We start from the raw sequence: 65000 nt of genomic DNA on the forward strand, positions 1-65000 counted from the left end.
TAAGTTCTGGACTCGCTTTTGTCCTGATCCCCAAACTGATCCCTTTACTTATTCCTTGCAAGGTCAGAGGTCACTTGGTTAATTAAGGGTCCAATCAGTCTTTAGATAAACTCATCTGAGCTTCATGTTTGCACTTCTGAGGTCCGGCAGCTCCGCCTGGTACCCCCTGAGCCTAATCTATCCACAGACAGAGGAGCAGGTTACCCCACCATCACCCAGCCACCCTAGCCCCCTGATCAACAGTGCCAGGACAGAACGCCCTTTTTTTTCTTATTTTTTCAGTTGGTGGGCTTCAGTCAATGAACAATGTCTGTCAGGCTGGGCCAAATCATAGAAAATAACATAGCTCTTATAATGCTGTATTGTACAACAAGGGTTGATTACTTCTTTTGGAGGAGTTTGTGTGTGTGTGTGTGTGTGTGTGTGTGTGTGTGTGTGTGTGTGTGTGTGTGTGAGTGTGTGTGTGGTAGGGGGTTTCTAAACCTCTCAAAGGGTTGTAGATTATGGAGAGTAATGTTTATGCTGCATTAGGATTGCAATGGTTTCAATTGATATATTTTCCCTCCACCACTGGCCTCTGCCTCACACGGTTCAAGGTAATGGTCGCCCGACCAAAGCAGAGCCCAGAAATCATGAACTCACACCTCCACTACATCATGAACCCACAGCCACACTGCATCATGAACTCAGACCCCTAATGCATCATGAACTCAGACCCCTAATGCATCATGAACTCACACGGCATCATGAACCCACAGCCCCACTGCATTATGAACCCACATCCCCACTGCATCATGAACCCACATCCCCACTGCATCATGAACCCACATTCCCACTGCATCATGAACCCACATCCCCACTGCATCATGAACCCACATTCCCACTGCATCATGAACCCACATTCCCACTGCATCATGAACCCACATTCCCACTGCATCATGAACCCACACTCCCACTGCATCATGAACCCACATTCCCACTGCATCATGAACCCACATTCCCACTGCATCATGAACCCACATTCCCACTGCATCATGAACCCACACTCCCACTGCATCATGAACCCACAGCCCCACTGCATCATGAACCCACATTCCCACTGCATCATGAACCCACATTCCCACTGCATCATGAACCCACATTCCCACTGCATCATGAACCCACATTCCCACTGCATCATGAGCTCACATTTCCACTGCATCATGAACCCACATTCCACCTGCATCATGAACCCACATTCCCACTGCATCATGAACCCACATCCCCACTGCATCATGAACCCACATCCCCAATGTTAATGCCCAGAATAAGTCATAATAATGGTATTTTATATTTTTCCCTAACATTTTTTGTGACTGTGTTGACGAGATCCTACTGGGATCGTGTTGCATTGTGACCCCTGAATAGTTCAATATGCAGATGTCCACTTTTGGGATGTCTATTCCCTTGGGCGTATTTTAAGAGAAACTCATGATAACACCTAATTCGCACAACGGAAGTGGACAAAAACAGCAAAATCCCCAAAAATGTCTTTGTAATGTATTAACAATACAATATATACATATCAAGGTAATGGTATATATCTATATCTATATATATATATGTATATCTATATATAGATATAGATATACATATACATGTACCTCCACCACCAGCTCCTCCCTCCAGGAGCCCCCATGGTGAAAGGTATCAGCACGGTATACAACAGAACCACAGGTAGAGAGCACTTGGCCTGCCAAAGCCCCTGCTCGTAAACGTCATCATATGATATAATATCATATATCATATCTATAGACATAAACCACAGAAATCTATTGGTTGAGCTTGCTTGATATTTTCCATGAAAACCAATGCGACATCCCTCATATAAAGGCTAGCATTCAATAAAAATCAGCAATAACACAAAACAGAGCCGCATTATTCTCAACTGAACTTGAGCGCACATTACGAGGTTCTTGTGCACAAGTTTCTTAGAGAGAGTCAAAGATATTTTAAGATTGAAGCAATAGCGAAAATATGAAACTTACCAAATTGTGTTTTTAAATGGTATTCTCATGAGACGTGAAGTTGCCCAGTAATATGACTTCTCGTTTGGAACTGAAAAAATTGTAACAGTTGCTGGTTCCTCTGACCGCCAGGGAATCAAAGCTATGAAAAGATGTGAACGTAGCTGAGCAAATAGGATTAAAGATGGCTAAATCCAAACGGCTGGAGGCACAGCGTGCATTAAAGAGGAATTCTCTCAGGGAAGATAATCCCCATATACGCCGTTTAACACACCTCATTCACTCACTGTTTTCATCATGCCTCATCATAGTAGGACCAACCTCTCCCGACTGCTTGGCAAAGTTTGGAAACAACTTTCCTGAGCAGGAAATAATTAATAGTTTTATTTTGCGCACACTAAATAACATAGTGTACACTGCAGTCCTTGCTCATATATTATGGCAACTCTGGCAACCTTTTCATTAAATAATTTACTACAACTACTACTACTACTACTACTACTACACTTAATAATACTATTACTGCTACTTCCACAAAAGCAGTAGTAGTTCATAAATTAGAGCAGGTTGTTTAGCAACTCGCAACTGCTGGTTAAACCGTGTCGAGGAGTCCCTGAGCTGGCCAACCCTACACAAGCTGCCTGTTCCCTGGACTGGTCAGCGACCATCACGGTGCACATCCACAGCTGGCTGAACACAGAGCCTGAAGCCTTTTGAATGACCGCAAGGGTTACAAGAGAAATAGATACGCACATACTTCACTCAGAAAATATACACAAATAAGATATTAATGTAACAAAAAACAGTGCTACTGCTGAAGACAAGTGTAGCTACACACACACACATACACACACACACACACACACACACAACACAAAATTACATCACTGACTTCAGGGAAGAAAGAAACCATCCTGGATCCCACATCAGATCCCAGATCAGATCCCAGATCAGATGTCAGATCAGATCTCCAGAGTACGGACGTGCTTACCTTGAGCACCTCCATGGGGAGCGGGCCAGCGGGGGGTAGGCTGGCCGGCGTGCTGACGTCGATGGCGGGCGTCTGGGTGCCGGTGGCGGCCGGGCTGGGCTGCGGGTACCGCAGGGCCTGCTGTTGGTGCTGCTGCTGGCGGTGCTGGTGGAGCTGCTGGTGCTGCTGGTGCTGCTGGTGCTGCTGGTGCTGTCTCTGCTGCTGCCTCTGGTGCTCGCGGCGCTCCTGTTCCTGAAGCTGCTCCCGCATCAGCTGCTGGCGGAGCAGGATCCGGGACGTCACAGCTGAGGAGCCCAGCGGAGGCTTGGTGGAGCCATGCTGGTCGGATGGGCTGAGGTGGACACACACGCACGCACACACACACACACACGGACACACACGGACACACACGGACACACGCATACACAGACACACTCCAGGTTAGTGTCTCATTGTTGTTCGAAGGTAAAGAGTGTGGTGTTAAGGGCGTGAGCGGAACCGAGAGAGAGAGATAGAGAGAAAGGCTGAGAGAGAGAGAGAGAGAGAGAAAGGCTGAGAGAGAGAGAGAGAGAGAGAGAGAGAGAGAGAGAGAGAGAGAGAGAGGGAGAGAGAGAGAGAGAGATATGGAGATGTGGAATAGTAAATATTGAAACTAGGCAAGGCTAGTGTAACCAGCAGGGTTAGTAAACACCATAATTTGTGGGAGGACAGAGAGGTCATCAGGGGAACAGGCCCAGCAGAAAAAGTAAAGTTTAAATAATTGCACAAAGGTACAGTTCTTTTCGGTGGGAGAGGCCGCCTTCGTGCAGGGAAATAAAATACAGGCACAGCGCGTAACATACTATTTCAAAAAGACTAAAACTACAGCAATGTGCGGAAAATCTTCACCGCAACTTTCCTCAGACAAGATAAACCCCCATCCAAATATCTGAGGAACAAAGACCCCGGAAATAGTAATCTCAAAGGACCAACGGAAGGAACCGACTGGCAAGAGAAAGAGCTTCAGAGGGAAAAGGGAACACACATTTGTTTCTGTTTTCACAGTTCCCTTTAAAATTAGACGCCGGCTCCCCAGACTAGACCCTGCGCTCCTAAAATAGAGCGTCACCGCTGAAGCAGAAGTTGTCTGCACGATGAGCCCTTCTTCTCTACACTAAGTGAACCTTTTGATAGAACTCACAAACTACAGCGGCCAGCCAATCCAGCTGTGCAATAATCGCACTAATTAGCCCGGTGCAGTCAAACACTGGCAAACTCAAGTCTACGCTGCAGTGGTTGTCTGATAAAGAGCCCCACCCCCGACACACACTAATATGCACGGACACACACACACACACACACTCACATACACACCCACACACACACAGACATGCATGCACACACACACACACACACTCACGGATGCATACCCACACAAACACACATGCACACACACAGACACACACACAGACACACACGCATGCACAAACACACCCCATCACCACCACCTCCTCTTCTTTTCCTCTGCATACCATAATTCCACTTTACTGCATATAATCTCATTGTCCAACATCATAATCTCTCAGCTCTGTTCAGAAACAAGAATGTGTGGTTGAAAAGAAAAGGGGAGAGAAAAGCACAGATCAAGATTTTATTTAATCCAACCGATGAATATATTCTATGCTTCTTTTGTCTCTCTCTCTCTCTCAACACCAAAATCTATTTCCCCAATTACTTATTATTTCACAGTTAACTGTGACCTAAAATAAAGGTTTACATTTTTTTATCACATTCTGTTTTTTTCAAAAGCACTGGAACAGTCAGAGTCATCGTGTTGGGGAAACAGATTTGTCAAAAGCATGTCTGGAAGGTGTGAACAGACTTGTCATACACACACCAGATATTCCATTGAAACACACAACCCGACCCGCTACCATTTTGGAAACCTTTAGAGACGACGGCCATCATACATTTCCACAGAGCTCAGACATCCATTCTGTTTGAGGTTACGTTTAGCTTTTAAGAGCACAACCAGGCTGTAGTTGTTACAGATAGGATTTTACACTATCGTTGATGATAGTTGTATAAATATACATAATATATTGTGATTTATAATGAATTGTGTCATTTATAAAGCATTGAATAAAAATACTGAATCAATGTCTTCAAATATGCTGAAACCAACAAAGAACGAATACACCAAAAATGCCTAAATATCAGAGGGCCAAGGAGCCTGCTCTACCAAAAGTTGTGTTTTCACTCCTATCTGAATTATATCTCAACAGCGCCCCCTGTAGACCGCTCCAGAAGGCTCATGATAACTCATGACTCCCCAAAGATTTCTCTAGCCAGCCGATTTAAGGCTATAAAACGACATTCAACGTGCCATGATCCATGATTCCTGGAACAGGTTGGTTGGTCATTCCTGACTCTGAATGAGTCAGGCCAGAAACGTGCTGCTGCTGACTGTTTCTTTGAAATAGACTGTGTAGAGTTATACTTGTCTATAGTTATATCTGTGTAGTTATATCTGTGTAGGGTTATATCTGTGGAGGGCTATATCTGTGTAGGGTTATACCTGTGTAGGGTTATATCTGTGTCGGGTTATATCTGTGTAATTATGTGTGTAGTTATATCTGTGTAGGGTTATATCTGTGTAGTTATATCTGTGTAGGGCCTTATCTGTTTAATTATATCTGTGTTGGGCTTTATCTGTGTAGTTATATCTGTGTAGGGTTATATCTTTGTAGGGTATATCTGTGTAGTAATATCTTTGAAGTTATATCTAGTTATATCTGTGTAGGGTTATATCTGTGTAGTTATATCTGTGTAGAGTTATATCTTTGTAGGGTATATCTGTGTAGTTATATCTGTGTAGGGCTATATCTGTGTAGAGTTACTAGGGTAACATCTGCAACTGGTCGCTCCCCAGCCACCAGCCCCTTGTTTCTCTCGTTGATAAAATGAGTCCATTACCACTCCACAGCTTTGTTTGAAATGGGAAGAGGAGGGCAGAAGACATGTTGAAATATAGATAGAGCCATGTTAGGACTGTGGGGGGGGGGGGGGGGGGGGGAGCAAGAGAGAGGGAGAGAGAGAGAGAGAGAGAGAGAGAGAGACAGAGAGAGAGAGACCTACTGCATACCGTACTGATTATTCTGGTAGGTTTTATTATGATGTGACTATCCGGTATCATGTTTGTATGTCTTGGGGCTAAGCTTGGCTTCGTCACTGTCCATCCATCACCATGACAGCTATCATGCCGAATACCTGTGCGTGTACGTGTGTGTGTGTGTGTGAGTGTGTGTGTGCGTGTGTGTGTGTGTGTTTGTGTGTGTGTGTGCATGTGTGTGAGTGTCTGTCTGAATGTCTAGCTTTCGAAGGAACCAAAGCCGATAGCAGAGTACTACTATCGCACAATTCATAGCCTGAGGAGCTTTTTTTAATACCAAACTAGACCACCAAAGCACATAAAAAGATCTTTTGTGCCTTCTCCACTGTGTGTGTGTGTGTGTGTGTGTGTGCGTGTTTGGCACACGGCCCCTTGTGTTTGTGTGTGCATGGGAAAGAAAAAAAAGAAAACAATGGCCACACAGTCTTGAAAAGCCAAACCCCACTCCCCTTCCCACCAACCAACCCATGATTTGACTGACTTTGCCCAATAACTCACTGCCTCGGGCACGTTGTCTGGTAATGTCCGCTGCTCCCATAGGGACCCACGGGTCAGAAGCACCATAGGTGAGATCATCAACAAATACTTCAACCAGAATGTTCCTATATCCATCACAGACCTCTGCTGGACCCAGAAACCACATTGTGCATATTGTAGTAGTAGAATTAAATAACACTTTTTTGTCTGCAAATGATTGCAAGTAACAAAACTCATGATCTTGATCACAATCCATCAGCAGTAGTGCTTTAGTGGTCACGTGGAATCGTTAACTGTGGCACAATACTTTCCTTCACAATAAAATCCTCATAGCTACAGTAATGCTATAAGTTTCTTCTATTGTTCTTCTTGCAGATTCCAAACAAGAGTATCTTCCACACTTGTTACACAAGCTTTCCTCAGAGCGATCTAGGTTTACATTCATGCATTTGCTTAAAACCCAAATGGTTAAAATACTGTCCAAAACAAAAATAACTGTCAACCAGCAACTAATCTGCAGAGAAATCTTTGAATACTGGCTTTGAACACCTGCAGATCACCACACCATGAACACCGGTCATGGTGTGCGTCCTTCACGCACACACTAAACTCACACATGCGTGAAAAAATAACCCATTATTCCATACTCAAAAGACACTCCCCCTGAGTTCAGATGATACTCACACACAGTAGAGCGAGCAGGGTCTGCAAACGGGCATGGCCTCCAAGTTTGTTTCCCCACCCACCCCCAAGGTGCACCACCTGCCCTTGGAGAGGGCTTAAAGTCATAACGGCTGTTTGGCTGTAGTGCAGTGCTCCCCGTGCGCCACTAGGGGGAGACTCCGAAGCTCAGGCTGCTGGAGTCTCCGCTCGCCTCACAGAGCGTCAGGGGAGGGGGCAGAGCGGCCCAGCCCCAGCCCCAGCGGACCTGTCCCAGTCCCTAGACACTGTATACAACTACAGCTAGGGGGCTGCACCATTCATTGCATATTGATAAAAAGCTTGATTTTTGCCTCTGCAATTAGCTAATCATGAAAGGTCGCAATTCATTTATTCCAAATATATAATTTAAATAATAATATGAATATAGATTAATCTGAATTCATACACCCGTTACATAAAATAAATGATCAACAATAAAAATCCAGTAGAAAATAATATTAATTTATAAGTAATCGGTTAATTGCAATAAACACTCGCAATCACAATATTGGACATAATAATTGCATTAATTTTAAATTTTGTTAGAATTGTGCAGTGGCCCTAACTACACGCAAACTGGAAGGGCCAAGAGGGGGTTTAAACTTTACATAAAAGAGCCCTTATTCAGGGCTCAGAGGAGTAGGCCTGATGAAAAACTCCTTTCAAACTAAAATGTGCATGACATGCATTTGAAATAAATAGTCAATCTTAGGTCGCAGGTACTATATATATTTTTTTAAAAATCGGTGAAATCCCTCGAGTCAATTTCGATATCAAACTTCCACAAATGGCATATCCGTGTACAGAACACAAACGTAATAAAAATTCAACTATTTTATTGACCGATTCACAGGACAAAAGTCCTGTGAATCGGTCACCGAAAGTCACCGAAACTATTTAGGGCATCATTTTCTATAAGTTATAAATATTCCAGATAAAAAATGTAAATGTAAAGATAGCGTTTCAGTGTTCAACACTTGGGGGCGCAATTTTGTTTACAGTCATCTTCTCACCGACGCTATTGCAGCATGTATTGCCGACGGCTACAAGGAAAGAACGCGTCCTGGCGTCAATAAACACCATACAAACAAAGCTAAACACACAACCAGAGATAGACGTGGCGAGGGCCCCAATGGGTCAATACCAGTTCTTGCTTACTTACTAATCGTTCCCTGGAGATGTACTAAACTACATTCTCCAGTAGTGTTTTTCTGCTGGACTACTGTTCCATTGGTGGCCAATGGTACTATGGCGCCTATAGAAATATAGCTCTGTACTTTGACCTGTTAATAACTCCTGAGCATCCTGACACCGCCACTGGCTGCATAAGGCACACACACACACACACACACACACACACACACACATACAAACACAAACATACATGCACACACATACATGCACACACAAACACACACTATGGTGCACCCACAAACACACACTATGGTACACACACACACACACAGACCCAAACATACACACACACACACACAGACCCAAACATACACACACACAGACACACACACATACAAACATACATGCACACAAATACATGCACACACAAAAACAAACTACGGTGCACCCACAAACACACACTATGGTACACACACACACAAACACACACTATGGTACACACACAAACACACACACACACACACACACACACACATACAAACACACAGACCCAAACATACACACACACAGACCCAACCACTTAACCCAGCTCATAATTTATCACATCACGACTTCCTTCGCAAATATTCTGTTGATATTTGTAGTTATATTAATATTTTCTAGAAAAGTCTGCAAAGTTCAAAAGAAACAAGGGCAGAGTAGGTAACAGGTAACCTTTCAGACTGTATTAATCCAAACATAAGTATAAATAAAATAAGCTTATCATGACACTGGAGAATGAACAATGTTTTGATCTTTAATCCTTCAAGAGGAATGTTTTGGGGCAGGCCTGGCTAGCTGGGATATTGCGGCCTTGCTGGATCTCTAATTAGATTTTGTGTCCTCCATAAGTTTATTGGCTGGTTTACAGTTGAACCAGCTTTTCACAAACGCGAGCTAACTTCCGTCATTTGACCCAGCGGTTGAAGTTGGATTGAATTCTCCCTATTTACAATAAAACCGATTCGATTAACAGGATATATTTTAATGTGGAACGTACAAGCAAACACTTGAGCTGTTGATGCTTCTGGGGGTTCTGAGGACATCCAAAACAACAAACACACCTGTCTGTGTCACTCAACGTGTGTGCTTACCGTATGTGTGTGTGCGTGTGTGCGTGTGTGTGTGTGTGTGTGTGTGTGTGTGTGTGTGCATGCTGTATGTGTGTCTGCGTGCTGTTTGTGTGTGTGCGTGCTTTGTGTGTGTGTGTGTGTGTGTGTGTGTGTGTGTGTGTGTGTGTGTGTGTGTGTACTTTTCTTTGGTATAAATCTTTATATTCATCCGACAGGCACAGAGTGTCCCCAACAGAGCACTTGCTTTGGCCAATGAGGAGACACCTCTGTATCCGAGGCTATTTATGGATGACTGTGATTAATAACCTCATTTGATAGCACGATTTATGGGAAAAGTCCTGATTGAATATGAATTTGAGGTTGATGTTGAGGTTTAACCATCATGCAACCACTAAAGATGAGGCAAATAACTGAACTGATGAGGAGAGCAGGGTTGGACAAAAGGAAGTGGCAGGACCAAGAATTTTGCAGAAATCAAGACTGAATAAAGTTACATTGAAGGCCTTTGGAGCGTCACAATCCCAAAGCTTGGAAATCTTCCACTACGTCATTGTACGCTCTAATTATCACTTTTCCCCCTGAGCGGAGTGAATCTGTGTGAATATGTATGTGTGAATCTACAGCAGTCAATTATTCACGGCATGCCATAGGAGTTGCTCATTATAAGCAACCCATAAATAAATAATATGTTCTGATTATTACCATTATTATTATTATCAAACGTCTTATTGTTTGACTTAGCCCACATCCTATGCTCACTTTTTGTTGGTGGGTGATAAATTCAAATCTGTCCTTCACTTGGCTAGAAAAACCAAAATGAAAAACTTTTTATTCAAATTGCAAAATATACTCAATTTACACCAGTCAACAATTATCACAACAGTATCATAACTGAAGTTGATAAGATATTCAGTATGATCTCAAATATTGTTCATCCTCTGAATTTTTCGCTGGGTCGGGTATTACAATAATGAACAAAAAAAGATGCAATCCTAAAACTCACACTTTCGATACATCGCATCCCATGCTAAATTTGTGCTGCTAATTCACACTGCATAGAAGGCTGGTTTCACAGGCTGTCTAACCTCTATATTAAGCACAAAGTCTGGCACATCCTCTACGTCACTTTGAGTCAAAATCGCTCTCCAGTCCATATGAAAGAGGATGTGACATATCAGCCCGAAATGAGTTGCCATTTGCCAATATTTATACACTCATGCTCTTAAATTAAGTCACTAAACATCTTCTACTTTCAAATCATAGCTTATTTTGACATTGCTCTCTTCATGCACTTTAAACTTTAAAAGGAAGCTGAAAGCCTTCAACAACCACCATTTTCAGATTCACCACAGCGCACGTGACGCTAGGCCATATCAATTATAAAGGGAATGTTCCTCCTGCAGTAGGGACCGAGACGCAGAATGTCCCCAAGACAATATATCCAGCTGGCATTAGATCTGGATCCAATCAAATTTCACAGAGGAAGACAATTAGTTTACAATTGAACTATTAGCTTAAAGGCTTTAAAAGATTTCATAACATTGCCAGTTAATCCTGTACTGGTCATTCAGGTGTATTTTTTTTTACAGAAGAGGAGAGACAAATAGAAAAACTCTAAGCGACAAAATACCACCACCATCCAGTAAGATGTTGGTATTTTGTTGCTGGTGTCTGCCCAGGGTCGGCAATAACAGCTCTGTCTGGACACAGAGGAACACTGTGCCCTCTCTTTACCTCCCTGTCCATCTCTCTCTCGCTCTCTCTCTATATATATATATATCGGTCTCTATCCTTTACAATTCCACAAACATTAAACTAAACTGGAATCATACAAGCAATAAAAACAAGTGGTAATAATATTATTTGTAGAATAAACGTCTGCTTACTTATTGCTATGATAAGCAACATTGTGCTTATCATTAACATAACGGGCAATCTGTTTTACAACATCAACTGGATTTGACAGATTCACATGTTTATCCTTGTAAAAGACTGCATAACAAGGTATGAATAGTTGTTGAAAAACTCTGAATTTAGTCAAAAACATGCAAAAACCGTATACTACTACACCCCCCCCCCACACACACACACACACACACACACACACACACACCTTTCCTCTTGGTTTTTTGTGCCATAACTTTCATTATTGCCTGATCCAGAGTGATACTCCTCCCTCCAAAAGAGCATCGTAACAGTGGTAGAGTTTACCTGCTATTCAGTATCCCCTGCTACTTTAATACAATGTTCATAGACACAAATGTGTGCAACCCAGGTCAACCTATAACCCGCAATACTATCCTTTTACGGATTCCTGAGCACAATACACTATGGTAAATGCATCAGCCGTTCACGGTAAGTGGTGAAAATGCTCAATTTGGCCCGGTTACTTAAATCCTATTAAATATTTTGAAAACAATGCTATCATTTGTAATCGTTTTTGCAGTCAAATCAAAATGTGTTGTATGTATCAGCCTATTTAAAACTGAGTTATTTCTCTATAATATACACTTTACAAGACATGTTTATAATAATAAATATGAATGCTCTACTGTAGGCCTATATGCTCTATGTTATATTGTTGTTATTAAATGAAACGCATCGTTTCACCACCTTGATCATTAGGATGAGCTATTATATATACGGACACACTTTTGCATCCTGGTTAAATTCCCTTTTACTGTCATACGCCTGCTTTCATGTGCTATTTCGGGCGGCAAAAGTAATTGTTTTGCAAATTAGACGATATGTCACAACTCATCAGCCATGTTAAGAGAAGCGGTGCAGAGTTAACAAGTTGGGAAGGCGGTGTCAAACATTAGGACCATTAGGGCTGCATGGCAGGCAGCAGCACTGTTTCCATATGCTTCTAATCTCAAAACAAACCAATACATAGTACGCCTGTGGGCTAATATTTGAAGTTAATGTTGACAAGACAACACCCAAGTGACAACGTTGCATAACTTCAGGAATAACCGTAAGGAGAGGAGGCAGATAACCGCTGAACTAGGACGGTCCCACTTCCACCACATCAATGGGGATCCGGTGGTCACCTTTAGTCAACCTTAGACAACGTTTAAAGTAGGTCCATGACTATTTAAGTATCTGCACAATATCAACACCGCTTCACCATGGTGGGAAATAACTGTCCACGGGCAGAGAACTGACCTGTTTTTCAAGGGCTGACTCTTCAATTCGTAATACGTTTTTGGTTCCTCCTGAAACTCCTCTCCGACTTCGAAGTCGGGAACTATTCCCGATTCCGATTGCATAGTTACAGCTGTCTGTGTTTTAGACGCTGATAAACAGAGACGAGCGGTATGTCCACCGCTGTACGGTCAGCTGTTACACGCACAGTACCACCAGCCGCTGTACGCCAACCGCCCGAGTCCAAACCTCGAGCGCAAACGCCGCACAAAATTCTGTAGTTCTGTAGGGCAGACACGAGCCCGATTTAAAGTGGGATGTAGGCTGGGAGAAACTACAATAACCATGACTTGTATCCTCGTCCCAAGGCGTTACCGTCTCACGGTGGAACACCTTCGAACGGGATGCCCCGAATTAGAGTTATGGTGAGGGAGAGGGTGGGACTTTCAGTTACATGGGTTTGGTGGCAAAATGAGGGCGGGACTTTTGATAGACGTATATCCGTTTCCGTTAAATGTTTCAGATATATTACTTTTTTTAATGTTTCTAAAAACTCCATATTATTCTCCTTTCTTCTGCTGTCATCCTTCGTGTTGTGTTATTCATATTCTTGCTCCACGGACTGTGAACTGGCGTAAACACCTCATAAGAAGTAAGAGACCGGAAATTGTAGTGCGACAAACCGAGATAGCGCTACAATGCAGGGTCCTCTATCAGACGACATAACGCCAGAGAACTGTCAGTGTCAGCAGGTCTTCCATTGGCTAAAACATTTTCTGGGCTTTGCTTGTGCCCACTCTCCCTTGAAGTTTCATCTGAGTTATATGAAAACGGAAGAGGTAAAGTCCTGCAAATTTCCCGATAGGTGTGGCTTTTTTATGTTTCAAAGTCACACACAAACCGACCTCTTGATCTAAGTTATGACTGGGCAACCCTCATTCTGAAAAAATATACAGGCCTATATATTTTTCACCGCGATTAGTCATTTATCCGTCATAGTTTTTTTAAACAGTTTGGCCAATCATAAGTTCTAAATGTAATAAACATTTTTTATTATTATTATATATGACTGATTATGATGTAGGCCTATATGCTACATACTCGATTGCAATTTTTGTTTCTGCATAGTAATAAAGGCTCATCAACACCAGCTCAACAGAAATCATATTTTCTGTGACTGATTGTAATGCTTTGCTTCAGATCTGCTTCATATTATCTGCGCATGTGTTTTCCACATGCACCACTGGGGGGCATTATGTAGCCTTTTGAACATCCAGTATAAAACCCCTTTGCCATGACCATAGAAATGCAATTTCAATATTTGCAATTATCTCATCCTGCTGAACTGGTTCAGGTCTGGGCAAATATAGACTAGACCACGAATCTTTTTAGATAGCAAACCCATTTTAGACTTTAGAACCGTTAATGTGTAGCTGACGGAAATAAACACCGTCATTTAATGGAATTATCCCTAGGCTTAATGTTAAATATTGTCCCTGTAGGCCTATATTGCAATTTATATAGCATTTTTGATCCTTGTTAAATATATGTTGTAATCTTAACCGATCTTTTTTTGGGTCACATTTGGCATTATCTTTTCAAATGGCAATATCATCCTTTCTAAAATGAACGATGATTGTGATAACAGAGATACAACTGAATGCTTGTTGTCTATATGTGCGTTAATATCCCCTTTACCGTTGCGTGTCTAGCGTCCTGAATTATTTAATTAAGCTTTATTTTGGACAGATGGTTTTCGAAAGAGAATAATTATTCATGTCTGATGACTACATGGGGGCGGGGAAGCTTTGGCCCCATGTCATTAGGAGACTGACGATATCCGCGATCATAAAGGACATAGCCTACTTCTAGCATTAACATTAACACTATTTTTAAATGTAAATAATTCTTTCTAACCCAAAGATTCAATGATATTTGTTTCCATAATAAATGTCATTCAAGCAATGTCATACCCTATTAAAAAGCTTTATTCCATATTTTGTTACAAGATAAATAAATGACTACTTTAACTAATTAACTAATTAATGTAGGCAAGGCCTATATTACACAATATACTTCACACGTTGTAACCTCACACTCTATCCATAAAGCAAATATCTAATGGTTTAGGTTATGAGTGCTCAAGTTGTGAGTGCCTATGGTTTCTTCTTAATATAGGCCCATGCAGTTTATTAATACATATAGTTTGTACACCTGTATGATTGAATAACTGGTAGCATTATAAATACAATCGGTCTACTTGTGGCTGTAACACATTGCAACAAAGAAGAATAATAAGAAAATGTCGTGAAGCAAATATTTGTCAGCTGATTTGTGCATTTTCCAAATTCATGTAAAACTTAAATTAACAATAGGAATATACCTATTGCATTCTTCAGGTCATTATATAATAATCAAATTTGCATGGTTAATCAATAACCATGTTGTGTCTGTCTCTGTCTTACGTTGTCCCTAATGGCTGTGATATCAAGTTTAAGCATCTTACAGGGGTTGCAACAGGTCGAGGCGCTCCCCTTTTGGCTGATGAACCTCTAGGTTCATCATTCAATGGCTATTCTAAGGTTTAAGATTTGTTTTAAATGAAAAAATTGTGAACAACATCAAACGTGAAGTACAGCACCCGACCACGCCTGCTACTCATCCCCCCTGGCATTTTTTTTTATTTTATTTTACCCATCAGCACCTTATTACCCTTTTATTGTAGCAGCTGCCCGTCGAGAGGGCGGGAAGGATGCGAGAGGATCCATAATTGTAGCGTTATCTCGGACTACAGCAACGCAATTTCCTGTCTCCGACTTCCAATGAGGTGCGTGGCCCACACGTGCCAATTAACAGTCCCCGGAGCGAGAACAATAAGAACATGAAAGTATTGAGAACTTCAACAACAAAGAAATAAAAGGGGAAAATAATAACAATTTGACAAAGCAATATCCGAAACATGAAACGGAAATGGAAATCTCTATCGGAAGTCTCCCTCTCTCTCTCTCGCCGCACAGCGATGTAACTGAAAGTCCCGCCCTCTCTCTCTCTCTCTCTCTCTCTCTCTATCTCTCTCTCTCTCTCTCTCTCTCTCTCTCTCTCTTCTCTCCCCCCCCCCCCCCCCCCCCCCCCCCCTTCCTCTCTCCCCCCCTTTCTTCCCCCCCCCCCCCCCCCCCCCCGCTAATAACGCTCATTTGGGGCACCCCGCTCCGCGAGTTCCATGGTGAGACGAGCACGCCTGGGAGCCAGGGAAGGAGAGGGTGGGGTGGGGGTCGTAGCCGGTTGTAGCTCGTCTCACATAATAACCACCGCGGCTTGAAGGCGTGGTGAGCTCGGATGAACACAAGGCAGGCGTGCACTGTTCGTACGAGAGGACGACGTGGGCAGGTACCCACACCGGCTTCTTCCACCTCAGTGGGGAAAAATGGGAATGAAAATGCCGGGCAAAGATTAAGACAAATCGAATGGGTTGATATGCGGGGAAAAGCAGCATTTCATCAGCCAACACTTTAACTGGAATTAAAGCGTCAGTTAAGGTAAGGATGCGGCATCGCAATATGAATGGGAGACAAAGTAGAGGGAGTCACACAGCCTGCATGATGCGAAAAGGAGATGGTCATTCATGATTACCGAGCCTTCACGCCTTTGCTTTGGATTATGTCTGACATGGTCGTCGAGCGATCCTCGAATATCTCCTGGGGAAAGTCTAAATCTTCGGTTTTGGATTCAGACCAGGGCTGAACGGCAGCCGGCATAGAGCAGGTGGAATACACCCACATGTACTACAGTAGTAGCCCGGAGATGCAGATATTCATTGTTCTCCATGGTCAGTGGCAACTGCACTGGAGATGGCCATATCACACGATCCGTTGCCTGGATCACTAAATTACACTGTTGAGGTTTACAGGTTATAGTAAAAATGCGTACTCGAACAATGACTTAATTTTACAGTCCACCCGAGAGAGGCGTTCAGCGCATCTCGTTAATTGGGCTAGTTTAGATCTTAAAAATAATATACACTATACTATTGAGAAAATATGTAATAACCAGTGAAAATGTAACGTTAATACCATTTATAAATGTATCTTTCAAATGTATGGCATCACACTGTCAAGCTGGGCCTGTGTGGTGGTGAGTGACTCAGACCATGCATCTCTGTGGCCCCTTGACACTGATGGCTGGTTTTGTCCAGGATTTTTGTACAGACACAAAAAGAGGACAATAGTCATTAGGCCATAGGTACGTGTTCTGCCTAGTTCCCCCCACCTATGCTAACATTGGCATTTGTTGGATACACAATAAATAAGGGACTCAAGAGAACTCAGCGGGTCAGGGCAGCCTCTTCTGTTACCTATCTGACAATTAATGTGTGTTTCTTGATGTATTTAATGCGATAGGGATACAAGGTAAAAAGCAATGGTTGTTTCCAATGGAGTGCTCCAACCTGAGGCTGTAATTTGGACAGGATATCCTGTGGAGATCAGTCAGTGATGAACGCCACAGCACTCTGTTGAGATATCTAGAGCTTTGAATCCTTGAGGTTCAGGTAATTTCCGTACTTATAATTCATCATAAACATCAAAACAAGTTTGAGTTGAAGTCCAGCTTACTGTAAGGATACACAACAACAACAGCATAACCCCGGTCTCAGTGATGGATCCTGTTTTGAACATTTACTTCTGACATAGCACATACATTCCTTACACCAACATGGCAGGTATATCTCTTGTACACTTTAGACAGTGCACACTAAACAACCCTGACAAAGTCCAAGGATCATCACATCTGTGGAGAGGAGGGCAGCAATGAAGTATATTGAAGGATTTGTGATAAAAGCTATCTATCCATTACGTAAACTCAAAAAATCAGTAGTTGTGTGTGTTGTCATTGCAGACTGTGTCTAGGATTATGGCAGTCGACTAGCGTCCTCGTTATAACAACAGGCTGTCACTCAGAGGCATGTAGCCTTCCTTCCTTACCATCCTGGTCTCAGCAGCATCACTCCCTGCAGAGGCTCATTAGGAGCAAAGGCCAAGGAGCGGATGGCCTTGTGAAGCCCAGAGCAAAGGGGCAAGGCAACTAGTGGCAGCGGCCAGGCTCGTTCCAGACCAATCAACCGCCTTTTACAGAGCGTGCTGTTTGCTTTAGCAACAACCCAGACACAACCCACTGTAAATGAGATGCTCGCGGAGACATTAGACGGCTTTGGAAGACAGCCATTGTCTCAGTTGGTCTTATTGACCTGTGAATTTGCAAGTGTTCAGTACTTTGCTACGTGGTGTCTGGGACGTGAACGTGTGAAGAAGTCGTTTTATGATTTTGTTAAATGACAGCTGGTGACGTACTTAAATGTGATATTGAAGTTGTTTTACAAAATAAAATGTTTTCTCATTTGAGGTTGAAGCCTTTATAAACATCAACATCTGAGTTCTGTATTTGTCTTCTTCTTCAAGTTGATGAAGGACATCGAGAGCACGAGATGTATGTGGAATATGTCCATATTGCAATAATGTTGGGTTAACTACATACATTACACAATAATATATGTAATGATATAACGACTACACACCTCAGAATGTTTGACTGTTTGTATTTCAAGAGGCTGAATTGCCTAATCAGGATACATTTTATATAAGTTGACATATTCTGATGTCTTCAATCTTATCTATTTCCAGCGCTCTTATTTATATTAAGGTGGACCATGGATGACACTAGGATTCCTACTCTAGCAGATTAGATTACCAGCATTCTTCCAGCTTCCCCTCCATTGTTATGGTAATTCGATGTCCGCTCCTCACGTGTGAAGGCTACTGTTACAGAATGACATCACTATATTAGCTGTCCTTTACAAGGTGGCCCCGTTAATGAAACAACGTGCTGCATAATGATATTAGCATGCATCACAAATCCCACGCAAAGAAGGAGGCTGCTTGGCTCACAACCGACATTGAATTAGTAAAGCAAAGAAATTGATACATTTTAAATGTTCAAAATCTGGAAATATGTGTTGTGTTTGGCGTTTCCAGGATATTATCAACAGGCAGAAGGGCTTTGGTTTGGCAAAAAAAGGGTGATAGTTGCCATTCAGATCACTGCCAAAATGAATCCCGCTGAGGAGGCATCAGATACTGGAGAATGTTTGGCACTGCACAATTAAAGATGGCTTCAGAATATGTATCAACCCAATCCTTTATCAGATTATATTGGCATACTTTTATTATAATATGAATCCCAGAATTGACTATGTGAGTTTGTACATTCTATGAAAATAGTGACAATATATATATATATATATATTTTTTTTTTTCATGTGACCATGTCTTAAGGTGATCACAACTGGGGGTGAAAGGGCAAAGGTCAGTCTTTCATTTACATCCACTGATGAGGAAATCGTTGGTGACAGACCAAAGGTGTTTCATAATATTCAGGGAAGGACTGTAAAGAAAATCCCATGGATGGGAAGGCCTGTTATTATGTTTTTATGGTTTATATGTTTGTTTTGTTTGACAATGTTGACAGCAGGTTTGCAGGTTTAACAGCCAGTTCATTGGACAGGGAAATGTTACTCAACTTTAACAACGGGATACAAAAGGAATTCCAATTATTACTCGATTGACCTTTCTGGTCCGGGTTGTACCGTGGCAGTGCGTGTATTTGGACACGGTTGCAATCAGGCCGAGTAGACTTTGGCTAGTATACGAGCCTGCCTCCCATCAATAATGCATGGGAAGAGGAAACTGAGATAAGAAAGGTTGCCAGGACATGACATTTAACCAAAGTGACGTTTTTAACACCGTGACGTCAGTCACATCACCCGGACGACAGGGACTTTGTCTAGTCGCAACGTTACCGTGGCTTCCAGGTGAAGAACTGGACCTGGAAATGAAGAAAACTTACTTCAATATTCTGACAACAATGTTGAATTCGAATGGGGATTAAATAAACCAATAGTATTAATTTGTTCATATTATTTATTTAGGGATTTTATATTTGTGACGATAATCCGTAATGATCCCTTCTATGCATTTCCTTGCTTTTAAAGATCACATTTGTAGTAACAGTGCCTACATTTGTGTGTGTCTGCCAGGGACACCGTAGAGGAAGTGGGACCCCCACACGTGTGTTCAAAGGGTTCATTGTGGGGCCTGTACTGTACCAAGCTGTCGGGACGGTTTTACCCGGGCGCCTAAATGGGGTCCATGCGCATAACCCACTCCCTGCGGCGAGGGGTCTCCCAGCGTTGTCTGTCTGGTCTCTAGAGAGACCATCACAAAGACTGACATTTCTTTCTTCTCTCCCCGCTGCTTTTTGTGTCTGTGAATGTTTAATGCGTGTGTTAACCCCCATGGGCCCATGACTGGTCTTTTCTGGACGCTGAATGGGCTTAGTTGGGTTGACTAAGCAGCCGTGTCTGCTGAGCATAACACTCAAGCCACGACTCCTACTCATCTTTTAGTCCTTTGTTTTTAAGATAAAAATGATATCCACTCAGTGAATGAGTACGGTCACTTTTGGTCATGCTGAGTGTTTACTCAGAAATGTTAATAACCCAGTCACTAATTATATGAACATGAATTTTTCCAGGTCTGTTTTCCACCGAGTTAAAAAATAGCAAGAAGGCACTTCCTGGAGATTATCAGATCAAGATGATATATGGTTTAGGTTTCCTCGGCCGCGCGTTATCTCCACACCCGCCCCCTCGATATTGGTTTTAACACTAGTCATTAAAGTTATCCAGGCCTTTCCTTCGCCACCTTATTGCTATTTTTAGATTGCTGTCGTTGGAAAAACGCTAACTATCTGACCCTGAACCCCCGCAGAGACTAAAACAGCGCCATCTAGTGGCCTGCTCATCACTGTCTTCATGACAGTATATGACTCTATAAATGTAACACAGCCACTTTGTGCCCAAGCAAATATCGAATTTATTTTGAGGGAAGAAATTATTGGTGTACAAACATTTAATAAGAGGAAACTTAATTTATGCAGGAGTTATTCCTGTATTTTACGCACAACATAATCAGGATGTCATAAAGGATGATTTAGGTCCGAGGCATTACCCGTTTCCTTTGCTGTCAATTCTGCTGAGGTTTAGGATGGGTAGTAATTCCCAGTTTGTGAAAGATCGTGTAGAGTCCAGCATAGTCTGCCCTCTCCCGTTCATACAACTATGCAACGGTCACTTCGCCCCATTGCTAGGGCCCCTGGCTAAGGGCTCCTGGCAAATCTGATGGCACGGTTCCTCGCCTCTCCATTGCTCGGTGATTTATCAAGCGTCTCTGAAAAGGAGAGGAGAGGATGGTGTGATGCCTGGCCAGGGGTGCGTCTACACCTGGCCTTCCTCTGGAGGGCCCCTTCCCAGTGCGGCAGCTGCTCCAATAGCTCCAGGCCCTCAGATGTGGAGACCGGCCCGATTCTGTCACATTTTAAAAGCCGTGTCGGATGTTCCTGGAGCGGTTGGTGAGCTGCTCGTGATGTTGACCTGGTTACCCTGTTTCTGTCGTTTTCACTAGCCCGCTGCGTCTCTCAGGTGGAGCTTTGGAACAGGGGGCTTCTAGGCCAGCCACATGTATCCTATCGAGGTGTTTTGAGAAGGTTTTGTGTGTTGAACATTCATAGCTCTGCTTTGATTGGAGGTTTGCTTAGGCAGCTGAAAAAATGCAGAGTTGTCCCTTGTGTGCAATCTTGTTATGTGCATGATCTGTTTATACTTTATATAAAATGGGCTAACTGGTCGGTTGCACTGGGTGGAGGATTGTTTGGTAATATTATGATTAAGTTAAGGTAAAATGGGGTACAGAAGTACAGAAAATTGCAGCACCGCAAATCCTTCCTGTGGTTACCATAATGAAAAATCCTTTTCACAATGCGCTCCTTGTCATCAACCATGGCTACAAAAGGCTTCCCATATGAGGTTGTCAAAGTATTATGAAAAAGTCTCCTTTGAAATCAAAAATAGCAATTCACAACCAAATGCCTCCTACAGATTCTAACAAATTGAAGGAAACACATTGAAGACGGATTTCAAGAGTCCTCCTGCCATTCTCTGCACCATGGGTTGATATACCGTCTGCATGTCAGCCTTCTACCTGGCTCCGTGTCTATCCACCTTCCGCTCCGGAAAGAACATTTATTCCATTACAGCTGCCGGTCTGGCAACCAGTTATCAGATATCAGATAAAGGAGATTATATTTTGCTATTTGCCATGACTTCATAAATCACCTTCTCTCTCTCTCTGTTGTCCTGTGTATCTTAACCTTCAGATGACGGAGGGTAGACAGTGCCAGGTGCATCTTCTGGATGACAGGAAGTTAGAGCTGCTGGTTCAGGTAAGCTATCTCCTTAGTGTCAATAACGTGGTGGTGTTGTAATGTGGACCGCATAATTCAGTCTATTTCCTGTTTGCGGTTTCGAGTTGCTAATTCATTTAAAGATGTACTCCAAAGTGATATTGGTTAACTTAACTACATGCTCCTAATAGGTATTTGAATTAACATTTTGTGTATAAAGCTAACTTTCCCTTCATCCATTCACGAAAGTTAAGATTGGTGATCCATAACTAAATAGCAGTTTTCTATTTATGCAACTAACAATCATTTATATTTCACAGCCTAAACTACTGTCAAGGGAGCTTCTTGATTTGGTGTCCTCCCATTTCAACCTCAAAGAGAAGGAATACTTTGGACTCACGTTTGTCGACGACAAGTATGTTAAAAGCTACAGTATTGATCTTTGAATCCCGGTTTCGTTAACACTCAATGTCAGCTGACGGCCTGATGCTGACCTCTTGCAGTGGCCAGTGTAAGTGGCTGCAGATGGACCGCAGAGTCCTGGAGCATGACTTCTCCAAGAAGAGCGGGACCATCTCCCTCAAGTTCCTGGTCAGGTAACTCAACTTTCCCCTTCCTCCTTGCTCTGCTGAGCCCATGCCCTCCAGCAGAGAGCAGCCTTGAGTCTCCACCCACTCTGGTGTGAATCCAAGCCATACCCTCTTGTACCCCCCTGCCGTTGTGCATACCCTATATTGGATCATCTCAGTTTTGTCACAAAGAAAAAGCTCATCTCTTTTCCCTCCGTTCACCGCCCTAGGTTTTATGTGGAGAGCATCTCCCAGCTCAAGGACATCATTACAGTGGAGTTATTCTACCTGAACGCCAAATATGCCGTCTACCAGGTTAGTGTTGGACTAAGTGTTTCTCAGACACCCAGAGAGCGAGAGAGAGTGTACTGATGAATCACCTTCTCCATTCTCTCATATCAAATCCATATCACTCGCCCCGAGCCAGACAATGACTGCAGGGCAGTGTTTTTCTTGGTTGGTTTAGGACTGTGGGTTCATACAGCTCTGTACAGCTCCAGAGTGTGTACGTTAAGTGGGCATCGGCGGGTAACAGAGTGGCGTTCATATATCCCACGGAACATTAAACACGTTATGATGGACTGTAATCAATTCCATCGGTTATTCTGATCTCCCACAGGGAATTATCGAGGTGGAGAGCGAGAACGTCTTCAGATTAGCCGCGAGTGCTCTGCAGGTTAGTGCCTTTCATGGCTGTCACACACACAAGGCATTAACACGCCCCAATGTTGACCATGAGAACATGTGATAAAGCCATGTGTTTTTTCTCCTTGTTGCTAGGAGGCCAAAGGAGACTACACAAGGTAAGGACGTTCAATCTCGTAACTGATGCCCGTTTTTACTGCTGCAGGATCTTTTTGAAAAACAAGCTTTTAGGTGCAGGAAAAATAACATCAAATAATCCATGTGTTTCACCAAAGAGGCAGGGCGGGCTGGCAAGAATCAATACCTATGTTGTGTGTCGGAATTTAGGTCATTTACGCTTCACATCAAAGTGCCGGGCTGATTATTTACACCATCCTGCCTAGCGATTCATACCGCACTGATAGAAGCCAGAGGGTAGCAAAGCAGATATGTGATGGAGAGGGGAACAGCTACGTGGATGTTGAACCCAGCGTTCTTTGAGACACGGCGCTAAGGAGTTTGAGTGGACTACCATGGATTATGTTGCGAGGGCCATTTGTCTCTTACTCACTAGCACTAGAGGGAGATGAATGGTTGTAGTGTGGAGTCTCTGCGTGTGATCAAGTAGGCCAGGCACCCGATGGCTCTGGGGGGCACTGAGGGTCCTTGAGGTGGGGGCGGATGCCCGGAGGAGAGGCCTGTGTGGCTGGATCAATCGACCACGCCCAAGACATGAGGGAGGGAAAAACCTCCCCCTTTTCTGGCCCTCTGGGGGGGGGTAGGGTCAGGGAGGTCTCAAAAATACATGGCCTGTTAAGCCCTTTGAGATTGTACCTGTGATTAAGGGCTATACAAATAAAATGGAATTTAATTTAATTGAGGATTCAGTACATTTTCTATAATTCAAAACATAGAGACCACCAGTGGCTGCAACCAGCACATCTCGACATGACTACCCATACTTCTAAGAGTATGGGTAAGAGTGTTAACATGGGGGTGTTAACTGGCTGATTCTCATCCACTCTTTGTGCCTTTGTTTCTCAGTGACGAGAACACGAGAGCAGACCTGAAGAAGCTTCCCGTCCTGCCCACCAAAGTGCTGAAAGAACACCCGTCCCTTGCATACTGGTAGGTTTGCAAGGAAGGTACAGAACGTCAATGTAAATGCAATTGTCAAGTGTGCATGAGGAATTTAACCAGCGCCCGGCCATTAGCACTGGGCTATTAATGATGGTGTTGAGGTTAAGAAGTGGCGTGTCGATGTGGTGTTACAGTGAGGACGGGGTGATCGAGCACTACAAACAGCTGAAGGGACTCTCCAGAGGACAGGCCGTAGTGCGGTGAGTACCGGAGAGTCAATGGCTCCGCTCGCAAGGGCTTGCTTACCACAAGTCATCAGATAAGAGGACGTTATTGCTGCGACAACTTCATGAATCATTCCCCTCTCACTCCTTTTCTCTCTGTCTGTCTTTCTCTGTCTCTGTCTCTCTTCCCTTGTCTGCTGCTTGTGGCACTCATTTTCTCCTACGCTGTTGGAAATCAATAATGCACTGGAGGGTGTTACATGCTTACTGAGTCCCTCTGATTCATGGCAGTGAGGTATCTTTGAGATATCTTTTGTTAAAAAGAAATCTGCCGCTGTCTCTGACCTAAGACATGTGGTTATTTTCAGGTACTTGACGTTGGTGGAATCCCTGCCCACGTACGGCGTCCATTATTATGAAGTGAAGGTGAGTGGTCCTCTGCTTGTTCAGGGGAATTTGATGTTGTTGTTATTGCAGCAGGAAACAATTCAATCAATTGTTATGTTGCCTTCCAGGACAAGCAAGGAATGCCATGGTGGCTTGGAATCAGCTACAAAGGAATTGGGCAATATGATTTGCAGGATAAATTAAAACCAAGAAAGGTAATTCAAATAACTTATACATTGTTGCGTCTCAAGTGTGCTATGAAGTGCTATAATAAAGGCGTACGTATTCCTTAATATGTACATCTGACCTCATTTGATCTATTGCACTAATGACCAGAGCAAAGCTAGAGATGGACACGGCACACACAGCATTATGATTCACCAGCGCTGTGGTACATTCGTCATTCCTTCCACACGGCCGGGGTAGGGATGGGCTTCACAACGCATCTGGGTCAGACTAGGCCAGACATGAATCCCCGGAAAAACAGTGTTCCCGTGCACGGCACGTCCTCCTCAGAGCGATCAGCATGACGTGTGACAGCAGGACTCCTGTAATAATCAGTGGGCCGACTCCCCCTATCCAGCCCTCACTCTGGAGCCCATCTGGGGCTGGACGGACACGGCTGAACACTGGATCCCACGTGCTTCAGAAACACACACATAGGAGGACGGGTGGACCTGCTCGTCTTGTTTCCATGCGTGTTGTTTTATCATGTGTGGACACAGAGGAGTGACACCCTTAACACCATGTGATTGATCCCACAGCAATGTGGCTGGTAACATAGCCCAGAGTGTACACATGTAGGAACCAATAGGCTCTGTTATAGCATGTGAGGATTTAACGCACAATCACCGTCAGGCGCACTGACATCATCTCTAACCCGAAGCACACAGTACATCCCCCTTTCAGTGTGGTTTGCTGGTCTTGTGCAAGACTTGCTCCTTGAGCAACAGCTTATTGTGGAGGACATGCGTGCGGGTGCGGGGGGGGGTGACTGGTGATGTCAATTGGATGGGGAGGCAGGATATGGGTGTTGCCTAACTGGGGAGAATACCTGAGTAGACAAGTTGGGAGCTGATCGAGACAGGGAGAGAGACAAGGCACACGAGTGTAGTTTGTTTTATCAGAGCGCTCTGCAGAGAAGGATTACCAGACAGCCCAGAGACCCTCTTCTCCTGACGTCCGCCGGTAAGGCCGAGAGCTTACCGCTCTTACGTCTCCATGTTGACCGTCACCATGGAGACAAAAGTAGTTCACTTTTGAGAGGAAAGTTCATTTTGATGTTGGATTTTTTGCGATGTGTGTTTATGTGTACTGTGTAGGCGGTGCCAAATGCTAGATTCCCAGTGTTAGGAATCATAAAAGTGACATTTGGCAGAGAGAAACGATTGACAGGGACGCTTTGTTTCAATGTGTCTTCATCTCCTCCACTGTTAACCCATCAGGTCTATGTGATTGTCCCAGCATGTCGGCGGTATAACGCTCGTGTGAAAAGGATTGCCTGAGGCGTAATGGCGTCTCCCCATGAAACCACATATTACCGCTGTGCTGTTTGCCTGCTCACTGCTTGGCAGCGTGTCAGTTCACCGTGGGTTTATACCTTTCCCTTTGCCGACCTCGACCAGACACGAACATGAGTCACTGGCTAAAATAGCTGGTGCGTATATATCTCCACCACTGAGCACCTGGGCATATAGGAGGGAGGAGGAGGAGGAGGGGATGGAAAGACTGCTTCATATTGTGATGAGTCCTGAAATGTCTGCTTTTGGGATTTGAGTCTGCTCAACAACAACACCTGCATTATTACAGACATGGCGTTAGAGGGCTGGGGGCTGCAGGCTGTAATAAGGCAACCAGCCTGTAACTCATAATGTCTGGTGTTATGTCATTCAAAACAAGCTGAACAAATGAAGAGTGGTACTTGTGGTACTGGTGTCTGTTTGACGGCATACTTGAGTCGATATTGTTGATATTATAGGAATATGATATGGTGATTTAGCAGGAAATCCACAGTGTAACCCAGTGGTAATCGTATGTAACTACAGTAATCTGAAATAGCCCATGAAGTGGTGTCTAAAGATCGGTCTTTGTAGAAAACCAATGAATGCCCTAATCAAACTTAATATTGTTATTTGTCCTACACCTTTACCCAGCTATACCAGTGGAAGCAGCTGGAAAACCTTTATTTCCGGGAAAAGAAATTTGCCGTAGAGGTCAACGACCCACACCGGTGAGCGCAGTGAAGCATTGAGCCGAAGTGGACCTTTAAAGTGTTTTGCTGTGTATATAGCGAGCGTTTCACGCCATCAGCATGTTGACCGTTTATGCTCATGTAGTCATTACTTTCACTTTGAATATTAACGCCCGTTTAATGGAGCCTGTTTTGGGAATGTCTCTTGTGCGAACAGGAGAGCGGTGACTAAGCGTACCTTTGGGCAGACCGGGCTGCTCATCCACACATGGTACGCCAGCCATTCTCTGATCAAGACCATTTGGGTGATGGCCATTAGCCAACATCAGTTCTACTTGGATAGAAAGCAGAGCAAAGTGAGTATCAGTGATTTTTGTTTCCAGTAAGAGTATGGATTGCGTGATTACGTGTCCGCAAAGCTAATTCTTTCACGGTGGATTCTTCATGTCTTTAGGGTAAGATAGGCTCTGCGAAGAGTTTGGAGGAAATCGCTATGGATCTCACCGAGCAAGGAGGGTCGAAGATAAGCAGATTAGGAGACACAGGGCTGAAGAATAATCACATAATGGCTAGCAATGGCAGCCTGGTGTCTACTGGTAGGGCTTCGTCATGCTCTTATTCACCACATCACACCTCCTTTTATGACAAAAAAAAAAAAAAAGCTATATTGAGCAACTTAATGAACACACAAATGTACTTATATAAATATAATTGCTCATGTGAATATTAACCTGATGTGTAAAGGAGTTCATGAATATGAAAAGACTGCAATGAACATATGTATTTGATTTAATAATAACCACCAGCACCACCGACAGACTCTCATTACTTTGGATCATTAAAACGGTCAGAAAGGTCAGACTATTACATATGGTGACAGGTTCGGCCGACTCGGAGGCGAGCGAGGAGCAGAAGCGGGAGAAGATCTCCGAGCTAAGGAAGAAGGAGCAGGAGATCCAGGAGGTGCTGGCCAAGAAGACTAAGGAGCTGAGGAAGATCTGCCTGAGGGAGGCGGTGAGGAGACCCACGCTGTGCTGCCCCTTCTGTTCCCGGGATGCCAGGAAGAGCTGGCAGGCCTTCAGAGCACCAGCACACGCTCAAACTGATACCTTCCTCCATGCTGTCCCATTCCGTCAAACCATCATTTTAGACCATTGTTTAGTGTTTGTCACTTTCTACTTCTTCTCAGCAGAGTACAATCGGGGATTGATTATTGATTGTATTTCTTGTTGTTGTTGCTTTGCGATCTCAGGAGCTCACGGGCAAGCTGCCAAAAGAGTACCCCCTGTCCGCTGGCGAGAGACCGCCGCAGATCAGACGCCGCGTCGGCACCACTTTCAAGCTGGACGACCTCTTCCCCTATAACGAGGTTTGTCACAAGGAGGATCATGTCATGCGGGAGAGTCTGCCACACGGAGTGTGACGCAATCACCCATTTCCCATTAAATGAATGGGTTTCATAATGACCAGTTTCATAATGACCTCGGCTTCTCCATCAAAACCAGATGAAACAACATTGGCGTTTTTTTTTTGTATTTTTGGCGAACAAATCAATTCCATGACATCCGTTGCGTGTTTGACCCCCTGTCCCCTTCACCCCCTGTCCCCTTCTTCCCGCTCTCTGGGTGTCCCCCCCCCAGGACCCATATCTGAGGAACCTGGAGAGCCGCTTCGCCCTGCAGCGGAAGATTGTGGAGGCGGCCAAGAAGCTGGCCAACGAGGCGGAGCTGTGCAAGACGGTGAAGAAGAAGCGGAGGAGGAACTGTCTGGATGCCATGCACAAACTGCAGCAGGTGGAGGACGAGATGAACCAGTACAGGATCAAGAAGGGGAAGAAGCCCACGCAGAGAGCCTCGCTCATCATCGCAGGTGAAACACCGTTATTTCATTCATTTCAGTGTGTTGTTATCTTTGTGGTCAAATCAGCTTTGTTTCACAGTGATGGTGAAAATCTTTCACCATCACTGTGAAAAACAAATTTTCATGTTGAAATCAGGTTTCTTACATTGATGGTGAAGTGAACTATGTTTTGTTTTCATGCTTCAACCTGCTTAAATTGATAACCATGGTCAAATCAACTTTATTTTGCTTTCGTTGTAATTGATTTAGTTTAGATTTAGATTGATTATAATTTTGTGAACTACTTAACTACTTACTAAGTAACTAAGGTCCCTGATCTCCCCAGATGAACTGGTGCGCTCGGACTGCAGCTCCCTCTCCAGCCTGCCCCTGGACGACGGTGAGTAAACATCCGCTGGACCCAACGAGTCACGGCACAAACGTCTCCTCACTGATCCCACGCATCTGGAGTGCTCATGTGTTCCCCCCCGACGGCCTCCCTCTAACCCCGTGTATGCTGGCGTGTCCCCCCCCCCCAGACGACTCAGACAGCTCCAGCCAGAGGCCCCGGTCCCGCTCGGTGCAGGGCTCCCCTCAGCTCAGCCCCCTGCGCTCTCTGGGGGCCGAGTACGAGGCGGACAGACAGGCGTCCTCAAACCACCACCAGAAGAACCTCAGCAGGTAGGCGTCGCAGCCGTCCCGTGCCACCCGGCCCCCCTGCCCCCCTGCCAGCGCTCCTCCCTCAGCCGCCCCCTGGCCCCGGGGCTCACATCGGAAGGAAACCCGTCCTGCAGCTTTTATCACCCGCCGCCTTCACGGAGCGCTGCGTCCTGCTGGCGTTCAGCCGCGGCCGCGTGCTGTTTGCGGTGGCGTGTTTGCACAAGTTATTTTTCTTTCCTTTTGGCCGGATCGCTGCCTGCATCTTCTTCACACACGTCTTTCATTGCAGGCTAGCCTACGAAGGCCAGGAGCCTTCCCAGCACTACCAGGGGCCGAGGGAGGTCTCCTCCAGTGGCAGCAGCCCCTACAAAACCCTCCCCAGGCCTGCCAGAGACCCACGTAGCATGCCGCCCACCCCTGTCATGACCCGCAATGCCTACAGCAGCAGTCAGCTCAGGTGGGATTCTTCCCCCTCACCTCCGATGCTCTGAGCCTCACTGCTGCCGTGGAATACCCTCTCCCTCTCCCTCTCCCTCTCTCTCTCTCTCTCTCTCCTCTCTCTCTCTCTCTCTCTCTCTCTCTCTCTCTCTCTCTCCCTCCCTCCCTCTCCCTCTCCCTCTCTCTCTCTCTCTCTCTCTCTCTCTCTCTCTCTCTCTCTCTCTCTCTCTCTCTCTCTCTCTCTCTCTCTCTGTCTCTCTCTCTCTCTCTCTCTCTCTCTCTCTCTCTCTCTCTCTCTCTCTCTCTCTCTCTCTCTCTCTCTCTCTCTCTCTCTCTCTCTCTCTCTCTCTCTCTCTCTCTCTCTCCCTCTTTCTTACCCTCTCCCTCTCTCTCTCTCTCTCTCTCTCTCTCCGACAAGCCCAGCGTTGGGGCTAGTCTGACAATTAGGAAAGTTCTGCCAGATTCAGGATCCAAAAATCCTGCCAAGTGGTTTTGCTGCTCTGAGCCAGCTGACCTCAATTAACTGTTGCATACTTCCACTGATTAGCACATGTAGGTGGGCCGCCCAGAAACGCGAAGCCTTTCACTTTCTACATTTTTCTATAACCCCACCCTTACTAATAGTACACATCCCTCTCTCCCAAATCGGTCTCCTTTTTTATTTTACTAACAAACTTTCTACCTGAGTTGAGGCATCCACTGACGCTCGTGTGTGTGATGTGCAGGACGGGCGGCTCCACCCAGAGCTTCAGGCACCGCAGCGGCAGCCTGGAGTCCCAGCCGCGGCCCCGCAAGGACCCGGAGACGGAGAAGCCCGTGTTCACACTTTCGCCGGCGCACCGCAGCTCCAGCACGGAGGCCCTGGAGGACTGCTCCTCCTACGCCAGCCAGTCCAGCCTGGACTACTGCGCCACCACCGCCGCCCCCCACTACTGCACCCTGGACTCCCGCCGCACCCCCCAGCTGCACCGGCTGCACCGGCGGGTGGAGGTGTACGGCAACAGCGGCAGCATGCCCAACCTGGTGCCGCTCCACTCGGGCGGCGGCGGCGGCGGCGGCGGCGGCGGCGGCGGCGGCTACGGATACGAGTCCCCGGCGCACTACGCGCCCGACGCCTTCTACGGGGCCGGGTACCCGGGCGCCGACGCCGAGCCCTTCTCCAACGGGGCCTACGTGTACGAGAGCGACGTGGAGGGCCACTACAACGTCAACCCCTCCTACCAGGTCAACGGCTACCACGGCCACGAGAGGTACCGCCACTACAGCGACCGCACCGACAACCTGTCCCAGAACCCCTACGCCACCATGAGGGCCCCGCGCTGCCGCACGGGGGCCCGCAACGAGCTGCTGGCCAAGAGCATGCAGAAGGCCCTGGTGGCGGAGCACCTGAGGGGCTGGTTCCACCGCAGCGGGGCCCAGAAGGAGCCCGGCCGGGGGCCCTTCGACTACGACACGGGCTCCCAGCTCAGCCTGGGCTACCAGACCCTGCCGGCCCCCTTCAGCCACTCCAGCCGCGCCAACTCCTACTCCTCTGGTGAGGACTGTGCGGGGCCTGTGGGATGGTCGAAACGCACCATGGTTTAGCATAACGTATCATTAACATAGACTAACATGACACAACATTACATTAACAAAGCATAACATTGGATACCACGACATGTATAGGGCCTGCCGCCTGTATAATGACCACGTTGCAAAACACGCCATGGCATAGCAGAACATAACATTAACATGACATAGCATAACATTACAGTACCAAAGCATAACATGGAAAAACATGGCATTTGTATGGCATAACATAGCATCAAATGGCGTAGCATTAAAAAACATGGCCTGACATAACCAAGCACAGCACGACAGCAGCAACAACAACACATAGTTTGTTCCCGCTCACTGAACCATAACAACACATCACCATGGTGATGCGTAGTTCTTGTTTAACTATAACGACCTGTTTGGCAAGAAGCTATGAGCCAATAGCTGGCACTGGAGAAGACTGTGTTTTGAACAAACAACAACCAGAGCGCGTAGCCCGCGGCGTCTCGTGACCCTGTGGCTCTGCTTGCCCCGCAGTCTCCTCGGCGACCAGCACGGGGGCCTGGCGCAACCACCTGGCGGTGGGCCTGACGGACTACGACTCCGCCGACCGGGCGCAGTACCAGCAGCAGCCAGCGGGGGCGGCTCCCGGCGCCGCCTACAGCCGCAGCCCCACACACAACAGGTGAGGCCCTCGTGTAGCGCAGGCACTCCCGGGGTCTCTCTCTCCCCCGCTGAGAGATGGGGGGGGGGGTGACACACGTCAGTGGAGGTCATGAGTCATGGTGTGGGTAATTGGGAAAGGAAGGCACCAGTGAGTCATGGCCGGTCGATACTGGTCGTCACCACACCAATAGTGAAGAGACGGGTTTATTTGGATTGCTTAACGAATTTCCATGGTGATGCATAGTGGTATCACGAGTGAAGCTCTTTGGTTATTAGTTTCCAGAAACGCTCCTGCTGCCAAGCCCTCTCTCTCCTCTTTTCTGACTTCTCTTTTTTCATCTTTTTTCCTCTATGGATTGAGAAGAAAACATCAGTTATGCTACTATAAAGCTAAAGAACAGACCGAATGATAACATTTTTCCCTGTGTTGCCTAGAAACAGTTTTGTCTTTGTGCCTGCCTGGCTATGTTTTCCCTTCCACGCGCTGGTAGATGAAAACATAACAAGGCCTCCAGCCCACTGAAGCTAACACCCAGACACTAATAACCTGCCCTGCTATGTTTCCCTGCCTCTTTCTTTCCTTGCGTGCCGCCGCTCCTCCCTGACCTATCCCTCGACACCCTGTGTGTGCAGATGTTCCCCTGAAAGCAAGGTGTCAAAGTCTGACACAGTGTCCGACCAATCAGAGCCGGCCACCCCGGCGGCTGGCGCTGGGGCCGCTAGTTCAGAGCAGCAGCCCCTCGATGGCGGTATCGCTTAATGGTGAGGTCAGCCGCTCTTAGGCCCCGCCCCCCTCCATCTCAGAGCACCTCCTCCGTCCTCCTTACCCTGTGATTGTCTTGACGTTCTGCATCCCCGCCGGTCGCCCTTTCCCCAATCCCATGAACCTTCATTCTTTCATCCTCTGATTTGTCGCCGTCCATCCGCTTGCGGGAGCAATTTACTTCGGTTGTTTGTGTGTTTGTGTTTGTATGTGTGTGTTTTCTTTCTTTTGCCTTGTGCTGAAAGTATGTTTACCACTCAGTTTGTTCAGCTGGTAAGCAGTGTAGAAAGGCCAAGGGCCTACTTTGTTATACTCATCACTAGATACTTTACTTTCAAATATTTAATGATTTGAATTTGAGTCGGCAATCAAAACATATTGGCCATCGTCATTGTGTTTGTTTTATATTGCTATCAATATTCTGTTGTATGTTTCCATAATATCAGAGTGCAGTATCACTTAGTGCTGTATATACCGTGTAAGTTCCATCGGACTACTTCACATAATTATCTTCCCTCCATTTTCAAACGTCAGGAATGGATGTCTTTTACGCCACAAAGTCAGATTTCAGCGAATTGAGAGACTCAACTTCTTCTTCTTCTTCTTCTTCTTCTTCTTCTTCTTCTTCTTCTTCTTCTTCTTCTTCTTCTTCTTCTTCTTCTTCTTCTTCTTCTTCTTCCAGGCATCAATTGGGTGGAAGCTACATGAGCCTCAGCTGAAGATAGAACCAAACAGTGGCACAAGTAACCCCCCCCCCCCTTGCCCCCTGTGACTGGTTAGCACTTAAAGGGGAAGTCTAAGCTAAGTGTATTTAATGGTCGGAGGAACACCCCTCCGGCTGCCATAGCCCCAACGTTGTGTCCGCGTCTCATCTGCAAGTACCCACGACTGCTTTATCGTTCCATGACGTCTCAAAACTCATCACTGACACTTTCTGAACTTTCCCACGTGCCTTGGATTGGAGGAGGAACCCAAGGCGTTGCTCAAGTGTACCGCCATCGACCGCTGTGTCTGTGCATCTCCAGAGTAACACCCCTTGCCCACTGCATCCGTCCGTTGACGGATCTCATTGACTTTGCATGGGGCGATCCCGAAATGCATTGTGGGTCCGTCCGTTCCGTCGGCTCCGTCTCTTGCGTTCAGAAGTTGAGAAAATTTTTACTTTTCAGGCTGCAACGGATCCGTCAGCCAATCAGATCTTGGCTCCGTCGGCAAATACCACTCCCCCATCCGTCAGACACGCCTTACGTCGTCCGTTGACGGACGGATGCAGTGGGCAAGCTGCGCAAGCCGTGCATCGATGCTTCATGTACAGTGTTAAGGTGCGGACATTCAGCCAGACCACTGTACTGACCCGGACGACTGGCGTCTAGCGATGGCTGACGCTACACAAAGCATCCTCATTTCAACGTCATGTCGTTAGAGTGTGATCCATTGAAACAACGTTCATCCAGATCTTAATAAAAAAAGAAGGGGGTTGAAAATGTTCACGAATGTCACTGGGAAAGAAAAGTGATCGATTTCTTACAATGGTGTTTTTATTTATTAATCATGTTCTCGGTACATTAAATAAGAATGTATTTGTTAGTACAGTTCATAGACCCATTTGCCTTCGTTAGTACTGTAATGTGTTTTTGAATGCATGTGGAGAACACCTGTTTTTCATAGGAAATCCAGACTTTTTTATACAAGTAGAAGATCACTGCCCTAAAACCATAACCAGCTCTAAGTTACTTTTTGTACAGTCACTGTGTAGTTACATATTTGTTGAAAAACATAATTACCTGTCAAATATTTTCCAAATGAAATGAGAACATGAATAAATGGTTGTGTGAGACATGTGCTTCGATGTCATTTTGTTTTTGTATAGATTATTTAGATGTTTTTTTATCAATCTATCGATACTCAGCTTTGTTTTATATATATTTTAACAATATATCAAAGTCCTAATGAGCTACATGACTATCGGATGTGATGTGGTTCCAGGCACATCATGTTTCATCCTCTGGCTTCAGTCATTAGCTGTTGTTGTTTGTTGTGGTTCATCCAAGAGATCATATAAGGGGGCGGGGCTTAGAGTGGAGCGCTGGCTGTTGCCCCTCCTGGACCTTTGGCCACCTGCGCCTGTCAATCACAAACGTCCCTCTACGAAAAGCAACTGCCATCGAGAAGCATCCTGGTGGCCAGACCAGCTGAGAGAAGGAGCTGAAAAAAGAATGCTAGTATGTCTGCTCCCCCCCCCATCCTCGCATGTGCTTTAAATACCTTCCATGCTGGGGTTAATTTTAGTCTGTTCATGAGGCCGGGCCAGGAGGTATACCAGTCAGAGTCAAACTGAGAGGCTCTCCTCTTGGTGGGAAAATAGTCAGTCTTAGGTTTTTATATATATATTCATATATATATATATATATATATATAACAATCTACACAGGGAAAGCACACAGAGCAAAACATGTCGACCGATAAAGACTTAGAGGAGCTCAACGAAGAGGACATCGACGAGGATGAGCTCCTGGCCATGCTGTCGCCTGAGGAGCTGAGGGAGCTCCAGAGTGAGATGGACATTATCATCGCCCCCGACGACCGGGTGCCCGTAGGTCAGAGACAGAAGGACCAAACGGAGAAGCCTCCCACGGGGTCGTTTGACCACAGGTCTCTGGTGGATTACCTCTACTGGGAGAAGGAGTCCAAACGAATGCTTGATGAGGAGCGAGTGCCTACTACTCTGCTGCCCAGTGAGGTGAGGGAACACTGTTATGTTCTGATATCTATGACTATTCGTCACATAACACATTCATAGCGAAACACAAAATTGGCAGTTATCCTTTCAAGACTGCATTAAATGTGTGACATCAAGTGTTAATTATTTAAATGTGTCATCTCTGTCAGAAAACCTTGAGAGAAGCGGCGGTAAAGAAGGAGGAAGAGAAGGCGGACGAGGATGTGGAATATGTGTACGAAGAGGTGGTCATTGAGGAGGAGGCTGTCAACGGCGTTGAAGAAGAGACAGTTAAAGAAGAGATCATCGAGGAGATTGTGGAGGAAGTGAAAGGAGAAGAGCAGGTTCCCTCTGGGAGTGATACCCAAGAGTCGCAATTGCCTGTGAGCACCGATAAGCAAAACGATCTGGATGCTTCAAAGCACAATGAAGACAGCCAGCCCAGTAAGCCCAGTACCATTGAAACTCCTCCATTAAAGGAGGTGGAGGAGAAGGAGAGTGAGAAGGAGAGTGAAAGCATCGTTGAGCAAAAGCAAAGCACTACAGATATCCAAGAGGCCGTGGACTCAACCTCCGTCAAAGAACCAGAAACACAACCACTTCCAGATGAGCCGATAGTGGACGAACCATGGATAAAACCGCCAGAAAAGGAACTGAAGAAAATAAACAAGCTGAAACTGCCAAATCTTGCACTGGGGGGCATTAAGCTGACATCGAGGCCCTCGGGCAACGAGACCAACCTGGAGTCCACCTTGGATAAGATGCGCAACAACAACCCCTCCATCACAGAGGTGAACCTCAACAACATAGAAAACATTCCCAAAGTCATGCTCCTGGAATACGTCAACGCCTTGAAGAAGAACCGCTTTGTGAAGACTTTCAGCATCGCCAACACCGGCGTGGACGAGAACATCGCCTTCAACCTGGCCAACATGCTCCGCGAGAACCGCAGCATCGTCACACTGAACATCGAGTCCAACTTTGTGACGGGGAAGGGCATCGTGGCCATCATCCGCTGCCTGCAGTTCAACGAGACCCTCACAGAGCTGCGCTTCCACAACCAACGGCACATGCTGGGCCACCACGCCGAGATGGAGATCTCCCGCCTGCTGAAGGCCAACAACACCCTGCTGAAGATGGGCTACCACTTTGAGCAACCGGGGCCGAGGATGGTGGTAACCAACCTCCTCACCAGGAACCTGGACCGCCAGAGACAGCTGAGGAAGGAGGATCAGAAGCAGCTGCAGGTTAAAGAACAAAGGGAGGCATTGCAAATGTATGAAAACAGCCTGAACCTTCCTCCTGGTCTGTTGGAGATGCTGGGCTACATACCCTCCTTGGAGATCTTACGGAGCCACGGTCTTATCCCCCCATCTGTAGGACAGAGCAGTGGGCCCTCAGCTAACGGCCAGACAGACGCTCAACCCACACCACCACCACGAAACCAGCCCAGACAAAACCACACCACCGACAGCATTCCAAAGCCCCCCTGTGCCAGCGAACCAGCGAACCCCATAAAGGACGTCCACTTGAGGAGGACTCCCAAGAAACGCGACCCCTTTCTGGACCTGGACCCGAGGGAAGAGATGAAAGCAGACAGAGCCAGCTTCCATCTGAGGAAGACCACCAGAGCGAGGGCCACAGAGAGCGAGGTGATGGCGGACGAGAGGGCTAATCTGAAGGACGTCATTAAGACCTTGAAACCCGTTCCCCGGAGACGAGAGCCAGCAATGATTCAGATGACGCCGCGGGATCTCCTCCTGAGTGAAATCAAACAGAGCAACGTGGCCTATCTCAAAGCTGTGAGTGTGTGGAAGCACGTGAACGCATGCGATTTTTTAAGATCTCCAACAGATCACCCCCATAACACAAAATAACGTCAGATCTACCAAGCTACTCTATCTAGCCTAGTCTATCTGGACATCTCATATCTGAACACCTTGTTTACACAATAGTCATAATAATTTGCTTTACAATTTGCCTATTTAACCTAGATGCAATGTGTGCTATGTCATGTTCTTATATTCTTTCCCTTTGCTTACAGGTTCCTCTTCCGAAGGAGCTGGAGTCAGGCGAGACCAGTCTCTTAGACTTGTAGATTGTCCCTAATCTATGAAAAAGGAGAAGCTAACCATGTCTGAACTTTAGGGACGCGCTGACGATAGGTTGTGAAATAGCTGTTGATATGACTTGCACATAACAGAGTAACGTGTTAGAGGAGTGTTGTCTTGTTTCCGTTTATTGATTTGTTTTTGAGTTATTGTGTGACATTTAATGTACTGCTTTTTTGAAGAATAAAAAAACGAATTCAAAACTATAATTGACAGAATCGTACATACTATGCAAAATATTATAAGAAATGTTATATAGATTCAACACAAACGTACAATAACTAAGCTGTAGTATCTAGGCTAGGAAAACCCTTAAATCCTGACTTGATACTATACATTACTAAATTGTAAAGACTCTTTATTTTCACGTCACTTTATTACCAATAGAGGACAGCGTTGTGTCCAGCTTTGTCACTAGATTAGCATTGTTAAAAAATGAAACACAGACAAGAAAAAAACAAATGTTTGGCTTCCATATACATCATGTTTACACCTTTAACACATGGTCATGAAGTAAGCATGCACACATTGTAACGGATGAATATATGTTAGAAGCAATAGAAAAAGGCCTGGTGTTAAGCAGTAGCAATAAAAATTGGCAATTCTATTGTGAAAATAATGCATCAATAATAGAAAGGGATAAACAGACACTACACACAATGGCTTAATGACCATATAGCCAGCTGCTGGGGCCATTCACTTTTGTTTTGCATAGCTTTGATTAGAGGGCTTTGACTTAGACCAACCTGCATCGTCAGCACTAAATATTATGTGCACAGGAGTGCTTTGTATCAAGAAAATGTGTCATGTTACGTAAAACAAAACTCAAAGTAGCAGAATAGGCAGGGCAACCACTGATATGGATCCTGAACTGCCAGGAAAGGAATTATTGCTCATTTTGTTTTGTAGTATTTGATAAATCATTGGGATTGGGCCACCCATCATTCAGTCAAATATGGTTTTACTGCATGAAAGGAAAAGTGTCAAGCACATTTTTATGCTGCTTTGCGCAGTTTACATATATCCATTAGCCTCATCATGCAAAATATATAGCATCAGTCCTGCAGCTTTACATTACTCAAATAAATAATGTTTAAATAGCCTGTGGAATATTGCACAATCACCACAAATAAGAGCAAATATGTTCAACAAAATTTGGTTTTGAAAATCATTTTGGTCACACAAATAACACAGGGATCCTCCCTTTCTCTAACGACCCTTCATATGGTCTCTGAACGTCCAAATGGCATGCAGTCCTTAAATATTTGTACACCACACCTGTGTATTTGCGTATACATAGGAGCTTACACAAAATGACTAACTCAATGAAAGCAGGAAGCAAAAAGCAAATGGAATACAATTCTAGAGGACTCTTTTTTAAACCAATCAGCACGTGGCATTGCACTCGATCAACAATCCATCCTGAGATCCAGTCGTCTTCCGTTAATCCTTCAGCTTTCCCTCGATGAAATCCTGGATTTTGTTCATCTTCTCTTCCTGTTGGTCCAAAAGGTCCAGGATGACACCCATGGGGGACTTCTTCAGGCCTACACCCTCAATCTTGTTCTCCATCCGGTTCTTCATGTTGCGAAGTCTCAGCGAACCATGGATCAGGATCACTAGGACACAACACGTCATTATTGCACTTGTTACAATACAAAATCCAAATGTATTGATGGTTCGATTCCAAAAGCCACGTCTGCATACCATGAAAACTAAATATTCAGAAGGATCACATTACAATTAGAGCTCAAATTTAAGCAAACAAGGGGTCAAAGTTGAATCCCTCGTGAGAGAGATACTGAACACATGAGATCATTCATTAAATGTAGTAGAGTGTCCGAATCAACAGTCCATAGCAACGTCAACACACACACACAGTAGCGGCTAAGCTCCCTGGGAGCGGCTGGGCAGTGCCGGTGCCCAGCCTTCTCGCTACAAGGCTACAGCTGCTGACTGGTGAGGTTGTTTTTAAAGAATCAAGCCCTTCGTTAGCTAACTCAGAGAACAAAGCAGACATTGTTGGAATTTAGGGTAAGGGTAACATGTTCTATAGCAGGCATGACTCAGGCAGCGAGAGAATGTGTCAACTCATTCTCTGCCTAGCAGTGAATATGAATGAGATGTAAAGAGTGCATACATATGTATAACGCACATATCAGCTATGTGGGTCACTTTTCTCTTCAATTTTAAAATGTAACATATAGGCTATGCAATTTTTAGTTTGCACTTTTCCACTCCAACTGTATACTACCTATGAGGCCTGCATGAAAAATGTAAGGCCAAAGCAAGGCATAACTATGCAAAGGAATTTGGTAAATTTTGAGGGCCATTTGTGATTATTGATTACATTTGCCTATTCCCCCAATTTATGAAAAGACAGAAAGGATATGTGTTGACTTGATCAGGAAGGGTGATTTGGGCATTGGTTGTAAAACGTTGGGTTTGCATTCTACATTCAAAGTGTCTTTCACTGTGACACTCACACAACAAGGGGAAGGTGATTCCGAAGATGAAGACCATGACTCCGCCACACAGAGACAACAGGAAATAGCTGGTGCCCAACACAGCAGCCATAAACAGAGTTGGGTTCTTCTTCTTGAAGTTCTTGATGATGGTCTTGTTCTCTCCGGCCCAGACCGATCCCATGAAGACCAGGGACACCACAAATCCGCCCAGAAACATGCCGAAGGGATTAAGAAACCTTTGGGGAATAGCAAAGAGAAACTCAATGTGAATGCAAGAATAGCACAACCTGTCGTTTGTCGATGTACAATCCTATATTTAATGTCATGTGAAACCGTACATGGCCGGCCACAAGAAGGCCTAAATTAGTTCTACAACACATGCCCAACTATTGCCTAAGTTAAACCATGTTGAAAATAACGCTATTCATGATTAACTTTTGACGTTAGTACTGAGAGCTATCATCTAATCTTGTAAATCGTGTCCCATAATCGTTATGTGACGACTTAAAACAATGAAGATGTGCTGTAACACTACATCAAAAAAAAAGAGCCTAACAAACGGACGCTGATGTCTACGCATGTAGAAAAGCAACCAAGACATATCAAGCCACGATGCTGCAGCAAATAACCATATTGGAACTGATCATAGACGCCTGACATCTGTGTGAGTCGGAACCGATGGCGATGCTGCCAAGTTGAATACGCCCAGAGCTAGATGCTGTGAGGCTAAGCTAATTAGCCAATGGTAGCATTCCTCCAGAACTTACCCCACAATTATGAAAACGACAATGGCCACAGCGAAATAGTTGGTCTGGTAGTACAGCAAGTTGCTGATCACTCTGTTGTTCCATTTGGTCAGATCTCTGAAGTCAGGTTTAGCGAAACGGTCAGTTCCAGGGAAGAAATCATCCCACGGTCTGAGGGGGGCTAGCTCCATACTCGCCATTGCTAGGTGTTCACTAGCACTGCGTGTTGGATGTTTTGACAGGTCAGCTGATCAGGGATGTGATGAGAAAGGCACCAAAGCCCTTTGCTTTAGGGGAGTTTATCACGACACTGGCAACCCAGGTGAGAACCCCTTGCCAATGTTTCTGGGAATCATTGTTGCGTGACTTTTCCACGCTGCGCAGCCTGTGTGCCATGGCGCTGGAATCCAGTATTTACACCGCAGTATTGACGCTCACAAACGCTTTGGACTGTCATCGAGGACATGGGACCGTGAAAGTATGGCGGATGCTGAGGAGCCGTAAGTTTCAATGGACAAACAACGTTGATTAAGCATATCTTTATTCTGACATATGACCAAAAAACCAATCACATGTCCGACCTCTTTTATTCTCCTTTCAGGGAGACGAAAAGAAGGCGAATAGAGGACCTGACTGAGAAGTTAGTGACGAATGCTAAATCGAGGTCTCTAGCAGCAGGTTTGCGATGCACATTATGCAGCGTCTGCCGGGTCAGGCGATGTGAACACTGGCCATGATGTCCCAGGTTTAACCAGATAATATAGAGACCAATGAAACCGAAAAACAGTCGAGCATAATTATCATAATTCAGTATTTAAATACAATATAGCTAGCCTTGGAACCAGGTCAATCTGCGAGCTCATGTTTTATTTGTCTGGCAAATGCGTCTGGCCCCCATCCGTTCACACAGATTTCCATTCAACCGGGCCTGGGTCGGGCCAATCAACACCGTTTATCTAGTTTTGGGCGGGTTTGATATTACACTATTGATGTCTGTACGTACAGAGTTTCATAAACAAAGAAGATGGCTGCCTCCGATGTGTCACACGTTCCGTTTCTCTGATTGGTTGTCATTCTATCCAATAGTCCGGATGTATTTTGCTCTGCGACCGTCGATTTTCAATGTCCGATTTGCGTCGCGAAGGATATGAGCATGCGCTTTGCAGATTAAGCGGTGGCGTTAATTTGGGTAGCGACCACCCATCCCGATATTTGAATTTGGTAATCGAAGAACCCATATTGGATATCGAAAATAAACTGAAATGTCCCAGACTCATCACCAGACTGAGTCAGACTGTTATAAAGCAGGGTGCTTAATCGTCCTAGTTACTAGTTTGTTCGATTTAGATTTACATCAAATGCAATTAGGCAATTCCATAAAGTCGCTAATATAGTAATTCTAGATTTATTGGATGAATTACACACACATTTCATAGTGAGAAAAGCAGAGAGCATTTATTGCATTGGATCAACAGCCGAGAACAATGTCTTGGGTGTTGTGATGTGCTACCTGTGTAGAATGGCTGTTGATAGTGCACACAAGGACAGTGCTTGTGACTGGCATGGCCGATGGAGCCATGTGAGGAAGTTCCTGGAGAGACCTGGCCCATTTACCCATCCCGACTTTGAGCCAAGTACTGAGGTGACGAATACCTAAGATGTGCATAGTATACGCCCATACTAAGGGCTTTCTTACTGTTGGGTTCATTACCTGTGGTTTATATTTAAACTCTTCTACTTTGTTTCATTTAACCAAATGGCTCTTTAGGGTATGTCATGTATTAGTTTTTTTACACCCCGCCGCAGGGCCATTATCTTTGGTCAATTAGAGATGTTCCCATTTCATATTATTTTATATTTAACAGTTGATGATGAAGGTTGTTAATGGTGTCACATTAGCTACTTTCACGTGGTTGCATTTCACACATGAATGTTACATTTCTACACTATTCCAAAATGAAAGCTTTTCATCTAGTTAGGATTGCCTTCTTTCTGGTGATGGTGATAATTTTGGTGGTAAAAAAGCTACAGTGATTGAACAATACAGACTTGAGATAGAGCCTTTTAATTTATGAAATGGTGTATGTTGATCAATGTTTTTAAATTATAATGACACATTTTTCAGTCATTACAGTTTCTGTTGGATACGTGCAAGATTTTGGTCATCGGAGCTGGTGGACTTGGATGTGAACTTCTTAAAAATCTGGTAGGAATTTTACATAATACACTTATGAATACTCTACTGTATACACTAATGAATACTCTACTGTATACACTAATGAATACTCTACTGTATACACTAATGAATACTCTACTGTATACACTAATGAATTTTCTACTGTGTACATTAATGAATACTCTACTTTATACACTAATGAATACTCTACTGTATACACTAATGAATTATCTACTGTATACATTAATGAATACTCTACTGTATACACCAGCGGTAATCGTTGCGCGGCTCCTCTATTTGCGGCTCGCATGGCAGTAAAAATATACTGTTATATGATCATGCAGTGAATACAGATATTTAAAAAAATATCAGAACAAGCAGATATATAACATAAAACCTGTTAAAAAAAACTAATGTGGCTGCTCTCTTACAAACAATTAATTAAAAAATAAATCAACTGCGGCATTACATGGTGGAAATATAGCCTAGACTAGAAAATATATTTAAACTTGCTCCCTGACTGGCAGCAGGGTTGCCAGATTGGTGGGTTTCCTGCATAACAAGAGAGAATGTGCTCTTGGATGGACTTATTCTTATTAACTTATTCAATAGCTTCCATATTATGTGACCCAGTGTAAAAGATACCAAATTTTCTTCCAGGGGAGCATGCCCCCGATCCCCCCTAAGGACTGGGTTCCCTCCACAGTTTCATAAAAGTCTGTGGGAAACACCGCTTCAGGGATGACATATTAATAAGCAGGCATACTTATGTGTGACTGGATTCATAGGTTTTGATACTTTGCGGTAAAAATGGCTCTCCTGTTGACTTTGTCCTGTCAGTGCGGCTCTCCTGAAAAAAATAGTGAATACCACTGGTATACACTTATGAATACTCTACTGAATACACTTACACTGTGCTTGATTTAGGCGTTGTCTGGGTTTCGCCTCATCCACGTCGTTGACATGGACACTATTGATCTCTCAAACCTCAACAGGCAGTTTCTTTTCAGGTACAATTATCTTTTACAACGTGAATTAACCTCAGAACATATTTGTCTAAATAAAATTAAAACATACGTCACTAAAGCGGTAGAAAGTCATCATATGTAAACAGTGTTAATTTCCTGCTAAGTGGTTTTGTTCACGTCATTGGTTCAGGCCCAAAGACATTGGACGGCCAAAGGCGGATGTGGCCGCTGACTTCATCAACCATAGAGTCCCAGGATGCAAAGTCGTGCCGTATCCTTTAACAACTCCAGCATGTTTGACACGAACGACAGATACGTGATGTGTGTCCGTCAATGCCGTGACGATCATCTACCATTGTTCTTAACAACGTGCAGACATTTCAACAAAATTCAAGATTTCGACACGTCGTTTTATAAACGTAGGTGAATGTCTATTCCAAGATTACTTTTGTGTCTACCAATGCAAAAAATGGAAAACTGACTTTTGAAGCGTCTTACTTCTTGATTCCATCCATTCCTAGAGTTCCACATCATCGTCTGTGGGCTGGATTCCATCATTGCCAGGCGTTGGATGAACGGGATGCTGGTACGGATGGCTCTGCTATGATTTTGGTGTTGTCTGCATGTCTAAAGTACATGCATAGGTCAAGTAGAACCTTCCATTAACCTGCTGTGCATGTCGGCCTAGATCTCCATCCTGATATACGAAGACGGGGTTCTGGATCCCAGCTCTATCATCCCGCTCATTGACGGCGGCACCGAAGGCTTCAAGGGCAACGCCCGTGTCATCCTGCCGGGCATGACTGCATGCATCGACTGTACCCTGGAGCTGTACCCTCCACAGGTACCGCTCGCTCACACCACGGCCTCATCGTAACTACCTATACCGCCAATCGTTGGGTGTCCACGTTTTTACTGTATACGTTTATCAAAATCCTATCTTTGTCTTTTTCCCAGAAATACTAAATGCACAATCTGAAATGCTTCTGGGTCTGTTTCTGTTTTACCCTCCTCAGATAAATTTCCCCATGTGCACTATTGCCTCGATGCCGCGGCTGCCGGAGCACTGCGTTGAGTATGGCAGGATGATTCAGTGGCCTAAAGAGAAGCCCTTTGGAGGTGAGGAATTATACAGTATACTAGGGTTATATATCAAAGCATGACATACCTGCATGCATAAATACCGGCAAACCTGCTGTTTCTTTTTGTTACAGATAACACGTTAGATGGTGATAACCCAGAGCACATCCAGTGGGTGTTTGAGAGAGCAGAGGAGCGAGCCGCCCAGTTCAGCATCACAGGAGTGACCTACAGACTAACACAGGGTGAGAACCACCTCCCACACTAGTCTACTCCGGCTCGCCTTTTAGAGCCGTTGGTTTATGCTGAGAAGCTATTGTACATCAGTCCACTGCTGCACAATGTAATGTCATGATCAAAAATATTTGTTGAACACATTTTGAAAATAACAAATGCAGATGAAGATGAGAAGGTCAATGAGATGAGAAGCCCCTTAATTAGAAGCGTCAACTAAGGACAAACACAAGTGTCGCTCATAACACAACTTATAAGTCTGCTCATCTTTTGTACCCGGGCAAGGTTAGTAAACTAAACTCCCCTTGCCGTAGTGCATAAAAGCAGCAAACCCCTTATAATGTTATGAGCAACACCTGTGTTTTTCCAAAACTGACACATCTTTGAAAAGGGTCTTGTAACATTCTTGGTTGCAAGACTCAGCGTATAGGGCTTTTTAGACCAATGTCCAAGGTGGGGATGTTAACACCGGTTGATTGCAGAAGTTGAGCATAGTGATACAGAGCACAACGTGTCACCTGACTCAAGCCATGGGAGGCTGAGCCATCTGAAACACCCCCCAGGTTGATTGGGTCACAATTAGTTGCATTTTTTTATATTCATTTCTTAGCCGAGTGAGCCATTGCAAATTGCGTAAAATTTGTCTGTAGTCTTTAAAGCGTCTTTTAGGGATGCACCGGTCAACCAGCCAGCAATCCGAACTGGACGGTTTCTGCTCCTAAAACGAGATCTGTGACCCACCAATCAACTTGAAAATGTGCAGATCCCGTCTGAAAAACTGTTGTGCTCAACACCAATCAAGACAAAAAAAGACGTGGTATCATTCTGTTCAGTCACTGAGACAATTAATGCTTCAAACCTCTTCCTGCATTGAACAATATTCCTCTTGAAATTGCCCTGACTCTCAAGTCAGTAGGCTAAACTTAACAGACATATAGCCCGTTTCATTGATCTAGTTATGGGATGCAATAACCAGCCTGCATCTGGCTGGAGAACGGGCCTCACTCCCTGTGAGTTCTATGTAAAAATTAGTTGTACCACACTTGCCTTCATTCACACTTTCCCATGTTTGTTCCAAATATGGAAGTGTCTGTAAAGACAAGGCGGTCCCCCGCTAATCCCTCTCTGCTTTATGTGAAACTAACTGGCTACTGCATGGTTTAATGGAGGATGAAAGACAGAGATTCAAAAAATAATTCTGTCTCTAAGCGTGATAACCAAAGTGTTGCCCAGCGAAACACATTGCACCAACGTGTCAACTTAATTAAGACAACGTGACGCAAAATTAGGCTTTCTGGAAACCTAGACATTAACACGGCATTGTCGGCTGTAGCTGATTCCCTGTGCTGAGCTCAGGGGTTTGGCAGTAGACTTAGCCATGCGCTCCGTTCACGGGCACGGACCTCACCGAGAGTCATGTGTTGAGCGAAAACAGATCCATTCGAAGTTCTGCCATTGGCAGCCAAAAATGTTTCCAACTGAAACTTTATACATTCTTTCTTGCATAAAATGGTCTTGACTATCTTCCTTAAATAGTACTCTGTTTAAATAGGGTCTCTGTGGTAGAACTTGAATGGTGCATCCTGTCATTTTATACTTTAGCAATGAGTCTAATATTCTTAGCTAGCTGGTCCCTCCATGATGTTAGTGTCTAGAGTTGGTACAGCGCTCCTTGCTTTCGGATGCCACTAATAGTTTGGGCAATATGAAGCATAACTCCTCTTGTGCCCCAGGCGTGGTGAAGCGGATCATCCCTGCCGTGGCCTCCACCAACGCTGTCATCGCTGGTATGGCAGCCTGCATCATCACATTACTCACCTCTGCCCTTCTCTGTCTACAATCTGATGACTAGAGTGGATTAAACGTAGGGGGAAGTAACTCCTCTTTTTTAATTGTTGTTTTTTTCTAGCTGCCTGTGCCACAGAAGTGTTTAAAATTGCATCAAGGTCTGTACAACCGTTACTTATGATTATTCATTTTTACTTCTCGCCACAAACGTCAGTATTCAATATTTGATTGTGTTCATTTCATTTTTGCAGCGCATATATTCCTTTGAATAATTACCTGGTCTTCAACGATGTGGACGGCTTGTACTCCTACACATTTGAGGCTGAGCGGAAGGTTTGTTGAAATATAACAAGTATCACACTGTGTTGAGCGAGAGCGCACTGCTGCAGCTTATTTCCTCCTGATTGTCTGCTTTTGTCGACTCATAGACAGGTTAAATGACCTTTAGGCTGAAGCTGATGTTAATTCCTTAATATGATGCGTTTCCAAGTAAAACATGACCTTCCATATGCAGACTGTGAGTGGATCATGCAGAAGTGACACGGCGCCTTAGCCAGCTGTGAGCTACAGCCCAATGCAGGGTTCACATGAGGGAAGGGAAATGTCAGGCCTGCCAGCTAGGTCATAGTCTCGTCCTCACCGTTCAAACTTCTCTGTCGAAAGTTAAACTGACTGTATGAACTTCACTTTTCTGTTTTGGCGTACTTGATACATGAAGGAATTTTCCTTCCTGGTTGTGATTGGCAGGACAACTGCTCAGCCTGCAGCCAGGTGCCTCAAGACCTTCAGTTTCCACCCTCCGCAAAACTACAGGAAGTGCTGGAGTATCTGACGGAGAGTTCCTCCTTGTGAGTCTCCCCGTCCGACAGAGGAACTGATGTTCTTGAGCTAATATGATTTAAAAAAAAAAAAAAAGTTAGGTTCAAACCATGATTTTGTTTCTCCAGACAAATGAAGTCCCCAGCCATCACCACGACCCTTGAAGGGAAAAACAAGACGTTATATTTACAGGTAATGTTACAAACATGTTCCTGAAAAAAACAGTGGCTTGTACATAACAATGTGTCAAGATTTGTTTTCTAAATCAACAACCAAAAAAGATTCACTACCAACATAGAAACGTTCTCATGCTCCTATGCTCCCAATATGGCAGCGGTCAGTGCGATGTGACGTTGCGACAGTTAACCAGCCCTTCACATATTTAAATGGAGAACCAGAAGTGTCACATGCTCTTTTATCTTCCCTCAGTCTGTCAAATCCATTGAGGAGCGGACGCGGCCCAATCTCTGCAAAACCCTGAAAGGTAAACAGAGCTGTCGTTGTTCATCCTCGACCTACCGGAGCACGGCGTAACTCCCACACACTGACGGCCATGTTTGTCTCTCTTCACAGAGCTGGGACTGTCGGACGGGCAGGAGTTAGCGGTGGCGGACGTCACGACTCCTCAAACGGTTCTTTTCAAGCTCAATTTCACCCCCTGAACGTTTAGAGCAACTCGGTGTCGACGCAAGAGCCGCCACGCACCCGACCATCAGGGACCCTGGGGCTGGTTCTCATGAACAACGGTGTCCACGGTCCTTTCTCCAATGCACTGATCTGGTTCGCAGGATCCCAACGGACATCCTAGAAAACATAAGTCGAACAAGTCACTTTGTTGATAATATTCTGTAGGGTTTTTATATATTCTCTTGTCTTGTGTTGTCTCACACAAACATGCTTTTGCGCAAGGTCAATTAAATAAGATGTAATGAGTGTACATGCATTAAGATGTAATAAAAAACAATGGCAAATGTCAAATGACCTTCACCAGATATTGCCTGCTTATTATCAACATATTATTAAACTATTGATGCTATACTTCACTTTAAACAACTTATTTATAACAGCATTTTCTTTTCTGATATGGTCGTAGGTACATGCTACTTGACTGAATATACAGAGGTAAGACCACCACCAGGTGATCACTAATATGAAACACCAGTTTTTTTTGTTAATAATACCTCATAACAAGAAATCTGCTATTTAAATTATGTAAAGCCTGCCCATAAAACATCTGTTAATTTTTTTCTGTAGTAAGCACAGTGTTTGAGCATTTAGAAGGTTTAAACGTTGTAAACCAGTGTGATTTGAGAAACAAAATAAGCCCAACATTACAAACACAGATATATAGCACAAGGTAAACCCATTTTGAAATGGAAGAGCAAAAACACACAATTAGGTAATGTCAGCGGTTGTGAACGTATATAGCCCCACCACCTCACCCGTCTGTTCACTGCGTGATACCCGGATAAAACGGACGCCCCCGTGCCAAATACGCACGTAAGCTTCTTAAATATAATGAAAGTGGCCGCATAGTCTATGAAACAGATGGTTTCTTCCTTGATTAAGTTTCTCTCAATGATGAGATGAGGAAGCTGCTAAATCAGAGGGATTGTGCTGTAATCACAGATCAACAGTGTTTCATACACACCACCACTATATAATGATCCCGCTGACCGGGGTGGACATATACGCTTTTATATCTAAACGTTTTGTTTTGTTTTTTGTATGTAACTCATGTGTGCGTACTTGGATTACTACTTCACTTCCGTCGTCTCAAGTCTCCGTCCGCGGTTCACACACACACACACACACACACACACACACACACACACACACACACACACACACACACACACACACACACACACACACACACACACACGCACGCACACACAGACGCCAGACACGCGAGCACACAACCACACACACACACGAAGAACTTCTAAGACCACCTGCTGGGCTGCACCTCGTCATGTTGTGTATGGAGTGATAACAGGATGTCACACAACTTGAACACGGCGGTACTTTTATTAACTGCATCCATCGGACCAGAGGAGGTATGTGTTGGAAGTGATTTGTATCCTAGTTGACGCATATGCTGATGGCTAAAAAAATATCCGCTTGAGCCAAGAAAGGACTTCTAACTTATGTGGGCTAGTTGCTCTATTCGGTGCTGTTCAAAATTGTGCTTTAATGTATGTTACTAATTATGAATAGGCCAACGTCATTAACAGTGATTTGTATGCCTTTTTTTCACAAAAATACGAGTTTCTTGTTTTGTGCAATGTCAAAGAGTGAATTGCTTTACTGTACAAAATCCAATTTTAAGCTTATCAAATAATCAATGCAATGCAATAACTATAGTTTGTGTTAGGCCAACCCTGTGATAAAACAGACGCTGATCATTTCATTGACCCTGATTTATGATTAAGTTCAATATTCCTCTTTGGAGAGATCTTATCTTTCATTCAATCCAGTTTATCATTAACTTTACAATACATACAGATAACTTTGAGAATACAATATTGCATTCAAAGGACAGGTCTACTTGCTTTAAAAATTAACTATACCTTCCTGTATATGTATTTATGTATGTGTCTGGCAGGCACAATGAAGCTTGACTCCACGTTAACAGAGCTGTTCAACGGGGTCCTGCTGGCTCTCTGTCTGCTGAGCCTCTGCGGAGAGGCAGTGTCCAGTGGCAACCAGGGCCTCCGAGGACCCACCGGTAGGTCCACACCACACAGCTCCCAGAGGGACCTATTACAGCTCCTGGTCATCATAGTACTGGTCCCTGTAGGAGATGGGTGGTAAAAGATGGGTGGTAGGTGTGGTAGCGCTGGAGACAGCAGGTGGAGACACCTGTCTGAACTGTTCCCCCAGGAGATTTGCGTTGTAGTAATGCTATATGTATATACAGGGGCGTAGGAATGAGTTTAACATTGGGGGGGGGGACACATAGCGGAAACCTGACAGATCCGTTAATGGTTTGAACAGAAATATCATAAATGTCATAAATTAACTACACTGAAAAAATTCACAAATATATTTTATTCTACTAAAAAAATACATTTGTAAATGTAAAGGAAAACACATTTTGAATGGCAGTAATGAACTGATAAATATCAAATAAATTCTTTAATTGCACGCTCAATCATCCAGTTTTTTAGAATAAGACGCGGTGACAAGACGCTGTGTTGCGCTTTCAAAATAAAATAAAATATTTTTCTCCCCCGGTATAATTTTTAGGTGGGACAGATGCGCCTGTCTCCAATATTGGAGGGGACACGTCCCCTCCGTCCCCCCTGGTTCCTACGCCCTTGTGTATATATGTTATTTTAAAGACATTTATAAACCACCATCAGCTGATCGTTTTCTGATTCGTGTTTGTTTTTTAATACCTGTTATGATTGTATCCTCTATCAAATATTCAACACACGTTGTTTAGCATTACATTTCCAAAGGTCCAACAGCTGCTTGAGTAGGCTGTCCCTCAGCACCGTTTCAGAGTAGAGTAGACCGACTGCGTATCATACGTAGGCTGGGCTTCTCTCTTCAACCACATGGGGGCGGTGTGGCTCCATAACAACAACTCAAAATCGAACCCGCCTAATTCTGAAAAAAACAGAAGTCTAACATCTTGGAAGATGTGGTTGGAAATGGACAATAGCCAATGCATCACAGCTGTATGATCCCTGACTATGATGTTGCTAATGATCAGGGTGATACTGATGATGATGATCTTGATGATGATGATGATGATGATGATGATGATGAATCTTGCCAGGGTCCGAAATTCACTTTCAGAGCCGGTCAAAATTAACCGGGACAAGCAATTCCTTAAATCTGTAACCCCGAATTCTTTAACCTGCTGAGTGGTCAAATCTATCGGCCATTAGCTGGGGGTCAGGTGATCATTCCAGGCCCTCGTCATTATCCCCCCCCCTCCAACATGGCGGCAGGGCGGGCAGAGGGGAGGACGAGGATGGAGCAGAGGACAGGGACCTGTGAAGTGGTGGCGGCCCACCGCTGCTGCAACCGGAGACAGATAGAGGAGCGCTCTCAGACGGTCAAGTGCTCCTGCTTCCCGGGACAAGTGGCCGGCACCACCAGAGCCTCGCCCTCTTGTGTTGAAGGTAACTCGACCAACGAGACCGACTCCTCCGCCAGCACGGCCGCCGAGGCTGCTTCTGTGATGATGATCTGAGGAGCAGCTTGAAACTGTATTTTTCTTATTTTAGGGGGGCAGGGACATGGGTTATTCATTGACCGTCATGCTAAAGGCATCTAGAGGTCACAGATGTGTGTGTGTGTGTGTGTGTGTGTGTGTGTGTGTGTGTGTGTGTGTGTGTGTGTGTGTGTGTGTGTGTCTAGTGGGGTAGGGGACAAGGGGGGGAGGCTGTCAAATGACCAGCCAGTAGTTTGAAGATATGATTGAAATGTTGGTATTGATTTTGGATTAATCTTTAAATACATGTACAAAAAAAACGTGTGTTGGTGCCTGCATGTTTGTGTGTGTGTGTTCCTGCGTGTGTGTATGTGTATGTGCGTGCTTGGGCCTCAGCCTCCATTGTGCAGCAGAAGTGGTGGTGTAGGATGGAGCCGTGTCTGGCGGATGAGGAGTGTCGGGTTCTCCCCGACCTCACCGGCTGGTCCTGCATCTCCGGGAACAAAGTGAAGACCACCAAGGTAAGGGGCCGTCTGGGGCCCACTGTCCAATGATGACATTAATAATAAAAATCATAATTATAAGGTGCCTTTCAATAAAGCCAAGGCACTGGACCATCACACCTCAGTCAAGACATGGAAACAGAGGGCCACCAAAAGACAAACACACTGGCGCCTGTCCATAAGAGTTGTATTCATAATGTCCATTTATTTGACATAGAGTGTTTTACTGTACTGCCCCGGGACTGCAAATGTCACTAGCCGTCACCGCTCCCTCTGACACATTTACAGGACGGTTTTACTGAGTGCCGTCCCTGTCAAACACAAATTATGCAATAAAGACAACAAATAGATAAATATATATATTTATGAATATACGGTATATTTGAAAAATATAAGAACAGTAAAAGAAAATAATTATATATAGATATGTCAAACATATATATGTGTATAATATATTCATATATAACTCGACTACCACACACATATATATATATATATATATATCTATATGTATGTCAAGGCCTAAGGACCGATAATTTGAGGCGACAGTATAAATATCGCCTAATGTTTAACGCACTTAGCATACAGTGCAAAACAAGATAGGGCCGACACCAAAAGCTCCTCTTAGTAAGCCCTTTGATGTTCAGAAGATTCCCCCCAATCTGCCGTAATCACCGTTCCCAGCTCCCACTGGCAGAGTACGAGCCCTGCTGCTCTTCAGCAAGGCACAGTGGGCTCAGCAGAGCCTAATTCTGTAATCTGCTGAATGATAGGGCCAAGAGGAACAACATGAATGAAGATGTTTCTCAAAATGTAAACCAACCTACTGCAGAGTACTGAAAATCGGTGCAATCATTGTCATTGAATTTGACAGCAGGGGCGATAAATTACGGTATTCTTTGTTTTTTAGCCTCCAAATGCGATTAAAGGAGAAAGTCACGCGTCAGCATTTGTTCTTTTTTTGCGAGCGTGGAATGTGATCTTTGAGCGCTAGCTGGCAATATCCTGTGGGGTCGGTCAGCAACAGTGACGGACTAGATTGTATTACCATCAGAATAGAACAGTGGATTGTTTTGAGTGTTTATTGATATGATGTGACTTAAAATCTTAGGTTCAGGGTTAAATCTATCTATCTACCTATACATGAATGAACGCAATCGCATAGATTTTAGGGGGATGCAGTGAAGGAAGCTGAAAAATCAAGCATTTGTTATCATGAAAGAAGTGCTTTTACGCTACTCATAGACGCAACAATGCCTCTGACAGTGGCATTGGCAGGTCTTTTTTCTTTAGAACAGTTTTTTTTACTCCCCAAACACAAAATTCTCTTACCAAAAGACAAAGAACAATAGAGGACACAGGAGAAAATCTTGCCTATATGTGTGTAGACTCAGTAAGGAAAATATATATTTCATACAGGAGAATAAATATTTGAAAGTGATACAGAATGCCTGAGAGCCTGCATGTTGTGTTTCCTTTACATAAATAAAAACATCTCCAGCATAAAATAATAAATGAATGCAGAAATGGCACAAATTGGTGCCAAAAAAATTCAGCAGAATGCACTTAATGAAGTGTTTGATGTTCAAAGTGTGTGCCCCCAAATATATATATACTCCACTGAATGTATATGTTCAACAAATGTGTCGCTCAAAAACAGATATATCCCTGTTTATGAAACTCAAAGTTCTTCTCTTCCTTTTCCAGGTGGCACGGTAGGGAGACGGGTCTCAGCTTCTACTCTTCTGCAAGTCAGCTTCTACTCTTCTGCAAGTCAGCCTCAACTCCCTGCCGTCGTCTCAACAAACTACAACCAGACTGTACCCAACAGGGAGCCCCCACCCGACACCCCCGTCAGGAACACAAGCTCCTCTCAACAAGGCCTCCAGGACGGATCTAAAACTGCCGATCCGCCCGGATCGATCAGCCCCCCCCCCCCCCCGGGGGACGTGTACCTGGTCACTACCACCACCACTCCGCCCTCCTCTTCGGTTTCCTTTTACATTCTTTCGGTGTGTTTCTGTATCGTTGTTATGAAGCTGCCGTCTGATGAGTCTATTAAGGAACGACCGCGGGACGGCGGCTCGAGTGGCGCGCTCTGGTTCCTCTGTGGTCCGAGGCGCGTCTCCTCTGAGCTCAGCATCGCCGGCAGGAGTCCATGGTGGTTCCAGCCATAGATATGCCCGGCACGTGGCCAGCCACTCAATCAGGCTTTGGAAGGGGGAACTGGCAGGACGTTTAAAGAGAGATTTCTCTTTCTGGACTACTCTCAGAACGCTGGATGTGCTTTCCCCCGACTTATTGGAACGGAGCGATGGCGAACATTTTTGATTACCGGTAATAAGAAGAGGCACCGGTGGGAGTGATGGGACTTTGGAAATGTGTTTCTTTGTTTGGGACACCGGGTCCTCTCACCAGATGTTCTTACCACAAACAAGCAGGAACACACAAGCTCAAAGACAATCTGCGCGACTGTGTGTGTGTGTAATACACTTGCACACAACCACCCACACACACACACACACACACAGACACACACAGACACACACACACACACACACACACAAAGACACAACCACAAGCGTGTACATGCACGCAAACACACACATACACACACACACACACACACACACACACACACACACAGACACACACACACACACACACACACACATGCAATCTGTTTTTGGTCGACTTAGACGAGTGGACAGGCCACCACCTGCACGTCTGTGACGGCGAGGAGCACACACACACACAACCCCCCCCCGCCCCCACACACACACACACACACACACACACACACACACACACACACACACACACACACACACAATCCCCCCCCCCCCACACACACACACACACACACACACACACACACACACACACACAATCCCCCCCCCCACACACACACACACACACACATACACACACACACACACACACACACACACACAATCCCCCCCCCACCCCCCCCCCCCCACACACACACACACACACACACACACACACACACACACACATACACAGAGCAGTGGAATGCAAAACAAGGGCTGTTTGAAATGCAAATCGCAGGGAGAAAGGGAGAGAGGGAGAGAGGGAGAGGAGGCTAGTGGAGAGGGAGCCCCTTCAGTGCACTGAGTATTTACATCATGCTTTTGTTTGTTTCTCTAAACTGAGCTCCTGTTGTGAGGACGAGGGGTTTAGTGGTAGCTGGGGGAGAAGGCTAGGAACGCAGGAGACATCGTTTCCTGATCAAAATGGTAGCCGGCTACCGCAACAACAAACAAGAAGCGTTTACGGTGAGAACGCTTGGCCCTCTGTTTGAGAACAATATGATTGCTTCTCTTTCACCGGCTCCCTCCATCCCCTGTGAATAGATTTAATAACGCTTAAATGTGCTGTTTGGAGCATTATGTTTGTGGGATGTAGCACGCTGTTAATTATAATTACATGGAGAAACAACTGAAAGCGACAACAACAACTGTCGCTTTGACTGTTTTGCCAGGGCGTTTTGCCTGGACAACTTGACAGTAGTTGGCCATGTTTCTTGTCTTCTTGAATTATTCCGCAATAGTGCTCTGATAATTAAAAGATGCTCAGTAATGCAAAGACCTCCACCAATAAATCTTCCTGGTAGAAGTGAGCCTGGATTGGAGGAAGCCGGTTGGCTGCTCTGAGCTGAGTCTGGTGACACCCCATGAGGGCAAATTTAGAGATTTTAATGAAAACCGGAAGTGGGCGTGGCTGGGGAGGTCACCCAACAATCATAAACCCTTGAAAAATGTTTAAGGATATTTCTTTGCCGATGGTGAATCTATGTTAAGTTACGCGCCTTTTTGTAATATTTCATGTCCATGCCCCCATATGGCTGACTGGCATGAAGAATCACGTCTTACTTGGCACATAACCAACCTGCCAACCAAATTTGGACCAATCTGTGCTCAACTTTTGGAGACCTCACTCTCACAGACACGTCAGGCCCACTGACATGCCCCTTTTATTTAGATTGGCATGAAACATTCATCACTTTGGCCCTTTACCAATTTACCCACCAAATCTGATGCAAATCAGTGCTCGAGCTTTTAAGATATCCCACAGAGAGACACACAGACACACAGACAGGGCAAAATACAATTCGATTATAACGATTAGATTAAATTAAATTGTATTGTCGTCGACACTGACTACAGGTACAGAGACGACGCAATGCGATGAAACCTAACCTCCTTGGCAGTGGTAGTAATGATATATTCTAGGGTGACCAACCACCATCAATAATCCAAGATCGTTCTCCTCATCGTAGCCGTGCGATCACACCAGGATATTCTGAATCGGTCAATTTATTGAACACTATTATTAGTTCCTCAGTGTCACTGTACCTCATACAGGCTTGTCGTGTGATTCCTGCCATGCATTTATCAGTGTCTCTATCGATCTCAGTATTACCATTACACAGAAAATGGATCCCAACGATCTATCATCCACGATCCTCGGCATAAGGAAATGGGATCATCGCGGGCCACATTGACCCGTCTTTAGGTCACCACGGAAACGCTCATTCATTTTTATATCTGAATATTACTTTTGTTTGGAGCGTCTTCAGAGTGTCTTATACGCCGGTGGCTTTCCCCGGAGTGCTGTCAAAATAAGTTAATGATGTTTACGGATTCCTAGAGGAGGAAATCTAGTGTTTCAAACATCTCGGCAGGCAATTTGGTCGGCCTATTGTCGCTGCGCAGTCTTAGCGCTATGATTTATGGATGGTTTTCCTTTGCTCTCTTACAGGCCTCCCTTAAATATTTTAAAGTTTAATTGTCGGTTAATTTTTTAACGGATAAATGTCTTGTGCAGGATCCCAGGGTCGGCTTAGCTATCTGTATTCCTCCCCTAGTGCTCCACACTGCCACTGGTTTAGACACTTATTTGGATTCACTTATTCCCATTTAAGATCGAGATAGACGCTCTGAGATTCCCACGGCGTTCCTCGCGGTTGATTTAGGAGTTGATAAGAACGACTTTCAAGGAATTACAAACTTGTGGCGATCCTTCAGAGTCAGACAAGGTTGTCGTGGCTTAACAGGATGAATTCACTGTGAATTGTGGATCTGTGTTGAATGGGTCCGGCTTCTATGCGCTACACAAAGTGCGATAGCAGCTGTTTTTAAATAACCATTTTGCTATACATTGTATACATGCAGTTGATATATGTACTTATACTGTGATGGTCTTTACGTGTTTGTAACAGATCGTCTGAGAGCATCACACTTTGATCAACCCAAGACAGATTAAATGTAAAAAGGAATGCTGGTCTTTTTTAAATGAGGTCTTATTTGAATTAAACATAACAAGATTACATTACAAACCCTCTGCACCCCTGGGACTTATACAACTGCTTATACAACTGCTTTTCTCCACCACCATAAAATGGGCCCATTTATTATCAACTGTTTTCAAGCCAAACATATTCCACCTTCTCAACCCTGATGTTTTTTTTATCATAATTTTAAAGATTAACACTTTAACTGGTTTAATTGATATATCTATAATATTGATAATGTGGTGGAACTCATTATCGATATTCTGTGATAGGTAAAGGCCAGATTAAATATGGTCAAAATATCTATATATTTTTAATATTATTCATATTTTCAATTAGATTCAATTAATTTTAGGCTATGTCATGAATTCAGGGTCCTCAACGCTTTATGACTGTTAAAGTTTGTAACATCTGAAACAATTACAAGTTTATCCAAGCAGGATCTGTCTAATGTGTAAATGAATGCAAGACCTTTTTTAAATGAGGGCTCATTTGAATTAAAACCCAACTAAGTAACATTCAACATCCCTTTGAATCTCCTGAGTCTTATGCAAATGCTTGTGTTTCTCCAGCACCGCAACGTGCCCGTATTCATAACACCCTCCTCACGGCTCATTTTTCCAGGTCATCCCTGCTGCTGCTTCTTATCAGCATGACATCACATATTAGGTGAGGTTCACTCGTGTGTCTCCAGTAGAGTTGGGTAATGTCCCCCTGGCAACTTATTACGAAAGCGCCCCTGGCTCTGAATGCTTCAGTGGCCTTTAGCCTTTTTATATATATTTCAGACCAGTCAAACAGGCTTTATTAAAGCGAGAGGCACGCTTTGGAAGATGAAGTGATTAATACTCGGCCATCTTGAAAGGATGGGGGGTGCGCGATCTACAAAATTAAGCTGAAAACAAGTGTAGGATTGATAAGATGAAAAAGCTTTAGGGGCCCCTCTCCCCGTTGTCCTATTAAAACACCCAACTTCTACTCTGAACCGGATAAGAAGAACGGGCTCTGAGAAGAAAACAAGCAAGTATAGAGAGAATTATAAGTTCTTAAGGCAGCATGCATTTGTATCAGAGAGAAGTTTTCCCCCCCACCATCAGGAGCAGAATCCAACAGAAGGATTGGATAGTGATTTTTCAGTCTACGATATGAACAATGAAAAAAACCTCAAGCCTCTGTGTTTCCTGTCAGCTGCAGTCTCTGGTGTGTAACGACTGGGTGCAGCGTACAGCCATGTTACAAAGCACTCATTTCTGGGGCATCCACAAATGCAATGGATTTTTCTAACAGCCTTTTCCTTCTATAGAGATACAGTTGTTGTTTTTTCCCCTTTGTGTGTGTGTGGGTGTGTGTATGTGTGTGTGCGTGTGTGCGTGCGCGCGTGTGCATGTGTGTGTGGGTGTGTGTGTGTGTGTGTGCGGCTATTTGGGCCTGTCACTGTGTGTCTGTTGGTATTAATTAATGTTGACTGCTTTAACTGTAGGCAGCTTCCCAGGCTACAGAGTAATAGACTAGTTCCATGGCGCCGCACCTCAGAGGTTATACTTGCTTTGTTAATATGCGTGATTGCAAATAAAGCAATATACAATAGTTAAATGGACACGACTCGTTTTGCTCGACATTCATTTAGCCTAAGAAATCTTAGAAGGTCATCTTCATGCGTCCATATTTAAGCATGTATGCATATGGTGTTTCACTGTGGCTGTGTGTTAATAAGGAGGGTTCCTGAGAGTGTTCGCCTTGATTAAAGAAAGCAGATTCTTCTGAATGTGTGCACCCAACCAAGTGGTGCTGCTACTCTCATGTTAGCGATACGCTCCACTTTGAAATGTTTTCCCTGCTGCGAAGCCCTGAAGGCTCTCATTGTCTACCGCACGCAGACGAGGAGGAAAAATTGTTTCACTTGCTTCAAGGCACTTCAAGTTGTAATCCTGACGATCGAACATCATTACATTCACACTGCGAAGCCCACAGTCGTGTATGAGTAGACATCGTCTATTGACTGTTTCGCCAACCGAACATATTCCAATTTCTGAACCCTCTTTTCTTTTATACAGTACATCATTAATAAAGATAACACTTTAACTGGTTAAAAACAATTCATAATGTATATTACCATGCAATGACAAGGCCAGATTTTTAACATTTGTTTAATGTTAATAATAATAATTCGTAGACTTGCATGCCTACAATCATAAACAATATTTATGATTTCAAACAAGCGGTTCTTTTATTATTAATCAAGAGGCTTGTCCTTTAACCTCTTTCACGCACAAAGCTACCTTTCAAGAGACAATATGGTTAAGGAGGAAAAATATAACCAACACAATGTGTGGACTTAATACATTTAATGGCGCTCTTCCTTTGTTAACACACTCAGTGTGGCTTGAATACTTCAGCGTCTGATTAGGGTAAAGCCTCATTCTGCAAACTATTTTTATTATGTCCTGAATGGGTAATTGTGATCTACTGTCAGAGTCTATTAAAGTAGAGCAATGTGGTGAGGCCAGATTGGCGGGCAGAAAAATAACCCAAAGCAATGCACCATGGGTAGGGGAAAACGGTTTGACACGACTCAGCTACTGATGCTCATTTCACTGGCATCGATTCAGCAAACCATCGTCCCTGACATCATTGATTCAACATAATTAATGAATAAATGAGTCAAAGCAAAAATGATGTATGTGCGCTACGTCAACCATTAGCATTAGCAAACATTTATTAGCTTGTTGATAAATTAAGCACGCTATCAATGATGTCTGAGGAAACAGTACAGTGGTGTAACAGGCTCTAAACAGAGCACTTTGTGATGATGACAGCCTAGTCAATGGTATTCCCCTGGTTGGGTTTTTTGACCATTGAAAAAAAAGGTTACATTTAATGCCAGACTGGTCTTTGGTTCAAACTTCTACCACACATATATATATATATATACATATATATATATATATATTACTACTATGACCCTAACCATAACAAAATATTCAAAGTAATTTAAAACACTGCTAAAATAGAACATTGTTCAGAGAAACGTCTGGACGGTTATCTGCTCCCACCAAAGTTGATTAGTCCCTTAATCCCAGTGCTTACCTCTGTATTTAACCAAGCTATTTTAAATGGGCTCCTTTGGGCTTTAAGAGGTTGCTTCCAGGTTGACATGATGTTTCATCCAAGCACCCTGGAAATACTTCTCTCTCCACAAGGTCAGTGAGCAAGCCCATCAACTTCTCCAACATATGGCCAACACACACACACACACACACATAGAAAAGCACACACACATGAATGCATGCACCCACACACAAGAATTGTCACACATTTGCACCTTCACCTACATACACACATAAACACACAGACACACACACACACACACACATACACATACACACACACACACATGTGCATCTGCACCTAAACACACACATATATGCATCTGCTCCTACACACACACACACACACAAACACACACACACGCACACATACGCACACAGACCCACATTAAGACACCTCCTTTTAATCTTAAATGAATTATATCGGGTTCACAGATGGTCACATCTGATTAGGTTCATATGCTGGGAAATTAACCTTTTTCTAGTATTTTATGTCTATGGCGCTCTGTAATTGCAATATAAACCATTTACAGGCGCCTCACTATAATTATACTCCTCAATATGGCATAACCAATAAAAGTCCCCCCCCCTCCCCAGCCAGCCCAGCCTGTTGAGCGTGCCGGCGGCTCAGACGTACCTCCATGTGAGTCAACGTCGCTTCGCACATCCCTCATTGTTTGCTGTGCGTGATCAATGCATTGTTCCTCTGTGAGGTCCAAATGGCACGCAAGTGCCGCCGCTCTCTCCATGAATCATTTAGGTGACAGCCTGCAGAGGAGGAGGGGGGGAGAGGGGGAGGAGGGGGAGGAAGGGGAGGTGGGGTAGGAGGGGCATGAAGAGGAAGAGGGGTAGGAGGGGGAGGAAGAAGAGGAGGATGGGGAGGAGGAAGAGGAGGAGTAGGGGAGAGGGGGGAAGAGGAGGGGGAGGAAGGGGAAGTGGGGTAGGAGGGGCATGAACAGGAAGAGGGGTAGGAGGGGGAGGAAGAAGAGGAGGATGGGGAGGAGGAAGAGGAGGAGAAGGGGAGAGGGGGGAAGAGGAGGGGGAGGAAGAGGAAGAGGCGTAGGAGGGGGAGGTAGAGGAGGCGGAGGAGGAATAGATGGAGGAGGGGGAGAAAGGGGAGGTGGAGTAGGAGGGGGAGGAAGAGGATGCAGATGAGGAGGAGGAGGGGGAGGAAGAGGAGCAGGGGAGGAAGAGGGGGAGGAGTAGGGGGGAGGAAGAGGAGGCAGGGGAGGAGGTCTAGGAGTAGGGGAGGAGGACTAGGAGGAGGGGAGGAGGACTAGGAGGAGGGGAGGATGTCTAGGAGTAGGGGAGGAGGACTAGGAGTAGGGGAGGAGGACTAGGAGGAGGGGGGGAGGTCTAGAAGGAGGGGAGGAGGACTAGGAGGAGGGGAGGAGGTCTAGGAGTAGGGGAGGAGGACTAGGAGGAGAGGAGGAGGACTAGGAGGAGGGGAGGAGGTCTAGGAGTAGGGGAGGAGGACTAGGAGGAGGGGAGGAGGACTAGGAGGATGAGGACTAGGAGGAGGAAGACTAGGAGGAGGAGGACTAGGAGGAGGGGACGAGGTCTAGGAGTAGGGGGAGGAGGACTATGAGGAGGAGGAGGAGGACTAGGAGGAGGAGGAGGACTATGAGGAGGAGGAGGAGGAGGAGGAGGAGGAGGACTATGAGGAGGAGGAGGAGGAGGAGGAGGAGGAGGACTATGAGGAGGAGGAAGGGGAGGCACCTGATGTCAGGTTGAATTAGACTCCAGTTTGGGCTTTGTTACCTTGACTTTGAATTCCCAGAGTCCCGCAGGGCCGGGGGAGACAGCTCTGTGTTTGAGGATGTGATTAGAATTGGTAATCTCAACAGTTGCTTAATGTCATTGAGAGGAATAGTTTGAGCCATCTTTCTAAACTCGTTCTACATGTTTATGTTTATGTCTAAAAGGTGTCCTCTCTGCAGTTCTGTGGGCTCCAACTCTCTACGGGCGTTGCAGGTAATTTCACACATCACTGCCGCACGCTTCCATCGCGCCTTCTATTACTTAAAATAACGTTTTGTGGCTTTTATTCGCACGATAATGTGTCTCCATCACACACAGTGCCGCTTTTGGCAGACCCGCACGATCACAAACTGCTCGAGCACTTCTCTAACACACAGAACCGCGGCGAGCCGCCATTGTACGGTCGGCGAGCCGCAAAGTATTACCAGTGAATTAAAAATAGATAAAGGTCAACATACAAATAAAAAAAAAGCGGGCAAGCGTGACGACACTTTTGAATGCAATGTGTGTAAAAGAATAGGAGGGAGAATACGAAGAATAACCCCCCACGGGAGGCAGACTCCCATGGGTCCGCCCCGATGCATCATAAAAGCCGTCAGGCCGCATCAGCGTCACCCAGCGCTGCGCAGCGCCTTGTCAGACATCAGAGCCTGCAGTCGCAGACCACAGCCTCTCCCCAGACTGACAGAATACGAGATGCCTTTCTTCTGCCCGTCTGCCGCCACTGCCGCCGCCGCCGCTGCTGCCGTCTTGTATACATTGTTTGCATTCAGCAAATCCTGCATGCCGACAACAGCAAAATAATTTCACGGTGCGTGTTCGGCCCGTGAGCAAACAAACGAGGGGGGGGGCTTGGTCATGTGGTAAAAACTGGGGCGCCTTTGTATCCGTTAGGTCTGTATGCCCCCTCTGCTCGGTGTCTGCTCGTCTTCCTTGAGGGACGCGCTGATGCCTTCTTCCTGTCCACCATTGTTACCGAACATGAGTCACATGCAACACAGAGCAAGAAATACGACACAGGGATGTAATAATAACAATAATATTAATAATGATAATCATCATCATCATCATGTATCCATCATGTCATTGTTGTGATGAGAGGAATGCTTTTTAAAATAACGGATGTTACAAATGATAGGAATAGAGAGGGTTGATAGTGCACTCAGAGTAGATCAATAGCCAGCGTTTAGATCGTGGGCCATCAGGAGACGGGCTGGTGATGCTGGAATCACTGGTAGTTGGATTGTATGCCTTCAAACTGCATTGGGAAATTACCAATGAACTGAAACCGATGGGGTGCTAGCAAAGGATACCGTGAGGCCGTTGGAAAATATACATTTAATTACAGGAGAAATGTGCAGTGATGGGACTTAAGCACATACGGACGTCGCATCGTCACACAGTATTCTTCCAATGCGTCGACACAAATAAGGCATTTCAAGGAATTAAAACCGACTGATATCACATTTTTTTGGGTGAAGCAACTGCTTTCGGTACGATTGACTTTCTCAGTTAAAAGCCAGTTAAGATGATAACAAATGCACACAAACACAACACGGACACATGGAACCACACAGAGAATGAAGACACACAAGTGGTATCGATCAAACGCCCCCGTCTAACGCAATGCATTGTTGTGCAGTTAATGCGCTCGGTGGACAATAACATGTCTCCGAGCTAACTGAACTTTGGGTTGTTCGTAACTAGAGGGAAGATCAATAATGCATTCTAGGACTGGAATGATTCATATGTCATCCCCATTTCAAAGAAGGTTTCTTAAGCACATTACAAGAACAGCTATTTACAACATTTCACTTCACACACACGTCTTGAGAGAAACCTGAGGGAGCTGTAAACTATATTGTACCAGCTCAACCCAAACAGAAAAAGATTCTACTGTGTTCTCTGTGAGTTCTGTGTGGTAAAATGCCCGTCGCATCACTGCAGTCAGAGAAAGGACATCAGTTTCACTTCACATGTTATTCCAAAAGGCTTTTCTCCAAAGTCCAAGAAAAGGAAGTGCAGAAAACAAACTCCTCACATGAGTTTATGATGATGTTCCCAG

The 65000-nt window shown here is 44.8% G+C and overlaps 6 protein-coding genes across 8 annotated transcripts in view; 4 read left to right on the forward strand and 2 right to left on the reverse strand.

The window, feature by feature from the left end:
* The window catches only part of LOC307079261 (microphthalmia-associated transcription factor-like), a 24104-nt gene extending 11242 nt beyond the window's left edge, over positions 1–12862 (reverse strand). Inside the window, exons 1-2 of the mRNA XM_079741475.1 lie at positions 12721–12862; positions 2998–3328 (exon numbers count right to left, since the gene is read on the reverse strand). Of these exons, the coding sequence (XP_079597601.1) occupies positions 2998–3328; positions 12721–12824 (435 nt within the window). The 5' untranslated portion in view covers positions 12825–12862. The remainder of the gene's footprint in view (positions 1–2997; positions 3329–12720) is intronic.
* Positions 12863–21963: 9101 nt separating this feature from the next.
* frmd4bb (FERM domain containing 4Bb) lies at positions 21964–34804 on the forward strand (the record flags this gene model as incomplete). Its single annotated transcript, XM_079740943.1, has 22 exons — positions 21964–22029; positions 22311–22405; positions 22494–22586; positions 22790–22874; positions 23179–23235; positions 23340–23362; positions 24228–24311; positions 24458–24523; positions 24856–24913; positions 25003–25089; positions 27028–27104; positions 27283–27421; positions 27520–27661; positions 27946–28079; positions 28318–28434; positions 28706–28934; positions 29251–29304; positions 29444–29585; positions 29854–30021; positions 30728–31536; positions 32076–32223; positions 34137–34804. 22 exons carry the CDS (start codon positions 21964–21966, stop codon positions 34225–34227), a joined length of 2964 nt encoding a protein of 987 aa, XP_079597069.1. The 3' UTR covers positions 34228–34804.
* A 615-nt stretch (positions 34805–35419) lies between these two features.
* On the forward strand, positions 35420–37849 carry lmod3 (leiomodin 3 (fetal); the record flags this gene model as incomplete). The annotated part of the gene is made up of 3 exons (XM_079741610.1): positions 35420–35707; positions 35857–37488; positions 37731–37849. The coding sequence occupies 3 exons, from the start codon at positions 35420–35422 to the stop codon at positions 37782–37784; spliced, it is 1974 nt and encodes a 657-aa protein (XP_079597736.1). The 3' UTR covers positions 37785–37849.
* A 58-nt stretch (positions 37850–37907) lies between these two features.
* Positions 37908–41338, reverse strand: LOC307079351 (PRA1 family protein 3-like). Its single transcript, XM_079741617.1, has 3 exons — positions 41033–41338; positions 40284–40501; positions 37908–39416 (listed from the first exon to the last, which is right to left on the reverse strand). Exons 1-3 carry the CDS (start codon positions 41209–41211, stop codon positions 39241–39243), a joined length of 573 nt encoding a protein of 190 aa, XP_079597743.1. The 5' UTR covers positions 41212–41338; the 3' UTR covers positions 37908–39240.
* A 145-nt stretch (positions 41339–41483) lies between these two features.
* Positions 41484–49054, forward strand: LOC307079348 (NEDD8-activating enzyme E1 catalytic subunit-like). 3 transcript variants are annotated; one of them, XM_079741611.1, is made up of 18 exons: positions 41484–41511; positions 41613–41651; positions 42530–42653; positions 43137–43217; positions 44115–44197; positions 44346–44426; positions 44531–44574; positions 44677–44741; positions 44844–44999; positions 45172–45274; positions 45370–45480; positions 47203–47256; positions 47379–47415; positions 47509–47590; positions 48005–48105; positions 48205–48268; positions 48506–48560; positions 48650–49054. In XM_079741611.1, exons 1-18 carry the CDS (start codon positions 41492–41494, stop codon positions 48736–48738), a joined length of 1389 nt encoding a protein of 462 aa, XP_079597737.1. In that variant the 5' UTR covers positions 41484–41491; the 3' UTR covers positions 48739–49054. The 3 variants fall into 3 exon arrangements, with proteins under 3 accessions (XP_079597737.1, XP_079597738.1, XP_079597739.1); XM_079741613.1 differs by having other exon boundaries at positions 41494–41511; positions 41613–41689; XM_079741612.1 differs by lacking the exon at positions 41613–41651.
* A 1635-nt stretch (positions 49055–50689) lies between these two features.
* Positions 50690–54469, forward strand: LOC307079870 (chemokine-like protein TAFA-2; the record flags this gene model as incomplete). The annotated part of the gene is made up of 4 exons (XM_079742374.1): positions 50690–50807; positions 52042–52215; positions 52644–52768; positions 54458–54469. 4 exons carry the CDS (start codon positions 50690–50692, stop codon positions 54467–54469), a joined length of 429 nt encoding a protein of 142 aa, XP_079598500.1.
* Between the last annotated feature and the right edge of the window lie 10531 nt (positions 54470–65000).

Source organism: Pollachius pollachius (assembly GCF_949987615.1).
Source record: "Pollachius pollachius genome assembly, chromosome: 8".
Classification (NCBI taxonomy): domain Eukaryota; kingdom Metazoa; phylum Chordata; class Actinopteri; order Gadiformes; family Gadidae; genus Pollachius; species Pollachius pollachius.

Bases quoted from the DNA above. Each gene is read 5' to 3' on its own strand.
- LOC307079348 (XM_079741611.1), top strand. From the start codon at position 41,492: ATGGCGGATGCTGAGGAGCC. The intron at 45,481-47,202 runs GTGAGAACCACC...CTTGTGCCCCAG, and splicing joins GACCTACAGACTAACACAGG to GCGTGGTGAAGCGGATCATC. The intron at 47,257-47,378 runs GTATGGCAGCCT...GTTTTTTTCTAG, and splicing joins CACCAACGCTGTCATCGCTG to CTGCCTGTGCCACAGAAGTG.
- LOC307079351 (XM_079741617.1), bottom strand. From the start codon at position 41,211: ATGGCGAGTATGGAGCTAGCCCCCCTCAGACCGTGGGATGATTTCTTC. The intron at 40,502-41,032 runs GTAAGTTCTGGA...TATTCCCCAAAG, and splicing joins GTCGTTTTCATAATTGTGGG to GTTTCTTAATCCCTTCGGCA. The intron at 39,417-40,283 runs GTGAGTGTCACA...GTTGTGTCCTAG, and splicing joins AATCACCTTCCCCTTGTTGT to TGATCCTGATCCATGGTTCG.